This window comes from Mytilus edulis, chromosome 1 (assembly GCF_963676685.1).
Source record: "Mytilus edulis chromosome 1, xbMytEdul2.2, whole genome shotgun sequence".
Classification (NCBI taxonomy): Eukaryota; Metazoa; Mollusca; class Bivalvia; order Mytilida; family Mytilidae; genus Mytilus; species Mytilus edulis.
In genome coordinates, this window is record NC_092344.1 from 62,235,714 (window position 1) to 62,307,802 (window position 72,089).

The 72,089-nt window shown below is 33.0% G+C and overlaps 1 protein-coding gene across 2 annotated transcripts; it reads right to left on the minus strand.

Annotated features, from left to right (window-relative positions):
- Positions 1-293: 293 nt before the first annotated feature.
- LOC139515063 (uncharacterized) lies at positions 294-42,568 on the minus strand. Of its 2 annotated transcripts, XM_071304625.1 has the most exons (10): positions 42,492-42,568; positions 29,204-29,339; positions 26,505-26,603; positions 25,346-25,443; positions 15,506-15,631; positions 13,063-13,137; positions 10,381-10,483; positions 9,190-9,459; positions 7,214-7,268; positions 294-3,122 (listed from the first exon to the last, which is right to left on the minus strand). In XM_071304625.1, exons 2-9 carry the CDS (start codon positions 29,333-29,335, stop codon positions 7,233-7,235), a joined length of 939 nt encoding a protein of 312 aa, XP_071160726.1. In that variant the 5' UTR covers positions 29,336-29,339; positions 42,492-42,568; the 3' UTR covers positions 294-3,122; positions 7,214-7,232. The 2 variants fall into 2 exon arrangements, with proteins under 2 accessions (XP_071160726.1, XP_071160734.1); XM_071304633.1 differs by lacking the exons at positions 26,505-26,603; positions 29,204-29,339; positions 42,492-42,568 and adding an exon at positions 26,078-26,219 and having other exon boundaries at positions 3,028-3,122.
- Positions 42,569-72,089: the final 29,521 nt, after the last annotated feature.

The following is a 72,089-nucleotide window of genomic DNA, read 5'->3' on the forward strand; positions in this document are numbered from 1 at the left end:
GGTAAAATTATTTTACCTATGCAAATATGCTGAATTTACCTAAATAGGTAAAAAAAGTACTCTGGATTATCTATCTCCCTTTGACAAATGATCCTTTTTTTTATTTGATCAACTTAATACAGATATGTTCCTAGTCCACTTGATTTTTTGATTACCTCCTTTATTTTTGTTTACTTTTTTTTAGTAAATACCATAATTCAGTTAAAGTCGATAGACAACTATTAATGACTTTCACAAATTCTATATTGGGTATTCGTAGGTACATTGTTACTGTTGAATCAAGGAAAAGTCAGTGAAAACAAATGTTTTATTAATCAACATAAAACTAAACAACTGACAGTCAAAGGCATATAAGTTTTTGAACAAAAATAATTCATGAAATATAAAAAAAATAATTCCATTATAATAAAATATAAATGCATCTTATTTAATAACACAAATAACAAAAGAAACTGTTTATCAGCTGGTTTATACACTTTCATGACTAGAGAAAGCTATCAGTAGCGAAATTAAAGTTTCAACTTTATATTGTTCTACATATAAAATAGATACAAGGACAGGTACATAGAAAACCATAATCTTCAGTCAATGTTATAACTTGAGACAAGTTATTAGAGAAAATAACAGGCATACTGTTATTGTGTGAATTATAATGGGGTTATCTCCTCATATCATCAGTTATTTTGAAAACAAAACACGTACAATGGTTGTATTTTTATGATAACTTCTCTTGAATTTTCTTTAAGCAATTGTTTAATATTTTGACAATTTTTAGATTACCTTAGCAATTTGTCAATGATACTTTTTGATTAAATAGTTATTATTCCTTCAATTTCAGGTAACTAAAAAGATGTTTACAAACAAGATAGCATCAAGCCAAAAAAACAAAACATGCATGTAATTACAGTTTGAAGTTGTCTTCCCCAATATAATCATTGAAAGTGTAATAACAAGTATGTTGTTCTTTCCTGCTTGACCCGATCTTGTTGGTTTACATCTGTAGTTACTTTTCCTCAATGCCCAGTAGATTTTACAACAGTTTTTTGCAGATTAATTACCATTTAATTGTAAGGTACCATAGATAAATTGCTAAAATAATCCCAAAAACATGAAAATGTTAAATCAATTCCAGTAAAAAAATCAGACTCAAGACGAAGTGAAGGTATATTACCCTATTAGTGTTTCACCTGACAAAAATGTCTCTGATAACTGACATTTGTTATAACAGCCATTGTTTCTATGTAACAGACAATTCATGAACTGCTTGTAGTGATGCTAAAGGGTTAATCTAAGTCAAATGAGAAAGGAGTTATCATATATGAATTCAAACAAAAAACACATAAAAACTTAGTATGGTAAAAACTCGGTGCATACTTGCTTAACACAAAGATAAAATTGGAAGTCCTAAGTACAGAAAAATAAAAACATTGTAGAAATAAAACACAACCTCTATCTACCATGATTACTATTTACATACATGTACAATGTGAATAATACAATTTCAAATTCCTGAGATTGCATAAAAAAATACAACGGGGTTTGTCTCCCATACATAAAAACTGATAAATGGAATTGTGACATTTTAAAATATTAGGATTAATTATCTAACAGTTAAAGAATTCTTCCAGCTTTATTCGATTTTCAAGTCATCTCATAATATATAATTCAATGACAAAATTATGGATTTAGTTAAAGTTCTATCTCTGTGATTAAAAAAAAAAAAGAAAAAAAATCAAACTGCTGCACAATGAGAGCATGATACGTCTATATATTGTAGAAATATGCAGACCTCTACACCACCACGACAATTAACTTTGAAATACAATGTACGAGATATTCTTAAGTAACCGCGCAAAAAAGACGAAAGTACAAAAATTTGTGAAAAAAAAAGGGATTTTCAACCGAAAATAAACAGACCTTGAGACCATCATAACAAAAATTATGTTAAGTTTGAAGTAATTCGCATAGGGTGAACTTAAAATATGATGCAACATGTCAAAAAAAGATTTTTTTTTTAAATAATGCGTTCCGTCTTAAAAGGCAGGTGTATAAAAACAACTGAATAAATAAAGGCAACAGTAGTATACCGCTGTTCAAAACTCATAAATCCATGGGCAAATAACAAAATAGGATACTTGAAATGAAGCAAGGCTTAACAATCAGATTAATTACTTCAAATCCCCCTTTATTCCACCAGAATTTCGTTAACATCCCTGAGATTTTAAAAGTGATAACAATAGCTCACATGGCCAATAGGGCTAGGAAAGCTCAATGGAGAAATAAAAACACCACATGGGACTTACAAAAGTATATAAAACAATAAAGTGCTTATAAAATTATTGCTTTAAAAACAATGAACATCAATAAATTCAATAAGAATGAACATGATAAATACAGCAACATATACCTTAAAAAAAGTAACAATATTTAAAAAAAGGGCCCTACATGTATATGATATATTTCAACATTTTTCATCAGCAATACATATTAAAATGTCATGTACATGCTCTAAATAATGGATCATAAAAAGTATTGGACGGTTCATTCAAGACATATTCATACAGTTACATGATTATTCTCGATAATATCCAAAAGCTGAAATAAAAAAATGCAAACATATTTTGTAACGTAACATCAAGCTTTTCAATTGACTGAACATGTAACTAGTATATTGTAAAACAAAGTATAAAATGTCTGTAATAATGAACTTAAAACAATATTCAAATTAATGCCTAGTCAAAAAACATATGTACAATTGTGTTACACAGAAGTGCAGCAAGCCCTATTCATATTGCTGATAAAACATCCACACAGATATCATTAAAAAAAACCAGGGGATATTGTATACATGATTTATAATATTAAGTCAGTTAATGAGTCTATAAACATAATAAAGATAAAAAGTAAATATCAAGTGTCTGGAAAAAAGGCTACGAAATTTCCTTAATCAGTACTGGCTGTTACAGTATCCCTAACATATACTTAATACCTGAAAACTGTTCTTCAGATACATTCAGGCATTTGATAGTTCTTCGATAAACATGCACTGTTGTTAGCTAATTTTCCGTGATGATCTACATTTGGTAATTTCACTAATACTTTAATTTTTTTTTTGGCAAAATCTGAAACTGTAAAATCTACTATAGGTTGAGGATATACGAGATTTATGTATACGAGTTGGTTGACTATTATGAAATATCTATTTCACAGATGATAACATATATGTTCCTCAAGCTTTAACTGTAAAATCCCGTAAAGTTTTTTCCAACGTGACTTATCGTATACGACTTATAACCAGTCATGTAACAACATGAACAACACGACGGGTATCACATGTGTAGGATGATCTGATTTGGCGTTGTTCAATTGTCTTAACACCGTGTCCTCTAAGAAACTTATAACTCTTAGGTGCCCATGCTCGCTCTACAAAATGTTGTAAAATGTGAGGAAAAAATTAACTTATTGATAGAAGAAAAGAATGAAACAAAACGCATTATATTCACGGAACAAGAGGACAGTTTAGTTATCATTACTTTTCAAAGCAATCGTTCATTGCGTGATTAGATGCATTCAGTCAGGCTCTTATCATACAACGTTACAAGTCAACATGTTCCCCGGAGAAAGATTGAATAATCGTATACAAAATACATCTAATATTAAAGATGTTGCAGAAAATTCATATCTGTATTTGTTATATAGAAGTGGAAAAATAAATGACAAACAAATGAGAGATATCGTATAAACAAGTGATGCGAAATATGAATGAAGGTAATTCTTTCTTTCGACACATCTGTGCAAGTGTTTGAAACTCAGCAACTCTCCACAAAAGACCAAATGACACAGACAATTTTACACAATATTGCATGGGATAATCGTGCCAGTTGATGATGTCATTCTGCCATTTCTTGATGAGGTTGTTACACCTCTTGATGAGTTCAAACCACGTACTTTTTGGAAAATCTAGTTCTATTTTTAAAGTCGATTTCCATTCGTTATTTTCCTCAGATAACTGTGATTATCTATATATAGCTACTGAGTAAACGTTCAAGTTCAATTTTTAAGTTCTGTTTGAATAGAGAGTAAGTCTTCGATTTCGAGTTAGAATTTTAGCCAAAATTATAATCGACTTTGATTTAGCATTGAGTCATTTATTTTTTTACCTATAACTCACATTTCTACAGTCAACGTTACACTTATTTAAAAAAAAGAGTTTTTAAACAGCCGGCAAGATTGGATTTGGGATATCAACCTTATGTCCGAAATAAACTGTTTGAGTGCGTTTTTGTCAGCTTTTGCCCTTTTCCTACCAAAGCCTTAAACAATAACTAAAAGTAAAATCACAAAAATACTGATCTCAGAGGAAAATCAATTCGGAAAGTCTCTAATCACATGGCAAAATCAAATGACAAAATACATTAAAAACGAACGGACAAGAACACTGTCATATTCCTGACTTCGTACAGGCATTTTAGAATGTAGAACCCTGGTTTATAGCGCTAAACCTCTCACTTTGTTGACAGTCTCATCAAATTCCGTTATATTTACAATGATGCGTGTACTAAACAGACATCATTATTAATTTACGTTTTTTTGATTGAGTTAAGCGTGCCAATTGATATTTTATCGTGTGTTTTTCTATGTTGTGATGTTATGCTATTGTTTCAGAAAAAGGGAGAAGGTTTGGTACCATTAAAACGTTTAATCCCGCTGCAAATGTTTGCACCTGTCCTAAGTCAGGAATCTGATGTACAGTAGTTGTCGTTTGTATATGTAATTTATACGTGTTTCTCGTTTCTTGTTTTTATATAGATTAGACCGTTGGTTTTTCCATTTGAAAGGTTTTACATTAGTAATTTTGGAACCCTTTATAGCTTGTTGTTCGGTGTGAGCCAAGGCTCCGTGTTGAAGGCCGTACATTGACCTATAATGGTTAAATTTTTTAATTTGTTATTTGGATGGAGAGTTGTCTCATTGACACTCACACCACATCTTCCTATATTTATCATAAATAAAATAGTCAAAATACGGGAACAGCAGTCATCTTCGTGAAACAATTTTAAAAGGAACAATTGAACAGAACACAAAAACATCTATCTACAAACACATTCATTGCTTCGCGTGTCTGATGTCAGAAAACGTTAATTTGAACTTGAACTCAATTACAATTATACTCATTTGAAGCACATTAAAAAAAACGAAACATGAAAAACGTAGAATAAAAGGGTGTAGTGGTTTTACCACATCAAGTAATTTGATAACAATACCATAGAATGACAGGACAACATCAAATACTGGAACGAACAGACCAAGTGTGATATCGGAAGATTTTGAAATATCAGTATGTAAACTTAATATCATAAAATCAAATTAAGAATTAGCTAATCGTCATTAAGCCCCAGTCCCTCTAGACCACGATCGCACCACGCTCATCGCGATCTGAATGTAATTTAGACCGCGGTGAGGTTGCGGCATGAACGTGTTAACTGCCGCTGCTTTCACGATTCTACTACGTCCTCATTACAACGATCCCTCTACGATTATACCACGTTCTCATCGCGCTTATTCTACGACCTCACTACGCTTATCAGATCTTTCTACGCTCATCACGTTCTCACTGCGATTATAGCACGTTCTTACCAAGATTATACTACGTTCATACCGCTATCTTACTACGTTCTCAGCAAAAACGTCAACATCGTGTTCCATATCAATACAGTTTCATTCCTTCCATTTCTGATTAATACGTAGATTTAGCGGAAACAATACTGTCATGCCACCAAAATCTACTAGAACACGTGGCGTGGTGGTAGGGGTTGATTTAAGGCAGAGGAAGCTCTGATAGTAACGAATCCAGATCAAGCAGAGATGACGGAATGACCAATTCAACCTAAATTACAATCTATCGCTGGTCCTTAACGCTCAAATAACGATATTTTAGTGAACGATAGCAGAGATGACACAGATGTGTCAATAGATATAGGAAGATGTGGTATGAGTTCCAATGAGACAAGTCTCCATCAAACTAATAATTTCTAAAATTAAACCATTATAGGCCAAGGTACGGCCTAAAACACGGAGCCATGGCTCATATCAAACAGCAAGCTATAAAGGGCTTCAAACATTACTAGTGTTAAACCATTCAAACGGGAAAACCAACGGTCTACAGGGCGGATCAAGCCATTTTAAAAAGGGGGTGCCAACCCAGAGTAAAAAGGGGGGTTCCAACTATGTGCTCCCATTCAAATGCGTTGATCTACCAAAAAAAAGGAGATGTTCCAACCCCTGGACCCCCCTCGGATGCGCCAATGGTCTAATGTATATAAAAACGAGAAGCATTTTTGAGCCGTAAGAGAAATTGGACAAGAAGTATAATTATATACAGACAAACTAAACCTGGAGATATTTAATATATTTTATGTGAAAATGACAATCAGATTGATAGACGTAGTATGAACGTAGTCAGGTCGTAAGAAGAGCGTGAGGACGGCAAGGACGTGCTAGAATCGTACTATGGTCTTGAACAGCTTAATGTTAACGTGGTATAGTCGAAGTGGAAGCGTAGCTGGGTCGCGGTGAGAACGTGTTGGTCGTAGTGAGGTCGTAATAACGTCGCTGTGAGATCGTAGCACAGTCTCTCCGAATAGACTCACGCTTTCGCTACGCTCTCGCTACGATGGTACATCTATTGTTTTGAACATATTCAAAGTTGACCACGCTCAACACGATCTTGAAGACCTCACCACGACCGTGATACGACCTTACTGCGGTCTACACGATCGTACTACGATCATCAAAATTTCCATTTTTTTTCACAGATCATAGTGCGATTGTGGCCTAGTGGGACTGTGGTATTACTGAATAACAAAACTACATCATATAATTAAACATCTGCATAACGTTAACCCACTGCCACATCGAAATCTGTTTCAAAAAATGATTTTATGTCACAATCGAATTAAATTATGGTGAAACCACAGCGAGTAATGAAAAAAAACATGTTATGTAAGGACAAAACCAAACTGAATCAATTCAAACATCATTAAGTAATGTCAAAACCATATTATATACAGACATAGTATCAATAATTAATAATTAAACCATCCCATACCTTAATTTAGTTTATTTCGAATTAACCAGCAAAAAACACACATGTGTATACTCACAGACAATAAAACATGATAATAAATAACGTATCCCTATATATTTTACTCACCGCGTGCTGATGTTTGCTATTATCTTTTAGATAAATCTCTACACTTATGGTAAACCTAAACAAGTAAACAATCAATGTTGTTCTAGTTAACAATACATTACATGTATTTGCAAATCGTTGAAAATATTATTTATAGAATAAAAAGGAGAACACATGCGTCAGATAAAACAAAAATACAGTTCTCTCTTGTTTTAGCAGATAACATTGTAGAAAAATCAACCAAAGTCCTCGTCGATTGAAAATACATGACTTTTTAAAATGAATTTCTACCAATTCAAATATTTATGAAAATAGGCACTGAATGTAAATTTTCATTTTCGATCACTATTTTCCCAATTATATTCCTTTACTTGTAATCGCTGTTTAGTCGAAGTGTTCTCACAAGTTTGACAAATTAAAAAGAAAACTCCCGATGAACGTATATCAAGTAAACACAAACGCAATAAACTTTTATACAATTGGTATAACATATTCAATGAAAGTTTCGGTGAGCGATAGCTGTAGTCATGAATTTTTGAGATATATATAATTTGAGATTTTTTTTCCGTTTCAAAACATGTGGACAAACTTTATATTTGATAAGGAAAAAGCCCCAACAACATTTGGTCATATGATTGTAAATAAGAGAAACAATCAATTAAAATTATCAGAATTAATCATCTGGCCATTAACTGTATTAAAAAACACTAACATGAATAAACACAAAAGAAAATATGATTTTTTTTATTGAGGTTAATGACAATATAAACGTCATTCTTTAAGGATGAACTTATGTGAATTTGTGTCAAATGTTCGGACTCCTTGGTGTTTTTCATTCCAAGGTAAAATATTTTGCCCCATAACACTTATTTATTTTGTCATATAAATCTTAATAGCTCATGAAAGGTCATTTAACAAATTTTAGAAGATTCTTAATTTGCTTTCTTTTGTTTTGATACCCAAATAATACCAAGGCATATATAAGGTAAGAGTCCGAGTCAGCCTTATCCCGCCTAATTTTACATCTCAAATATCTCGAAAAGTAGGTCCATGACCTATTAATATTTTTAGCTTATTTTTATCATTAACGAATGCTCTACCAGCTAACAGTATGAATTTCAAATTCTTAATTTATTAATTTTCACCTAACCTCACCTAAACACATCCTTAAGCATTTTTAGCAATATTTTGTACATGTAATAAAATGTACAAGGTACCTTTGTACATGTAATAACTTTTATATTGATTGCAACTAATTTTTTTTTATTTCCTTAATATAGTAACACAGCTATATTTTGTATAATGTCAATTTCATCATGAAACACTTTCTCCACAATCAGGGGTCCATATAAGAATGAAAATAAGTTTGATATTTGTGTTACGATTTAAAAAGCTTTCAAGGTATTAATTTAAGATGCATTATAAAACCAAAATTAGGTCAATGTCATAAACATATAGACTTTTTTGTACTCGGCGCAAAACTGGGGAAATGCTCAGTAGAACATCGCCCTTATCAGCCTCATGTAAAAGAGTTTATATTTTTATGACATTGACCTGATATTGTTTTTGTAATGCATCTTAAATATATATATTGTTTAAATTATTGACACTGACGAAGGCTTTTTCTTAAGCCGAAATATTTGTCAACACGATTTAAAAACAACCTCTTCCTATAATACCATCTCATATTAGTACCGTTGTGCAAATTTTTAGACATATATTGTTTTCTTTATCTGAATACTATCGTCTATTCTAGACGATCCGGTATATAGTAAATTTGCTAATTAGTCCATTTATAGACTTGTATACATTTTTATTATTTTCGGTAGAGCATATATTTCTTGATTCGCAATTCTGGCTGAATGGGATACCGCAAAAACAGTGTTTAGGATGGAAGCCTTTATGTTTCTAGAATTGATATTTGTCCGGGTTTTTTTTTTGTATACATACAAATAAACTAAATAAGAACTGTGACAGCATTTGCAGTCTCAACATACCATATCTAGATAAACACAACTTGATCTGTTCTTGTTATTAGCAATAATACACGACCATTCAGGTCTCGACCAGTATATTCTAAAACCTGCTTCAAATATCATTCTCAACTGTTGAAGTGCTGTTAAATAGTCAATTCCGGACACTGGATCTCCGTAACTGATCCGAATAGAGAACTGGTGTATTATATTTAGTACTCCACTCATCATAATGTGATCAACTACACTTTCAGTTAGTGATTCAACATCAATAATGAGTATGTTCTGGTCATTCTACCGATATCAAAATAAAAAAATATGTTAAATGAAGATAAGACGATAAATATGTCATTCACTTTTATAATATAAATGCACATTGTACACACTGAATAAAAAGAAAGAATAAAGTTGAGTGCATCGCTGTCAGTACAGATCAACAAATTTACTGTTTAATTTTACTCATGCTATGCATAAGTAAGATGACTTTAGAAAACCAAAGAAATTAATATTAATTGTCAACTGCTTGTCTCTTTACAATTGCTTGTCTGGATTGACGTGTTACAACGTGGATTGACGTGTTACAACGTGGACTAACGTTTAACATATGCAGACTGTCTACACTATTTTATTTTATCTTACATATATATTTGTCTAATTAGCAAGCATACGATCTCCTATCTATAGAACTGTACATTTAGAAGACATCACGCACAAGCGTAAGTAGAAGTATGACATTTATAAAACGAAAACAAAACAGCATTTGAGTTAGACAAAATGTCTTATACGCGTAAGACAAAGAACAGTAAAAAAAGTAAACACAAGTTGAAGTTTCATCAAAATAGTTTTTTTTTTTCATTTACATTACACCAATAAACATGATAAACTATTCTGTGAGGACCAATCCAAACTCAAAAACTGTTCTGAAGAAGTGCGTTTCTTTTATTAAGCCATTAAGTATAAACCTCAAGAAGAATGATACCAAGAGTGAATGCCACTCAACAAGATGATTCGTCGATCTAATCATCGAAGAAATAAATAATGATATGACCTTGATTTATTATATTGTTTCGATTGTTAACAAAAACTCGCTATTTTGTTGAAGATATATCTGAAGATCAAGTATGTATACTTTGAGTTTTGTTTTGAATTCAGTTCTTAAAATATCTAAATGGTGTTGATTTAATCTTATGTTCGTATTACACATAATTACTATACCAATCCTTGTTTCACTGCATCGCTCCATGTACCAAGTTTAATAGACTGACCTCCAAGGTTATCTTTATTCTTTTGATATACATATATATCTGTTCCCTTTATTCTTAAATGACAAATAATACTTCGTGGTTTATCATTTTGTGGTTTTATATGATGTACAACAAGAATTATATGATGCATTATCGGTCCTGTATTTTGATTTGCTAAATATTTGAGATTTTACTTTTTTTTTTTAAAGTTCATAATTTCTAATAAAACAAAGTCAGGAAAAAGACTTAGAAGGTATACGACCGATTGCTGTCCCCCATTTACAAAAAAAAACCAAAACCAAACAACACCAATACTAAATAAAATAGAGAATGGAAATGGGGAATGTTTCAAAGAGACAACAAACCGACCATTGACCAGACAACGGCAGAAAGTCAGCAATAGGTCTTTAATACAGCAAGACTTCCCTGACACGGAGGCGTCCTTCAGCTGGCCCCTAAACAAATATATATACTGGTTCAGTGATAATGAGCGCCATACTAAACTCCAAATTATACACAACTAAGAAGGTGCACGACCGATTGCCTCCCCCATTCACAAAAACAATCAACCAAAACTAAAACCTAGTACAAATCGGGTTATATAACGAAGGATGTATTTGTAAATATTTAGGTATCTTAAACATACATTCCAAACGTTGTTTTATTTTGTTTACTGATTTTTATATACCTGTTTTCTTTCATATTTCAATTTTGACTTTTGAATGTTTGAGTGTTATATTAGAAGACTAAAAATAGATAAAACAGAACCCTCAGTATCAATTGTAAGCCGTGCATTATCAAAATGGAATCTGTTAATGCTATATTTTATAATCTAAACAGATCAACAGTGGACATGTTGTAAACCCAGATTGATAATACGGTTCTATGCCTATCTGTGTCATTTTACGTGAAATATACGTTTTTTCATGACAAAAGTCAGTTTGACAGTATATGACTGATCTTATTACAACTTGAATTTTGTAATTATAAAAGTCGTTTTGAACTTTTTACTTGTTTATCTTTAACATACATTCCAAACGTTGTTTTATTTTGTTTACTGATTTTTATATACCTGTTTTCTTTCATTTTTCAATTTTGACTTTTGAATGTTTGAGTGTTATATTAGAAGACTAAAAATAGATAAAACAGAACCCTCAGTATCAATTGTAAGCCTTGCATTATCAAAATGGAATCTGTTAATGCTACGGATTTTGAATTTTATAATCTAAACAGATCAACAATGGACATGTTGTAAACCCAGATTGATAATACGGTTCTATGCCTATCTGTGTCATTTTACGTGAAATATACGTTTTTTCATGACAAAAGTCAGTTTGACAGTATATGACTGATCTTATTACAACTTGAATTTTGTAATTATAAAAGTCGTTTTGAACTTTTTACTTGTTTATCTTTAACATACATTCCAAACGTTGTTTTATTTTGTTTACTGATTTTTATATACCTGTTTTCTTTCATTTTTCAATTTTGACTTTTGAATGTTTGAGTGTTATATTAGAAGACTAAAAATAGATAAAACAGAACCCTCAGTATCAATTGTAAGCCTTGCATTATCAAAATGGAATCTGTTAATGCTACGGATTTTGAATTTTATAATCTAAACAGATCAACAATGGACATGTTGTAAACCCAGATTGATAATACGGTTCTATGCAGAACCCATCTGTGTCATTTTACGTGAAAGATACGTTTTTTCATGACAAAAGTCAGTTTGACAGTATATGACAGATCTTATTACAACTTGAATTTTGTAATTATAAAAGTCGTTTTGAACTTTTTACTTGTTTGGCTTAATAAATATTTTGATATGAGCGTCACTGATGAGTCTTATGTAGACGAAACGCGCGTCTGGCGTACTAAATTATAATCCTGGTACCTTTGATAACTATTTACACCACTGGGTCGATGCCACTGCTGGTGGACGTTTCGTCCCCGAGGGTATCACCAGCCCAGTAGTCAACACCGAAGTGTTGACATGAATATCAATAATGTGGTCATTTTTACAAATTTCCTGTTAACATTGTGTTAACAAAACTTTGAATTTTTCGAAAACTAAGGATTTTCTTATCCCAGGCATAGATTATCTTAGCCGTATTGGGCACAACTTTTTGGAATTTTGGATCCTCAATGCTCTTCAACTTTTTACTTGTTTGGTTTAATAAATATTTTGATATGAGCGTCACTGATGAGTCTTATGTAGACGAAACGCGCGTCTGGCGTACTAAATTATAATACTGGTACCTTTGATAACTATTTGAGAAATTCAGTTAGAAAACATATCATGTATTTGTTTTTATTAAACAATCATCTACTATTGAAATAAAAAAAGGTTCTTATTTGATTGCCTCGTAGAAACCTGCTACAACTGATATATATTAACTATTAAAAACGTTTCATATTTAAACATTTAACGGTGATGTTTATGAATTGTTATTTTTTTCTGTTATTAAGTAGACAATAGTTTTACTTGATATGTGATGATGTATTCTAATAGTCTTTCATCTTAAATTCAATTAAAGTTCTATTATTAGTTTTTCAAAATAATAATTTGTAAATATCAGTATTTTTGTTATATTTAAGAATGACAACATTTTGAGAGATGAACGAATACCAAAATAGTATATCAAATTACCTTGGTTTGTGTCTGATAACATTAATCTTATAATGCAGATCTATACTTTGCGAATTCTCATAATCATTCCCTATGCTAATAAAAAAAAAGACAATGCATTACATATTTTTAGTACTATATTGAAATAAAGTGTTAAAGTCACAGTTCCCACGTTCCATCGAAAACCCAAATTGTACACATACAGCAAAAAAAAAAAAGATTGGAAAATCTTACAACATTTCTCATATATAACTAAACAATTTGTGTTTTCATGATTTAACATTATACACGTCTTTCAACATAGTTATTTGTTTTAAGATACACAACCAGATGCTCCGCAGGGCGCATCTTTGTACGACCGCAGAGTTCGAACCCTGAACATTGGGACAAGTATGGACATAACATTCAAGCTTGATACAGCTCTGAATTTGGATTGTGATTAAATAGTTGACACAACACAGGTTTCTGACACATAATGAATGTGGTCTTAGAACTTAAAAACTTTAAATTTTATATTGGACATTAACTATAATGGTCCAATATCCAAAATCTAAATACATGGTTAGATTCAGCATATCAAAGAATTACATTTTTTTTATATCAAATAAAGTTCAATTTTGGACCCTTTAGACCTCAATGTGGACCAATCTGATAATCGGGCCCAAACGTCAAAAATCTAAATACATGGTTAGATTAAGCATTTATCAAAGAAACCCATATATACAATTTTTGTTGAAATCAAACAAAGTTTAATTTTGGACCGCAATTTAGACCAACTTGCAAACTGGGCCTATAATCAAAAATCTAAACACAGGTTTAGATTCAGCATATCAAAAAACCCCAAGGATTCAATTTTTGTTAATTCAAACAAAGTTTAATTTTGGACCACGATTTGGACCAACTTGAAAACTGGGCCAACAATAAAAAATCTAAGTACATGTTTGGGATTCAGCATATAAAAAAACCCCAAGAATTCAATTTTTGTTGAAATCAAACAAAGTTTAATTTTTGACCCCAATTTGGACCAACTTGAAAACTGGGCCAATAATCAAAAATCTAAGTACATGTTTAGATTCAGTATATCAAAGAACCCCACGAATTCAATTTTTGTTAAAATCCAACTTAGTTTAATTTTGGACCCTTTGAATCAATCCCAACCTTCCTTTAATGGTCATAAACCTTATGTTGTCATAGATTTCTATCCACTTATACTAAAGTTGTAGTGCGAAAACCAAGTCTTCGGAAACCGACGACGACCACGGACGACGACGCCAACCTGATGCCAATATAAAAACCAGTCACAGTTTGTCAACAGATTTAGTGTTTACTCCAAAAGTGAAATCTACGCATACGGCGACAAAATGATCGTTTAAAGGTTAGCTTTTTGAGTATGTAACAAACATCCATTTCTTAAAACAATGCATTTTTATCAAATTGTTTTATATATTTGAAGACATAAAATAAAACATGTTTATCATTTGTGAATGTGAGCATGTATGCAATTTGGGTACTCCTCATTACGAAATCATATGCATGGATCGTTTGGAGGCTGAATCAAACCATGTTTTTTTATGTTTCATGTATGTCATTGTGTGATGAAAAATAAGCGTGTAAATGTTTCATTTAGGTCGACCTATATATAGTTACCAAAAGTACCAGGATTATAATTTTATACGCCAGACGCGCATTTCGTCTACATCAGTGACGCTCAGATCAAAATATATATACTGTATATTATATGTTTGAACTGCTCAAAAATAAAACGAACAAATGTTTACTTTATCTTCTCCGTAGTAAAAAATTAGTGTTGTCACAGTTTTCTTAACTATGTTTATTTTTCTAATTGTCTTTTTTGTAATTTTGTGATCCTCCTATTTCAAAATAATTATTTGAATGTACTATGTATTCGCGTATATTTTAATAGTGTTCGTGACAAATTTGCAATTTCAGAATAGGCAAAATTGACTTTGTTGTTTCACAGAAATGGTTTTGGCCAAAAAATAGATAATAAAAAAATCCAATATATCGCAATATGTTAGTATTGCCGCTTTTGTCGTTACAATACGAACAAATACAAATACGAATTTGATTAATAAAGTGACAATATACCTGTCAATACAGTGCTAATAATATAATAATATCAAACAGACCAATATAAATCTAATTGCACGGGTTTGCTAGCTATTCATATATATATGTATGTTGATATAGAGTTATATGACAGTTGACAGTTTTCTGAGGTCACTTCAATAGTTCATTTGATGGCGACTAGACTAAAGTACACACGAAATGTTGAAACATATTGTCGACCACATGCATTGTCAAATTTTTATTTTGGATTTCCTAAAATTTGGATATATGTTTTAGTATATTTAAAAATCAAAATCAATAAGTGAATTTGAAGTCAACAGGAATTTGACAATTTATGCTCCTTTAATATCGCAAGGCAGTAATGCATCTATACCTCAGTACATATATAGCTGTCTTGTTGTTTGGTTTATAACATCCATCCGTACAGATATTCCATCCGTCCTTTCCAGATCCATGGCGACTTCGTTTGTCACAAACATATTGTATTGTTGTAGTTATTCTTCAACGAAATAAAATTAAAGAGTATACTTGGTGTTAATTTTATTGCATTATTCATAAAGATACATTGGATATGGCACAATTACATATATTTTTTTTCTAATAGTAAGTGTGTATTTAGTATAAATAGATTGTCGAATACTTTTTCGGGCTGTATTTATCATGCTATATTCATATAGTACTTTTGCTGTGAATGCAACACATACATTATAACAGCACTCATCTCTTTTAAAACACTTCCTACACATGTTAAAGCGCATTTAACATTAATCTGCGAATCGATAATGACAAGTCTTTACTACAATCTAACCAAAGAGACATTTTCAGGGATAACATTAAATACGATAGAAGTTTTTATCAGTGTGATCTTTCCTTGTTGTCCTCATAATACTCAATAGACGCTCCGGAAAGGAAAGATAAATGATTTCAACTTAATATGCAGAAATCATTGATTCAATATCGTATTGTACGCAACAACCCTATTTCAATGAAATGTGTCTAGCATATGCACTGAAAAGAACATTATAATGTTCCTTGAAGTTTTCTTTAGTATTTTCAACAATTACATCATACTTCCTAACTATTGATTGAATAACCAACAAAATGCCCTTTTTGTCATTTATTTTACTGAAAGTGATTATGTGACATTAATAATTGCAACGCTCAATGTTCGCTTATAGATATGAAAGATTGAACAAAAAATTCATTTATATACTGAAACCTTTTTACATTTTAACAAACAATCTGTGTTTTTACTTTTGCAAATGTTTACTATTTTTATCAAGTATTATTATCAGGCAATTATGATTTGAGACGGTCCCTGTGTTCGATGTGTTTTATTTTTATCTATGTCATAATTTATTTGGCCTTTTATTTTTTTTAGTCAAGCGTCAGTGATGAGTAACACCGCACCATATAATGGTTTGAAGCTATTCTTGTCATTGTTAAAACTCATTACAAAAAAGTTATATCCCTAAACAGTTCATAAATTAGGCCGTTAGTTTTCTCGTTTGAATTGTTTTACATTGTCTTTTCGTTTTTTTTTTATAGCTGACTATGCGGTATGGGATTTGCTCATTGTTGAAGGCCATATGGTGATCTAAAGTTGTTAATTTTTTTGTCATTTTGGTCTCTTGTGGAGAGTTGTCTCATTGGCAATCATTCCCCATCGTCTTTTTTTTTTTATATTTGGTGTTAATGACGTATGCTTTGTTTATTACGTAGTCGTTATTTCGACGCATCTGATCAAGCCGAAGAGTTCACTTTGTTTATAGCCTAGCCGAAGGTAATAAATTAATATGGACACGGGAAATAAACACATTTATGTTATTACAGCTGAATGACACTGTGACGTTTTCCAAAAGTATCGAAGATTAACAAAACATGCTAGATATATTCTGTGATAATGGTGAAAAATGATAATTAGAAATAAATATTAATACGACAAAAGTTCTTATATTCTACAAAGGGATACAGACCAACAATGTTATATTTTCTTTTAAACAGAATAGAGAATTAAAAAGTATAATTCTGTATAAATGCTTCGGTATATATTATTTGCTAGAAGTGGTTCAATTCTAAAGACCCGAACATATACTTGTGAAAAAGGTACACAAGCAATGCATAGCATTTTAAAAAAGTGTAGGCAAAACAGTTTGACTATACATGTATATAGGGCCTACTTCGATTCGTCCAACTCGGGTTAACTCTAGTTGAAAGGTCAGTGCTAATGCGCATGTGCGCAACCGTTCTGAATCGAAGTAAAAACTCTTCCATCGAGTTGACTATTATAATGGAGGTGAACAAATTGTTTTTTGCTGAGCATTTAAATAAAAAAAGTATTACATAGTGTTTCACAAAGAAAAGTTCTGATCCTGTTTGCTTTTGAAAAATATTTTGTTAGTGATTTAAAAAAAAATGAACAAAAAATCGTTCAAAGAAAAAAAAAATAATTTCTATTTTATTTCTAACCACCACCGACAGCTGATAACAATCTCATCATAGATACCAGGAATAAAATTTAATATTTACGCTAGACGCCCGTTTCATCTACAAAAGACTCATCAGTGACGCTCGAATCAAAAATGTTATGAAAGGTCAAATAAAGTACGAAGTTGAAGAGATTTGAGGACCAAATATACACATGAACAACATTGGCTGATTCCGAAATACATGCAATAATAAATTCCCCCTGTCAGCTTTATTCTTCGGCTGTGTTTTGTCAAATACCAGTTTATTTGTATCAATTTTATTTGTTGCAACTACTAGACGCAATCTTGAAACTCGACTTAACTTGCCCCGACCCAGGGTTGATATCGAGTTAACTCGGGTAGGTTCAGAAGGTCAAACTCGGGGGGTTCGGTTGTCAGTCGAGTATACTCGATAGACTCTACTAACCCGAGTTGGACGAATCGAAGTAGGCCTAGAATCTCAGTTAGACATGTTTTATAGGATAGTTTTATCTATTCTTCTCTATGGTTCGGAAATTTGGGGAGAGGACAATTTATATTTGATAGAACGTGTACATTCGAGATTTTGTAAGCTTGTTCTACATTTAAAACAGACTACACCCAGCTGTATTGTTCATGCAGAATTTGGTAGATATCCTGTAATTGTTAATGCCAATGTCTGTATGGTTTGATTCTTATGTAGATTACTGTGTTGTAAAGAAAGTAAAATGTCATGTCTTTTATATAAACTATTGTTTATCAATTTTCACAACTATGGTCTTAACTGTTAATGGATATAATTTGCAAAAAATGTTTTTGATACCTGTGGAATGTCAAATATTTGGTTGAACTAATTTTTAGATAAATGGGTAATTAAAAAGTAAAATCACAAAAAAACTGAACTCAGATGAAAATCCGATCGGTAAGTCCATAATCACATGGCAAAATCAAATGACAAAACACATAAAAAACGAATGGACAAGAACTGTCATATTCCTGACTTGGTACAGGCATTTTCAAATGTAGAAAATGGTGGATTAAATCTGGTTTTATAGCGCTAGACCTCTCCCTTTGGTGACAGTCTCATCAAATTCCGTTATATTTACAATGATGCGTGAACTAAACAGACATAATAAATAAAATAGTCAAAATACGGGTACAGCAGTCATCACCGTGTAACAATTTTAAAAGGAACAATTTAACAGAACTCAAAAACATCTATCTACATACACATTTATTGATTCCCGTGTCTGACGTTAGAAAATTTTATAAGTCACATATATTTGTCGTTTAATGTATATACAAACAATTTTAAAAATTCACAAGGGCAATGTTAGCATACAGGGTTAAAAAATCAAAAGTATGTAATAATTAATTTCAGAAATAGACAGAGATTTAAAATAGTCCAAAAGTTATATAGAATTTATAAGAATCCACAAATAGTTGATTCCACTACGCGAATGAATAATTTTCACGTTTGTGGTTCAACGTATTTTCTAATTCACAATAAAAATATATCATAATGACATATAATAAAACAATATCATACTGACGGGATTTATTTAAGTACAAAGTCACGTTATAAGAACCAAAGAAACACAAAAAATCGCATATACAAAACACACCAGCAAAAAATGAAAAATAACAAACACATTGATGGGATTTTTAAGTACCGAACCACGTTAAATGGTTATCATATAAAACAATCCAACAGTAAAAGTAATATTAATAATAGAACACAGACAAATGAAAGAACGATATAACACGTTGTTAGATGATAAACAACATCAGTACGCAGAATATATACATCAAGACCATCATGTATTATTTGTGAAGTTGATACAGAATATTTATCAACAAGGTCTTGGTACCTTCCGATGAACTTTTTTAGAAGAAGGACGAGACTTTCTTTGACATACCCCTGGTTCATTAACTTTCTACTCAGACACTGATGACGTTTTACAAAGTATGAGTAGGAGCTGCAAGCTCTTGAATATCGAATAAGTTGGGAAATAAATATCCCATATGCCGGTGCAGTTGGTACATGTATATTGCTACTAAGAAATTTTGACATTTTTGGTTATTATCTCGAAATTATTATACCTAGAGATAAACTGTGAGCAGCAATAATGTTCAGCAAAGTAGGATCTACAAATAAGTCAACATGACAAAAATGGTCAGTTGACCCCTTTAGGTGTTATTTCCCTTTATAGTCAATTTTACCATTTTTTCTTAAATTTTTGTAATCTTTTACAAAAATCTTCTCCTCTGAAACTACTGGGCCAAATTTAAACAAACTTGGCCACAATCATCATTTGGGTACCTAGTAAAAACTAGTACACATTGGTTGGGTCTAGCAAAATGATATGCATATGTGACGCCTATGAGATTGACCTTGTATGTCATTCAATCTTTTTTGAAATGACAAACAGGAATGAATATGGTTTAGGATTTGGTATTTCAATCTTTTACAAGTTCTCAAAACACACACAAGAGAGGGTAGGGTGACCCTAGGGACAGCCCCTATATTTCATTTGATTTTTTATCTTGTCCCATACATGAATATATATGGTTTGGGGTAGGGATCTCAACCGTTATCAAGTTTTCAAACAGGAGGGGTGGGGTGACCCAATGACTTCCCCTATATTTCCTTTGATTTGTTATATTGTCCCATACATGAATAAATATGGTTTAGGGGTGGGGATCTCGACTGTTTCCAAGTTCGTTAGGGGTGATGTGACCCTAGGGACTTCCCCATTATATTATTTGATTAGTTATTTAGTCTCATACATGAATATATATGGTTTGATTTAAAGGTGGGGATCTCGACTGTTTCCATTTTCTCAATCAGGAGGGGTGGGATGACTGCAGGGACTCCTCCTATATTTCATTTAATTTAGAGGTGGTGTCCCAACTGTTTCCAATTTCTCAAACAGGTGGGGTGGGGTGACCGTAGGGACTTCCTCTATATTTCATTTGATTTGTTATATAGTCCCATACATGAGTATATATGTTTAAAGGGTGAGGATCTCGAATTTTTTCAAGTTCTCAAACAGGAGGGTGTACAGTGACCATAGGGACCCCCTTATAATTCATTTGATTTGTAATATTGTCCCATACATGAATATATATGGTTTAAGATTGGAGATCTCGACCGTTTTCAAATCCTCATACAGGAATGGGTAGAGTGGCCCACGAACTCCACCTATATTTCATATGATTTGTTATATTGTCCCATATATGAATATATATGGTTTAGTGGTAGGGATTTTGACCGTTACCAAGTTCTCAAACAGGAGGGGTGAGGTGACCCCAAGGGATTCCCCTTTTATTTCATTTGATTTGTTATATTGTCCCATACATGAATATGTATGGTTTAGGGGTGGTGATCTCGACCGTTTCCAAGTTCTCAAACAGGAGGGGTGGGGTAACCCTCTGGGACTCCCCCTATATTTCTTTTAATGTTATATTGTCCCATACATGAATAAATATGGTTCAGGGTTGAGGATTTCGAATGTTTCCAAGTTTTCAAACAGGAGGGTGTACATTTACCCTAGGGACCCCCTTATAATTCATTTGATTTGTAGTATAGTGCCATACATGAATATATATGGTTTAAGATTGGGGATCTCAACCGTTTTCAAATTCTCAAACAGGAAGGGGAAGAGTGGCCCCACGAACTCCACCTATATTTCATATAATTTGTTATATTGTCCCATACATGAAGATATATGGTTTGGGGTGGGGATCTCGACCGTTTCCAAGTTCTCAAACAGGAGGGGTGGGGTAACCCCCAGGGACTCCCCCTATATTTCATTTGATTAGTTATATTGTCCCATACATGAATAACTATGGTTTAGGGGTGGGGATCTCGACTGTTTCCAAGTTCTAAAACATGTGGGGTGGGTGACCCTGGGTACTTTCCCTATATTTCATTTATATTGTCCCATACATGAATAACTATGGTTTAGGGGTGGGGATCTCGACTGTTTCCAAGTTCTAAAACATGTGGGGTGGGTGACCCTAGGTACTTTCCCTATATTTCATTTGATTAGTTATTTAGACTAGTCTCATACATGAATGTATATGGTCGAGAGGTGGGATCTTATCCTTTTCAAAATTATCAAACAGGAAGGGGTATCATATAATATAGTTGCACTATTTGTGAAAATAAAGTAAGAAACTTCTAGCTATTTTAACTGACCCATCAAAATAGAGAAGAAAAAAATACCCCTTGAAATTGCAGTTAAATATGTTTAACTTTAAAAGCGTCTAACATGCATTACCAACATTTATCACTGATAAAGAAAATTTATACTGTCACCAAGAACATATATATTGTTAGATATACTGTTCCCAGCTGTCACATTGTGTTGGATTTTGACATTAAAATTTGTCAAAATATTTTCTGCTTTTTCTTTCTTTTGCATATATCTTTTGTTTTTCAATTCTAGTGGTTTTTTTCGATGCATAGATGTATTTTGTCACCTGTCTGGATTTTTTTTAGTTGACTGCCAAAACCCGGGATTACCCTTATCCGCTTCCGGAATCAGATCCAATATTGTAATTGTCTTCTCGCGTCAGCCATTTTATTTTCAATGTTGTTTTTGACAGAGAGTGAGATACGATTTTACTCCGATTTCAACATTATTTGTCGGCAATTTTCTGTATAGAGCAAGCGGTTGAACAAAATGAACGTCGTTGTCATGAATAATAATGATGAAAATAAGTTTTGAGGTCGTTTTTTAGGAGACTTTGGTAAAAATGTTTGCAAAGTTATTTTTTATTTTCTTTCAAGGTCCGTCGGGCGTAACTAGTAAGTAAGTAGAAAGTCCGATTGAAAAAGTGGAAGGTCGCAGACCTCGGACCACCTCTAATTTGAACCCCTGTCTCCAAATTGAAAAGATACGAAAATGTTGTCTTCTAATTCAAAATTGCCACCAACAGCGTGAACAGTTGAACTTATTTTAATAGACTACTGACGTAGTAGACTATGTATTGACGACAAACAATATTCCTACGACTTTTGCCATTTGGGAAATCTAAACTACTTGTCTTTAGAGATTTTCGGCGATTAAATATTTCATAGATTAGTTCTTTGACTTCTTAGCCAAAAGCTCAGGGGATAATAAACTACATAAGGATTCCTTATGTGCTCTACTTCCTATGTGCAACTTCAAAACTTTTGGGAAATTCGACGATCATTTAAGGTTTTTCTGGTCATAGTTTTTGTAATCCAGAATTAAAATTATGAAAAAACTGTCCAATAAGTTATAAATAACATAATATCCAGCTAGATAATAACAATGGTACGTATTTCAGCATTAATTGGGTAGAACACAAATCCAGGGTGCTCGAATAAGGCAGCTTAACTGCCTAAAAGTGTGTTCGCTGACTAGGCCAGCCAACCAAGATGACCGCAATGGCTAAACATAGAACATGGGAGGGGGGATGTAGATTTTGGCTTATAACTCTGAAACCAAAGCATTTAGAGCAAATCTGACATGGATATATTTGCTTATCAAGTCAACATCTATCTGCCCTGACATTTTCAGATGAATAGGACAACTGGTTGTTGAGTTGCCACCCCTGAATTGGTAATTTTAAGGAAAGTTTGCCGTTTTTGGTTATTATCTTGAATATTATTTATAGATAGAGATAAACTTAAAACAGCAATAATGTTCAGCAAAGTAAGATCTACAAATAAGTCAACATGAGCAAAATGGTCAATTAACTCCTTAAGGAGTGATTGGCTTTTATAGTCAATTTTAACAATTTCATAAATTTTGGAAAATTTTTTACAAAATGTTTTTCTCTCTAACGACTGGGCAAAGTGCATTAGATATATAAATATATTGTTAACAGCAAGAGTGTTCAGTAAAGTAATATCTAAAATCACATCATCATCACCAAAACACAATTTTGTCATGAATTCATCTGTGTCCTTTGTTTAATATGCACAAAGACCAAGGTGAGCTCTTTAGAGCCGCAAGTTTCTTATATCATTTTGTCTAGTGAGTTCTGTCCTACATTTAAAATACATTATCCTTATTATAATGAACAAGAACTATCTTTAAAAAAGATATCCGACGTATTTAAATTTGAGTATATGTTTAAAACTATCATTTCGATAACCCTCAGAAGCATAAAGATACCATTCAAATAACGTTTTCTCTGTTTGTGTTCAGTATTCTCGGTCCTCGTATTTTTCTGTTTACATTCACCAAAACCCCGCGGAGATCTCACATGCGTAGGTGCGTTCTAAAAGTCATGTACGTTCGTACAACAAAGTTGACATTAAAAATTATATAATTGTCCCGAATAAACAGCTGTCACGGATGCAAAGAGCTATTGGAGAAACAATTGTTTTAATAAAAATATAAATCTTTGTAAGATCTAGTTCAAATATTTATAGTTTTTCACTTGCTTTCCATCACGATATAATAAACGAGACGTTTTTTTAAACACAACCAAATCACCCACCATGACTGCATTTTGTCCAATCACAGAAAGGATTTTCGAGCATATGTATTCTGTTGCCATAGTTAAGGGTCCTTAAGTGCAAAGGGCACACACCGAAACTATTTCCGACTACGTCGGAAAAAAGGTTATACATATTGGTAATATTTAAGGAGATGTTATGTGGTGCCAATGAGCAACTACCCACAAAATACCAAAGGGTAAGGATGTTAAGAACTATAGAGCAATATACAATATTCAACAATGACAACAAGAATCAAACGCACTGATGCAAGTTTTGATGTCTATAAAAATAGGAAATGGATGCGACATAATTATGAATGAGACAACTGTATAAATTATATACGAGTGCTCACGTGACAAAAATATAAGCAATTATGGATCACTGTACCGCCTTCGGTAGCGAATACAAAACATATCAAATGAAAACTAAAATACCAGTGTATTAATCTTAATCAATATTACATTGTGTTGACCTTATGCTCAGATTGGAGCGAAGAGGATAAGTAAGTAAGTAATATTACACTAAACCTATTCATCAAATATATTCACTTGGATCTAAATTACCCCATGTGCCTTATATATATAATCAACAGGGAGATTTTATGACATATATCATACCTGTATATGCGTATACTTCTCTACAAGAAATCGATCAATCACGTATGTTTTGCAAAGCCTGTGTTTCGGAATGACAAATGATTAACATAGTTCGAAAGATTACTTCTGGACACGGGCATTTTCTTTATGTCTCACAGGTTCATCTCGCAATGTCGAAATCATGTTAAACTTTATACATATTCCTATACACAAGAACACCAACTCAGTCTTACTTCAAACCTTATATTATTTATTAAATGTTCACCCCACCCTTACACTGAAGCACATAACTGAAACATATATTCTATAATACCGTAAAAGGGGATCACAAAATTTTGTTGATACAATACAAGTTGATTAATACAAATATGAATATAAACATTTAATTCATTGAAAACTAATATTCTATTACACAAATTCGTAAACACTGATTTTGTATTATGTGATATTGACATTTTTAATAGTGATGTCACTGAATAAATGCAGAATACCCTTTCTTCCAAATTTCAGTCGTGCAATATTTTAGAAGATATATGTAGTTACAACTGCAATGTAACAAATTACTACTTTCCATCGGTAAATTTTAAAGTTGAAATGTTCAGTAACTTTATACATTGACATATATCAACAGAATTAGACAGGCTAATAATAATTGATTGTTATTGTGAAGTGTAAGAAAGTATTACCTTTGATAAAGACATTCACTAACACTGTTGGGTAGTGCTGCTAACTTAACGTCGGGTGGAATGAAAAAAGTATCATCTTTATTTCTGAATTTTTCAATCTGAAATTAACAAATTAGTAAAGCAGGTAAAACATTGCAAAACACATTGTGATCGAAGATGTGCTTGCTAGGAAAACCATGCCACAAAAGCACTTTGTCTCGCACTATTTTAGTTAATGTGATTCCAACATGTCTTTAACATTGAATTTAGTGTCTCTATTGATTTGATGAGATTTAAACATGCAGAATAAACTAGTGTTGAGTGTGTGTATGTACTATGTTTGACTTTCCAAATGTTTTTCAAGTGTGACTCAAACGAGTAAGTGTCATACATGATGTGATAAGTTCCTCTTGCTAGTAAGCTTAACCAAATCGTGAGCAAATATTACCTTTCTTCCTATCAATTTATACAGTTTTGAAGAAATTGAGAATAGAAATGGATAATATGTCAAAGACACAACAACCCGACCAAAAAATACAAAACAACTGAAGTCCACCAATGGGTCTTCAACACTTCCAGATGCGGACTTTAGCTGTTACACATATTCTCTTGTAGACTGAATATTTATAGTGGGTATTTAAGAGTGTTAAGATCGTTTTCATATCATTGGTTTATAGTCAATTTAGTCGACAGATGTTACACTTATTGTAATATATTGATCTAATTGTCTATAAATAATGTAACGCATCTTACAGCTCTTATGCAATTAACGTCCCTTTTTGGATTAAAATCTCCATTGGCTTTGTCTTTATTGTGTTTCATTTCACTTTGGGTTGAGTCTATATTTCTCTCCTGAATAATACAAATATTATTGTTCTCATATAGTTCAATGATCACTGTAATCAAGCTAACACATATAGACAATATCAGTTCTATGAAAGTTATTGCATTCTTTATTCTATTTTTAACAAATATATGTTAAATGAATATACAACACAGAGGACAATTAACAAATGAACAAATGAAGTATTTGTAAGCTGGCCTCAAACACCAAATATATGAATTAATACTTTGGTACGTGTGGAATTTTAGAACATACTTCCATTTTGTTTTTAAATTCACGTTACTCTTATTGTAATATATTGATCTAATTGTCTATAAATAATGTAACGCATCTTACAGCTCTTATGAAATCAACGTTCTTTTTTGGATTAAAATCTCCATTGGCTTTGTCTTTATTGTGTTTCAACTCACTTTGGGCTGAGTCTATATTCCTCTCCTGAATAATTACAAATATCATTGTTCTCATATAGTTCAATGATCACTGTAATCAAGCTAACACATATAGACAATATCAGTTCTATGAAAGTTATTGCATTCTTTATTCTATTTTTAACAAATTTATGTTAAATGAATATACAACACAGAGGACAATTTACAAGTGAAGTATTCGTAAGCTGGCCTCAAACACCAAATATGTACATCATTACTTTGGTATGTGTGGCATTTTAGAACATACTTCCATTTTTTTTTTAAATTCGTAATTCATAATGCAAAATCAAAGACTAAGATAGGTTCTGAGCAGTAGCATAGTCATGCAAAATTTCATTTGGTACAGTGCTCAAATTTTTTGTGTGTTAATTTATTTCATAATTATAAGCTCTACCGTGATATCAACCGAAGTTAAGATTGTAAAAATTAAAAATACTATTTTTTTATATCCCTTTAACTCGGCAGGCCTTTTTTTCACTCTGCGTTCGTCATTCGTCGGCGTCCGTTAACTTTTACAAAAAATCTCCTCTGAAACTACTCGGCCCACAATCATTATAATATGTAGGTTTGTCAAGTTTTAAAATGTATACGGGACTGCAAACCAACATAGCCACCATGGCTAAAGAAAGGACATAATGATATCATTAAAGTGGTGTCTATTCTTTGGAAAATGTTTATAAATAGAGAAAATTTTAAATGGGCAAAAATATTCAGAATGTTGAACTCTACAAACTTTAAGACCAACTATTGTAGGAGTTGTATCCTTAAAATAACAAAGAAACATTAACATGCAAACGTTTTCAGCAAGACAAGTATTGCAAATAAGTAAACATAGTCAAAATCGTAAGTTGACAACTTATTAGAGTTATTGCCCTTTGATGACGACTATTACCATTAGTTTGCAGTTTTACCAAATATCTTAAATTGATGATAAATAATAAGAAACTTAAATCAGTACAAATTATTTTCTAAACAAGATCTACAATGTAGACAACATGCAGGAAATCGGTTAGCAACTCCTGATTAAAAGATTTTTACCAATCGTAAAAAAATATAATTTTAGATAGGAACTGAAATTAGCAAAAAGGATCAGCAAGATTGATCTACAATTAAGAGAAATGATGTAAATCGTCAGACGACTCCTCAGTAGAGTTAAAACCCTTAAATGACGATTTTTACCTTATTTTATCTTGTGTTATTTATATGAGAAACATTGCAATAGATAAATAGACACTTCAAACCGAAAATAAAAATCCGCAAGGTAAGACGTATTCACAAGTCAAATTATACCGATGAAGCTATTAATATCACAACTATACTGAAGTCCGATGAAAAATAAAAGCAACGCTCCTAATCAAATGGCAAAATTGAAAGTTCAATCACATCAAAGGAATGGATAACAACTGTCATATTCCTGATTTGGTACAACAGGCATTTTCGTTAGTAGAAAATGAAACACTGAACCTGGTTGTATAGCTAGCTAAACCTCTCTCTAGTATGACAGTCGCATCATATTCCATTATATTAACAACGATGCGTGAACAAAACAAATAGCCACAAGGGTAAAAATGTAAAAAAAAAATGGGGGTACAGCGTACAACATTGTGTTTTCATCATAATCACTATAAAAACAAACAAAAGTAACAAAGAATCACAAACAGGCGTTTATCAAATTTAACAACCTCATTCATTTTTAGTAGACTGTATGTGAGTGGTTGCCCTTAAATTAGGATTTGTTTACCTCTTTTTATGTTATAAGCAAAATGTAAAAAAAAAATAGAAACTAAACAGAATAAATGACTAGCGAAACAAAATCATCAATACATAGTTTTGTCATGATTTATTTGTAAGAGCCTCTAGTTAACATCTTCTGCCTGTTTATGATAACTTTCATCAAATCGACATGGTGAGGTAATAATTGGCAGAATATCAATCTAAGAGATTCAGTTAATGTTTTCAGATAAACGTCGATCATGTTTATTCAAGACTGAATTATCAATATTAGAAAGCTTACTCAACATGTTACTCGTAATATTAGTGCTCCTCTTCCAAAAGCAATGTTAAATTAAACGTTTGTATTGTACTTTTTTCTGAAAAAAATCCTGTACTAAGTGACTTTAATGTTGTTTACCAAAAAAAAAAAAAGACAAAATCTAGAAACATCGAACATGTTTTAGCAGTTAACATGTCAGATATTCAAATATGTTTCCTGTCATTTACATTTATAAACACAGATAGAAGTAAAGAGTTGTGTAAAATAAACACCTAAATAAAGACAAGCTTGCTTTAAATATTCAACACTTAAAGAGTTACAACTAGTATGCATAATTAGCAGAATATGCTGATATCGAAATTTCACCATAAAAACTCTGGTTTATGGTAGGGTCTGCGTCACTTGGTCTCTGATTTTCTGGAGTTTGGATGTTGTTTTGTTTTTGATTTTCTGGAGTTTGGATGTTGTTTTGTTTTACTTTAATTTTTTTGTGGTGTGGTTCTGCTTATCGTCGTTCTTAATTTCGGCCATCGTTTCTTCTGGTTTTGAGGTGACTGAAAGGATAGACTTTTAAACTATGTTTGAATAAGCTACTGAATGAGTTTCTAACTTACTTGTTTGTAATATTGAAATAGCTTCCATATAGTATTACCATTCCCACTGGAGGGAATGAAATTCGTATATACTATATAAGTCAATGCCCCAACGAACAAACATGGTAGAAAAAACTTGATATTGGTCTTCATGTCCCTGAAATTTAAACAACATATATAATGCTTGTTAGGTTTTGCTTCGCTAATTTGTTTCTCTTTTAATGTTAATATATTTGTTAGCTTGTCACTTGTGATTAGGGATTTGTTCGCAGTTCGTTTGTTTCTATTCGTGTTATATATAACCATTCGACATTGGCGGCATATCGTTATTATTAAAGTTTTTGAGATGATACTGTGAATAAGAATTTAAAATGTAGCAAGATATTTGAATACATACCAAAAGACCACAACTAAAGAGATAAAAAGCAAATAATCTCTCATTGTATTATTTATTTTCTGATTTAATTGCAATTTATTATTCAAACTCTTATACAATTTCCGTTATCGGTTAATGCTGCTGTAAATTTTCTTAATCCAAAAATTAGAAAAATGAAGTATTTTTATTTTGTTATCGTTATGGATTAAACCCTTCATTATCTGTTTTATTTTTCATTAGAAATTGCTTTCCCATTTTGACTAATAATTTTGTAAGGCTTTTTTGTTCGAGTTTAAGAATAATAATAATATATTAACCGGACTTAGCATGAAAAAGAAGATGTGGTTTGATTGTCAATGGGACAACTCTTCACAAAAAACATGACACAGAAATTAATTACAACTATACACTGGGGTAAAGCTGATGACCGTAACTGCATTCACGGTCATCCCAAGATGTCGGATGAAAAATTAGGTCAGTTTCTGTATTGTCTGTTAAAGTGTTTCTATATCATTTTCTTTACAAATCATACATTGAAACGATGTAAATTTATAAAAGAATCACTCGAAAATCACTAATTACTTCCGAGAAATGTGCATGAAACGGGAAATTCGATTTGAAAAAATCGTTAAGATGACCGTAAATCATAATCAAAATATTTTCAAGATGACCGTAACATAAAACAAGGATGACCGTGATTGGTAAAAAGATGACCGTAACTTGTAAAGGATGACCGTAATTTGTAAAGACTGACCGTAATTTGTAAAGACTGACTGTAATTTATATAGGACGACCGTTACTTTTATAGGATGACCATCAATTCTAAGAAATATCCGTATTGTATTCAAAGCTTTTTTGTTGAGTTTGTCGATCTCAATAGGGGCTCGGTTAGCGGATATAAATATGTTTCATAAATTTCTTAACACACCCGCGAAATCGCGGGCATTCAAAGCGTAGTTTCAAGTATGTAAAGTGTTGTTGGAAGAATTTTGAAAAATATTTAATGACTGGAGAATTTCAGCAAAAGTATCATAAGTCATAGGTTATTGGGGACAGGAAAATGCTTTTTTTTTTATCCCTCCTCCTTTATTTCCAATATTCCCATTTTTTGGTTTTCTATCAATTTCAATATGAACATACATTTAGTATGTTATGAACATTCAAGTAAGGAGCCTGTAATTCAGTGGTTGTTGTTTGTTTATGTGTTACATATTTGTTTTTCGTTCATTTTTTTGTACATAAATAAGGCCGCTAGTTTTCTGGTTTGAATTGTTTTACATTGTCAGTTCGGGGCCTTTTAAAGCTGAGTATGGGCTTTGCTCGTTGTTGAAGGTCGTACGGTAACCTATAATTGTTAATATCTGTGTCATATTGGTCTCTTGTGGAGAGTTGTCTCAACACGGCAATCATATACCACATCTTCTTTTTTTGTAATCAATGATTTTTGTAAAAGATTTAATGACTGGAGAATTTCAGAAAAGGTATCAAAAGTTCACATGAATATTTTTAGCGCTTATCTGTATATTATGAACATTCATTACTATATAAATATAGTGTACATGTATTTACTTTACTAATCGATCCATAGTGGTCATTGATATAGTATACAGACCCTCTCTATTTAATAAACTCTGTGACTGCCTTGGATAGTAAACTTGAAAATGATAGCAGATAGAATTCTGAAAATACACTTTATTCTTTGTATATGTACGTTCAAAGTATACAGAAAAACGCAAACCGGAAGTATAATCTTACTTAAAATTTCGTCCAATGACGGGACAATATCCGGATGCCTTTTTTCTCGTTTTTCTCCAAAAATAAGTCAATCTGAATAATCATATGAATGGATGACAAATGGCACTATGCACTGTACCTATAGGACACAGAGGCGTGTTGATCAATTAATTGTGGAAAGAAGAGAAGCGACACCCAAAATGAGGTCTTCTCGTTTAATAGTATAGATATAATTGGCCATATTTAGGATTTATAACAATGATAGTAAATTGCATATTTCTCGTAAACAATGAAATATTTATTGATATCGACGTTAAAATTTTAACACAAATTTACAGCGATACGACGAAAATTTGAAGAAACATGAATGTGTCCCTAGTACACGGATGCCTCATCTACACTATCATTTTCTATGTTTAGTGGACTATGAAAATGGGATAAAACTGTAATTTGGCATTAGAATTAAAAAGATCATTCCATAGGGAAAATGTGTACTAAGTTTCAATTTTATTTAACTTGAAGCTGGACAAACGGACAAACAAACAGACGAATGGACGAACGTACGCACAGACCAGAAAAACATAATGCCAATAAATGGAGCATTAAAAACATTAAATTTGGTAATCGAGCCCATGTGTATGGGTCCAGAGGAAGCAGATTAAAATCTTAATTTGTCTTGATATATGCAGGCGGAAACACTTTTGAAATAGAACAAAAGAATCGAAGGTCTGTGTTTATCGAGAAAGCGATAAAAGTTAACTGTAATGTTTGATATAGTAACAAAATTTTAAAAAGTTAATAGAAACAAATAAAACGACAATTTTCTTATTTTAAAAACACCATTTGCATAAGTTTTCAATGTATCTATTACATAGTAATGCAAAACAATAAGATATCAAGTCGACGACATGGTTCTTATCGGGGCCTTTTATAGCTGACTATGCGGTATGGGCTTTGCTCATTGTTGAAGGCCTTACGGTTACCTATAGTTGTTAATGTTTGTGTCATTTTGGTCTTTTCTGGATAGCTGTCTCATTGGCAAAAATACCACATCTTCTCTTTTATATATAGTATCTATAAGTTGGATGTAGAAAATGCATAACCTCCGATTTTTTTTTTATCACGGATGGAGAACATATCAATCTTTTAGTTCAGAAATTTTCGTGTCTGCCCTTCCATTATGTGAATCAAGAAAAAATTCCCCAAAACAGGTAACGATTGTATCGAAAAGAGAAAAATCGAGTGCACCTTTTTATGTTAGGGCATGTTTGGGGTGTATATTTTGTCTTTAAAACGTACAAAGCAAGAGTATTTTATATAGCATCTCGCTTCAGATTCTATCATTATTATATCAAAGCTACAGGTTGACTTTATAACGTAAAAAAATGACAGTACGAAAAGATGAAATATATGGGTCAATTGAGATACCTATCTAATGAATCACAAAAACAGAGTAGGTGTGTTCGAATAGCTAGCTATTTTTTCTAAAAGTACTTGACGACAGTCTTTTAATTTGGATGATGAAAATGTGTGTGTGATAACTAGGGTTTATAATCTTCAAACACTGAAAATGTTTAGTCTGCCCTTCCACGAAATATTTAATTAGAATTTTTTTAAATGCTTAAGAATTTTCAAAAATTCCATCTGACATCCAAACAGACAATATTTTTAAGTTGAATCAATGCAGACAAGATCATTAACTAATGCTCATTAGCTAGTAGATACATTTGTATTTTAAAATATAACTGACATATAACGATCGATCGTAATGGTGCCATGTGGATAAATTTATCAGTTTTCAAGAGCAAAATTGGCAGAGCGTCATCCCTACAATGGCTTCCATTTCTACGACTGTGAGCATGAACTGGCGTAATGGGGAGATAATTTTGAAGAAGTAGAATCCTGACTGTATGAATAACATTTCTGTATATATACAAATTGACAACGTTCCGCCTTGTGATATGCTTTTCGTACAATACTATTTTAAGGATCTACTTTGCTGGAGCTCACCTTCACTAGTTTATTCGAATGATATTTTCAAAATATTTCTGTTATTTTATTTGCACGACAAAATGAAAGACGATATAATATCAATGGGTGTACATGCAATTTTTTGGCATTTTTAAAAATGTGTATTTATTATATGTCATTAAAAGGAATCCCAGAAACAAACAAAAATCTTTTGTCGAGCAGTTGAAGGCTGTGCACCGCATGTCTTTTGGCAAATTCATTTTAAAAATTGAACCCTCTACTGTAAAAAAGATACATATGGTAATCTTTGCATTTGAAGCACGTCTTATTTTCTTCTACCTATAGGATAAAACTTTCATATTAATATGTGTATACCAACACGATTAATCATTTGATACAAAAAGATAGTTATATAAATACGGATATTTCTTAGAATTGAGGGTCATCCTTTAAAAGTTACGGTCATCATTTACAAATTACGGTCATCTTAAAAGCAGTTACGGTCAGCCTTGTTATGAATCGCTGATTCTGTTACGGTCATCTCGATTGTGATTTACGGTCATCTTGGCGATTTTTTCAAATCGAATTTCCCGTTTCATGCACATTTCTCAGAAGTAATTAGTGATTTCCGAGTGATTCTTTTATAAATTTACATCGTTTCAATGTATGATTTGTCAAGAAAATGATATAGAAACACTTTAACAGACAATACAGAAACTGACCTAATTTTTCATCCGACATCTTGGGATGACCGTGAATGCAGTTACGGTCATCAGCTTTACCCCAGTGAACTATAGGTCACCGTACATGTGTGACCTGCAACAATGTACAAAGCCCATACATCATAGTCAGCTATAAAAGACCACGAGATGACAAATGTAAATCAATTCAAACGTGAAAATTAAGGCCTGATTAATGTACAAAAAAATGACAAAAACAAATAGGTAACACAGCAACAAATGAAAACCACTGTATTACAGACTCCTCACTAAGCATCTTTAAATAACTTGAGTGTAACATTAGTCTTCTAGAGGTATTAATGAAAAGTACACATGCTGTCTGAATTAGTTGGGATATACTTGAAAATATGTCTAATTATATACCTTATCAAAACAGCAATTGATAAAAATATTTGTTGAAGAACGATACATTTATATACACATGGAAAAAAGTATTGCAACACCTTGATTTTAAAAAATTTGAAAAATCAGCCTCTTTTTTTGGATGAAATATAATAAAATATTTGTATAATATTATTAAAACATAGTTTATGATAACATTGGCATTGAAACAAACAAAAAATGTTTGAAAACAAATGATTTATATAACCACAATTTTAATAACAAAATGAAGTGTTTTTTGTACAAAAAAATGCATTTTACAACTTTTACTGTAGTCGAACTTTACAATGTCAGACATTTCAAAATTAATCTTCAGATGACTGTTCACATCATGGTTGATCGTTATACGCCAAAGAATTAGTACTTTGTGCGCAGCCTCCATTCAAACGGATAACCGCATCTAAACGTCTCCTGATTCTTGCCAAAAATCGACTTATTTGTTGCTAAGGTAGCAGCAACCATTTCTGATGAAGGGCATTGTTTATTTCATGATGTGTTTGAACTGGGGTGTCCTTTCGCGCACGTTCCGCCCAATAGTGTCCCATATATGCTCGATATGGTTCAAATCCGGGCTACGATCCGTCCAAGGAAGATGAACCGAATTCCATTGGAACAATGGATCTTCCTCCACGATGCTAATTTTCAACTTTAGCGAGCTCCTCACTACATTGGATACGGAAAACTGTGTGTCTGTTCGTAAGCAAATGTCTCCGAAATGGTCTTATCGCACGATAACCAGTAGCGATGAGTCGATCTCGAACAGTTCTTGTTAAAAGGCTCCTGTATGCCCACAACTCTCTTTTTAGAATTGTATTGTATGCAATGGGTTTCCTTCTGACCAACCTTCATTATGCTTGATTTTCCCTAGCAAATGGTATAGGGGGTCTTCTTTATCTCGGAAGGTCTTTAACATTGTTTAGTGCCTTATTTTTATTCTCAAAACGACTTATAGTGGAATGGTGATGACCAAAAATACGTGCAGTTGTTTCAGCGACACCCCTGCTTCTCTCATGCTGATAATCTGCCATCTTGCTGCAGTTTAGAGTTGTCGAGGACCCATTACAAGGTGTCAATCACATAACTTTAAAAACTTGGTTATTTAAAGTGTTGAAAACAATGAGGATGAAAACATCTGTTTTGCTGTTTACGGGTACAGTAGCTGCATGTGCAGATACAAACTTATCGAGTCGATATTTATTGATTAAACTCATGTGATACTTAAATAATGTTTAATTAGTTCTATTTTACCAAATTATATCACAAAAAAATAAAAAGTGTTTTTTTAATTTCAATTTCAATTTGGTGTTGCAATACTTTTTTCCATGTGTATAGATAAATCGAAAGTCAAATAAAACACTCACTACTTCAGTACATATTCAGACGATTTATTTTCAAGTATTCTTGAATAAATAAAGGCAACAGTAGTATACCGCTGTTCAAACTCATAAATCCATGGACAAAAAACAAAATCGGGGTAACAAACTAAAACTGACGGAAACGCATAAATATAAGAGGAGAACAACGACACAACACTACTTGAGTCAGTTATTCTCATTTTTTCATCCTCAGATTTGCTGATACATTAAATGTGTGAACCGCAAACAAGCTGTAATTTATTAAGGTTCGGGTGGACCCTGTGACTAAAATGGCCGTATTTTCACCTCAAAATTTACTCTGAGTACAGACAAACCTGCGCATCTGTTAAAAATTTCAGGCAAAACATGCCCTAGATAAATAAATTTCAAATATGTTTTACGATTTAGAAAATTAAAAGCTTACCAGGATTTTGCAGTGCACTTTTTTTCATTCCTCCAGAAGGTGCCAAAAGGAACTAAGTTGGGAAACCGGTTTGAAAACTTCCCCACAGGTAATAATTGAAGTGAGCGATATTGATTGACATGGACAATAGAAACCTGACAATAATTGGCGATTTAAACTGTGTACCTTGGTGGACTATATCAAGGGAATTTCAACTATTTCTTAATTTTATCACCTTCTGCAGGAACGAAAAAAAGTGCACGGCAAAATCCAGTTAAGTTATGAATTTTCTAAATCATACAATGCATTTGAAATCTATTCATCTAGGGCATGCTATGCCTTAATACTTTTCCAGATGCACAGGTTTGTATGTACTCAAGAGTAAATTTTGAGGTGAAAATACGGCCATTTCAGCCTTTGGGTCCACATGAACGTTAACCTTAACCAATGTTATTGTTACCAAAACAGACAACGAATAGGTTTACAGAAACAACAACGAAAAAGAAATGTGCATTCTCTGCTCTGTTGAGTTTGTAAAGTGGTGTATCGTGATTATAAAATATATAATAATAGAATCGAGTTTCTTAAATTTATCAAATACTGTCGTGTTTCACATGACGTAGGAAACCGAGAAAACTCACAAATATTTCAGAATTCCGCATTCAGAATTTTGAAAGCATTTGTTTATAAATGTTATAAACTTATTTTTTTTTATTTGTAATGACCACTATTTGTTGTTAGTGATATGAAAATTAAATGCCTGTCTTCATGTTAACTACTCCACCTCAAAAAATAGTTTACATTTATTTTTTATTTGAACAGACAAATAATGAACATAGTATTTTCTAATTTGTCAGTAATGTAAACATATCTCACTGTCTGAAGCTGTAGTCACACCTTACAAGGTAGCTCGAAGGGACGTGGAAAGGATAAAAGGTTTTCTGTTGACATAAGTGTTATCCGTTTGAAGTGCTTTTGCGAAATGACAAAAAAAAAAAAAAACCCAGGCGCGTAATTTATGCCTACCACGTCGAATATACACAGGAAGAGTACAAAAACACACATCGAACAGACGCCTACTGGATAAAACGTATGAACAGGATAAGCGTAAAATTGAAGGTGGCAATAGATAGAAATGTAAATTGCATACACGTGACCTTAAAATAATTTTATCATTACCGTTTACATTTATAATATTAAAGTTCATTCTGGTCTGAAAACGAGCTGCTTGATAGTGAAAACGTACTCTTACTCCATGTTCCATCAAGAATAATATAAATCTTGACACTGCAGAAATCTGACATAAAAATGGCATTTCTGATGTAAAATGTTCAATTGGCAATTATCCGTTTCCAATTGGGTACGTACAATGTATCCGATTTTCCCGTTCTATTTCGGATAATGTCCGTATTACATTTGTTAATCATCCGTTTTATCCGTTGAACATCCATTTTATATGTTATACGTCCAGTAGAGGTCCGTTGTCAAATTGGTCTATTGGACCTGTAACAGATATAGCACGGACAAGTGAAGGATACACAACAAAAACGGAACGGACGAGTACCGTAAAAAACGGATTCTAACGCGGACGTTCAACGAACATTTAATCCGATGGACCTCCGTTTTTATATTTTTTGGGGGTTTTGCACTGTCAGTCTGGGGTCTCACTGGCAGAAGTAAATTTTATTTACCTATTTCCGTAAAAAAATTGCGTTTACGCGTAATCTCTATTTTAAAGCATTTTCGAGATCGGTAATATTTTTGAAATTACCGCCGTATGACACGAGAACGCTATCCCATGATGCCTGTGTACATTGTTCAGCTTGTAGTTGCGTGATTGTGCGGGTCAGAGATCAACGAAAACAGGTTAATATTTAGTATTTATCAATTTCCAGGTAAAAATAGTGTCACGATAAGCCAACTACGATTTAGTACTGCAACTGACATCGAAAAAGACGCTTAGTTAACGAGTTTAATGGTCCGGAATAACACACGACTGCAAATTGTTTTAAATGATAGAATAATATCTATATTTTAATTTCCGTCGGGTCGTAAAAAGTTTCTATGGTCACATTTTTGTATTTTATCCCTTTAATGGGGGTACCCCTCAATTTACGGTTTTGGGTAGTTACCTTAAAATCCAAAAATATATTTTTTGGTTAAATTTCCTGCTATTTTCGTAAATATTTTCTATGCACATATCATCAAGGATCATCGGAATGATGAAGACATAAATATAATACCATCTCCAAGTAAAACTTTCAAACTTAAAGTTAGCTGTTTTTTAGATAAAAATTTAACGCGTTTTTCTTTGAAAACGAGAAAACATATGATTCAAAAATAGTATTTGACATTTAATTTTGAGAGGACAAAACATATTATTGCGATACTGCATGCAAATTTTGTTGGGCAAATTCTAAACAATTTTGTCAAAAACTCAAAAATTAAAACATCATTTGTACCTTTTTTAATTACGGAAATTTTCTATCCGTCAATCAGCTCCACCATTTATTTTTTCCTTCACCAATAATGACTATAGTTGACATTGTGTGAAAATACATTGTATGTCAATGTTTAATCTCAGAGCAATTAATATGCATGCAAGTGGGGGGGGGGTACTATTATATTCGCAGAGATTTGGTGTGTGACAAGGTGATGCTAAAACCAACTTCTCTTAATATTTTGCTTTCCTTGTGCGAATCATTAGTGATGTTATGAGACTTGCACCAGAAGGCAAAATTGGTGCGTCTTTAAATTAGATTGATTGATTGATTGTTGGTAGCTTAACGTCCAGTGACAAATAGTTCATGCATGTTCAGGACGAGAACAAGTTAACAATACAAACAATAGGTAGGTTTTGTCATAATAGAGGCCATTCGGGATGATGATCGGGAAAATTTAGACTGCCACCGGAAAATGATGGTATATTGGATTGGGACAGAAATTTTCCATTGCAACATGCCACTTTCGGACTCCTCAAAGAGTTGATGCAAGGGTTTTTAACATGCAAAGAACGTGACACTCCCTTTACACGAGGCATCGGACTTAACGTCCCCATTCTGACCGGACGTGACTGCGAACTTGATACATCCCGCACAGCCAAAACGCCCCACTTCGTTTTACTGCCGGTCGGGAGAAGACCAAGTGACCATATTTCGTTTCCCCAGTCACCCTTGGGGAACTTTAAAGTAGAAACAACAGAAATCCATACATGTGATCAAACTGATCGACATGTATCCTCACAACCTGACACTTTTATACGATCTCGCGCTCAGTTTCTTCCTTGTAGTTTGGATATGAAAACAGGGTTTTTGTGTAAAAGACAAACCTTTAAAAAAAACCCAGAAAACTACGCAAAACTGAGTCCTCTAAACGTGTTGACAGTCTTTTAAGTTGTGCTTATTAATGTGAATAATCATTTATCCATGCATAACCAAGTACTTATTGAAGTCAACACCTGTGCAATTAAGTAAAACAGTTACTGAAAAATTAGAATTTGAACTCGCTGTCAGTTCATTAATAATGATTGTTAGTGACGTGATTTGTTCTTCCATAAAAAAAGCCTTTCTCATATAGCACATCCTCTATATATACCGATCAATTTTATCCAAGATTGTCTCTGATGCTTACCAAACTGCCAAACTCCAGAACTAACTAGATATTGCGACACCTTACAATTCAGACACAGTGGGGCCAAGGGATATGAAATATAGAGTTTAGCTCTGAACACAATTTAGGGGATGCCATATCTGCTGCAGGAAAATTGAAGTCTATGTTAAGACTTTCAGAATTACACCAAGGTGTGTCTGAAAATATTAAGGGTACATTAAAAAAAGAACAATTACTTCACCCTGCCACCAGTGCTCTTATGAGCTATATGTCCTCGTTTTGGTATTTCTATGGAAACGCATAGCTTGTTAATAGATATAGGAAGATGTGGTATGAGTGCCAATGATACAACACACCATCCAAGTCACAATTTATAAAAGTAAACCATTATAGGTCACGGTCTGGTCTTCAACACGGAGCCTAGGCTCAAAAGTTCATTTGTTAGTTAATTGATAAAAATAACACAAAGGCGCTTCTGAACCGTATATTGTCCCTAAAGATAACAAAAATTCGTAAATGTATGGCTATTACAAAATCAATCGTTTCTGTAGCAACATTCGCCCCATTACATTTTGGATTTGCAGTGCAGATACATCATGCATATGCATATGGGAATATGGGTCAAGAACATTGATCGAAACTTTATACTCACATTTCTTTTGTGTTTCCTATGCAAAGGTAAGACTATATCTGACGAGTTTGACCGAATCATGACGGTATTTACGCTCCAGTTAGCATTTGTACTCAAAAACTGTGTTTGCTTTGAACAAACTCTGTCCTACGCCGAACTTGTTGTTATAAAAAAAGGGAAGTGTCTTGTAATGCTAATACGCGTACTGAATCCGCATATGATGACTAAGAGATTGATTCATGTCACTATTTTATGAATACTTGAGCTATTGTGTGTCGCTTTTAAAAGTTATATAAGGATCATGACTGATTTTGAATTACGATATTAGAAAATTGGCATTGCATTGTATAATTTTTCATCCTTCCCTTAAAAAATTAATGAGTTAACTTTTTTACCAGGATTATCCCACTAAAAAATGTTCATGCACCAAACTGACTTTGTTTTACACTCAACTTTTTTAAACCTCGCATTCGCCTCGGGTGACTATAGTATATTTTGTGTTATAACTGCTGTCTAGACTTTGCAAATACACAATATGTATTTATCTATAACTAGATACTAATTTTCACAAAATACACAACCTTTAAGATGCAAAATTAAAAACACTGTTTCAGCACTTGAATTTTGTTTTTTTTAAAGATAGAAAAAATATTGAAATAATTTGATAAACTGGTGTTTTATACTTTAGAAAATAATTCTGTAATATACTATAGTGAAATATTATACACAATATGAAAGTTAATGGATGTGAAAAGGTCAAGGCCACTTCTTCTTTTGCTATGTCATAAATGGAAAAAAATCAGAAGGTTCCAAATCAACGCCATTTTGTAATGGCAGCTTTTCATATAAGTAGTCAAATTTGTCGTTTTAACATCGTGTATACAATATGCTTATGATTGAATCGTTTTTGTAGCATTCTATTGAATAAATATCAGAATATTTCTCCTTTTTGTCCTTGTGGTTGAAATGTTGATATTTTTAAGTCTGACCTTTGACCTCAATTTCACAAAATTGTGACCACTCTGGATTTTTACGACCCAACTTTTCTTATTGTACACGTTTTCCTCTTTCCATCGATATATAATTTAGGTGTGTGTTCTTCCGGACAATTAAAGTTTTAAAAAATGAACTCTGGTTGCAGTACTAATTGGCCAACTGGGACATACACAATTTATTCAGTGATAGGTTATATTTTTACCGTGGTTTTCGATCTTTTCTGCTCTGTTTTTTCCAACTTTTAGAAAGGAGCACGAAGCATTTCAAGTGGCGCACGTGTCTTCAAAAGTTGAACCATTTTAAGAAGTTTACGCGTATGCGTAAACTTTAATAAAATAGTGAATTGAGGAATATAACTCTGTCAGTCTTATAAGATTTTGGTTTTGGGACCATTAAGAAAGTTAAATTATTTTAAAACAAGTTCAGAGACGTACAGTAGATACCATTGAATTTTATGAAAAACAGAAAGAAAGAAAAAACTGCAGAGAATGCGGTCGTAATTTCGGTTTAACATTTACTATGGGTAAACATAGAGCATACTGAGCAAGTATACATGAAGTCGAGTGGTTTTCTTGGCTTTAACAGACACAAAATAAAACACTTCTCAGGTTTTGGATTCTATTTATTACGATATCGAAAAGTTGTAAACAAGAGACCCTGTAATTAAATATAAAATTATAACCAACGGTTCGAGAATAATAAAATGACAGTGGCGGATCCAGAAATTTTCATAAGTGGGGGCCAACTGGCTGCCTTAGAGGGGACCCTGCCCCAAATGCGCCTCTACATGAGTACAATATGAACTCTATGAATTTCCATTTAAAATAAATAACACAAGTTCTTAATCTTTCTCTTATTTTGTTATTCTTACAAAATATCAATGTAATCTAATTGAAATAAGTCGCTTATTGATTCTACAAACTATTCAATTATTATAATGTCTTAAAAATACAATTACATCCAAAACTAGATTCTACACGAAACAAACTGAATAGCTAATGTTCAGAAAAAGCAAAGCAATTAAAAATAAGCATAAGCAATTAAAAATAAGCATAAGCAAACAAAATAATAAGCATTGATAGCAAAACATATAAAACCCAACTCAATGCTTACCTCACACTTAGATGCGAAGGTCAATAACAATATCCCCTCATGGGATGGAATCAACAGTACATAGTGATGATAGTAACCCCTGAATATAAAATTAGGAATATAACTATTGTGCCACAGAAATGCACAATTACACTAATACACATTTTGTACATGAAACTTTACTTTTAGTTTATATTTACTAGTTTAATGAAAAATACTACTCAGATGGTTTATATTAATATCTTATGGTTTTAAATATTAACTCATAAATAAAGGCAACAGTAGTATACCGCTGTTCAAAACTCATAAATCCAGGGACAAAAAACAAAATCGGGGTAACAAACTAAAACCGAGGGAAACGCATTAAATATAAGAGGAGAACAACGACATAACACCGAAACGTACCACACACTGAAACAGACCAAGCATCAGACAAAACACCACGAGAATAACAAATATAACATGAAAACCAAATACATGAATTAGGGATAGACAAGTACCGTGCCACGTCTGATCTCAATATCTCAAAAATAAGAGAAAACACAAACGACTCAACGTTAAAATGCAACACACACAGAAACGAACAATAACATAACAATGGCCATCTTCCTGACTTGGTACAGGACGTGTTTAATACTTTTTACAGTTTTTAACTATTTAATCAATTTAGCTGTATTATCCGTCAGTCAATCAATCACTCATTTCAAATACACTAGAATTATTAATTAAATGACAATTAAATATATGTGAGTAATCATAAATACCTAAATGAATAATATGGTGACAAAGTAACACAGTGGCTAAGTATAAAAACTCAAATGGACATCAGAATAGGAATTAGTGTGTATAGTTCAAAATGCTTGCCTTTATGCTGAGTAAAACCAAAGAATACTTTCAAAGAACACAGAGATTTCCCTCCACACATATACATGTGATTTAACTGACCAACGAGAATAGACAAAGTGACCAATACTGACCATCAATACAATGAATAGGCATTTAAAGGGTTCACATACCAGAACTCAGGACATCACCTTAATTACATATGAAGATAAATAAACAGCATGCTTTATTCTTTTATTATTGACATAAGATTCTATTCTGTAAATAAGTAAACAAATCTAATAAATACGTTCCAATGGATATTTTATTATACAGAAAACCATAACATCATATAGATCAAAGTACAATCCTGAAAGTTTAAACTATATACATACAAACAATTGAAATTTCATCCTTCCACATACTCCCCCAGCTGGCTAATGACGTCTCGTCATTTCACGTAGGAGTATGTGAAGACGACTTCAGTATGTCTAAGATGGACTTTGCTGCCTCAGACTGTAATCCTTCCATATATCCTCTATCTGACAGTGACGTGATGTATTGCACCTTCTTTTCCCAATCTGATAACGGTGTTCTCTGTGCAGATTTGGTCATATCAAAATCTCCAGATCTGAATCGGAGGGGAGCTCTCCGTTCTCTGGTGGAACGACGTAGCTGTACTGGTTCATCATCCTCATCTGTATCAGTGTCATGAGCTGTTTCTTCATCAGGCGGTTCCTCCTGAACAGTCTCGTCATTCGAAGCGCTTCCTTCCTGTACAAGCTCAACATCATCTGGAATACCAACATTACCCACAGATGACTGGTCGTACCCTTCCGTCTCGCTGGTAACCAAAATATATTCATCATCATTACTCCTCAGTGATGAATGAATCACTAACCATACCAGTTCTAGTGATGATTCTTAAGTCCCATTCTGACTCTTCGTCCGATTCTTGTTTGGAGTCAGATTGGATTGTTCCAAGTTCTTCTGTCCTCTTGGCAGGTCTTTTCCGTGGTCTTGGTTTCGGTTTGGGTATAGGTCAAGGTTCTGGTGTATCGCTTAGAAAACCAATAGGTAGCAAAAGGTTACGGTGGAGCGTCTTTGTACGTCCCTCTCCATTTTCCTTCTTTACCATGAAAACAGGGATGTCTTCATTCTGTTGACTTAGTACTGTGTAGGGGTCTTGTTCCCATCTGTCTGCCAACTTGTGTTTTCCCTCAAAACTAACAATCTTTACCAATACCCTATCACCTACCTTTACTGTTTTTCCTCTAACTCTGTTGTCATAATGGCTCTTTTGTTGATCTCTGGCCTTATTTGCAGATGTAGTTGTTAATTCGTGTGCCTGTGTAATTCTGTCCTTCAGATCTTTTATCTACTTTGTAGTTATCTGCTGTTGATTTTCTCTTAGTCATAGAGCTGCGTCTATCGGTAACCCAGGGTTACGTCCAAACATCAGCATGTAAGGCGACTGTCCTGTACTCTCATGTCTGGTGGAGTTGTATGCGAAAACCAATGGACTAACATGACTCTTCCAGTTAATCTTCTTTCTGGTGTCCTGTGAGCCAAGCTATAACAAAAGGGTCCGGTCGAAACGCTCATATTGTCCATTTCCAACAGGATGATAATTAGAAGTTCTTGACTTGGACATTCCTGTGATGGCACATAGTTCTTTAATGATGGTACTTTCAAAATTTGCCCCCTGGTCTGCATGAATTCTATCTGGTATTCCATAATGTAAGATGAAATTACTGTAAAACGCATCCGCAACTGTTTTAGCAAGCTGATTCCTGGCTGGAAATGACATGGCAAATCTGGTGAAATGATCCGTGATGACTAAAAGGTGTTGATAGCCTCCCTTAGATGGTTCAAGGGTTAGGAAGTCCATGCACGCTAACTCCAATGGCGATGTCGTTGATATATTTACCAATGGTGCACGTTGGTTGGTAGGTGACTTCCTACGGACACATCTTCCACATTCTTCTATCCATGTCTGTATATCTTGGTGCATTCCGGACCAGTAAAACCTATCATTGACCAGTGACGTTGTTCGGTCTCTCCCAGGATGTCCCATGTCATTATGTATGGCTTCCAAAACAGTTGGTACATGTTCTAGTGGTAGAACTAGTTGGTATCTTTCCTCTTCATTCACAATAGTCTCCCGATGAAGAACTCCGTCATACATTTTCAGATGGTTAACCTGCTTTAAGTGCGGATTTGGTCCAACGTCTTTTCTGGTAGGATCCTGTTCTTGAACTTTCCTTCAGTCAACAATATTACCAATTCCACTGCCTCTTAAATCCAGATCTTTGAGTACGGCATCTGATGTTAACGTAAGACTGTCGATGTAAGATTCCGGCATAGCTACATTACACGCACGATGAATGCACTATACACGATACACGCACGATGCACGATGAATGATTAATACACGATACACGAACGATGCACGCACGATTCACGCACGCACGATATACGCATATGCTATTTTGCCGGCTCAGATTCAAGTAATTTAATTCAAGTCGGCTATTTTATAGGTTCCGAAAATATTTGTGAACTTGAACAGAAGCTCCTTACAATAAAAAAAAATAGTGTCTTGATTTTGTTGAACCTGAGACTTCAAGTTTACGGGAAACGAAGGTCAGACATTGTATTCCACGGAACTCTTACTAATTTTATTTCATATACAATTTAAATTCAAAAAATTTATTTTTATGCATACAATGTCGCATTATAAACTATATAAGATATCTTATAAACTATATAAGATATCTTATATACTATATAAGATATCTTATATACTATATAAGATATCTTATAAAGTTTATGAGATATCTTGAAGTAAGAATAAATAGCAAAACGGCTTGCCATACTAAGCTAATGTAAATATTTTACAAGCTCGTTATGCTTGTTATGTTGTCATAGCAACTTTATTTGGTATTTAAAGAAAGACAAATTTTTAATCTTACATGTTTCAGATGTAAACAAATATTTCGGACATGTGAATTCATAACGAATTTTGATATCATTTTTAGTATTGAATAAATTAAATATGCTTGCTGCATACGAAATGTACACAAAAGAAGTCAATATAATTAAGATAGTTTGAAATATAAAACTAAGTACCAAAGTAATGTGTGTTGCTATAACAACACAGTTTGTTGGGGTCATGTTGTAAACAGAAATAATATAATAAACTGATTTTATTTGTCAAATAGAAATACGATAGGTGATCAATCCATCAATCAATTGAATTTTGTTTGTATTTGATATTACCGAATAAAAAGTAGCATAACGAGCTTGTAAAATATTTACATTATAGCTTAGAGTTTAAAAGGTTATTGACAAATAGAAATTTATAATCTAACATGTTTCAGATGTAATCAAATATTTCGGACATGTGAATTCATAGCGAATTTTGAGATCATTATTAGTATTGAATAAATTAAATATGCCTGCTGCATACGAAATGTACACAAAAAAAAGTCAATATAATTAGACAGTTTGAAATATAAAATTTAGTACCAAATTAATGTGTGACATATATATATTTTTTCACTTTGACGGATAAATTTAATAGACGATTATATATGTATATATAATCTGATGTACAGTAGTTGTCGTTTGTTTATCTACTTTATACGTGTTTCTCGTTTTCTCGTTTTTATTTTTTTTTTTAAATTTTATATAGATGGAGAATTGTCTCATTGGCACTCATACCACATCTTTCTATATCTATATATATAAAAAATATTGTAAGTTGTTTTCGTACTCACTACAAGCATAACAGAAATTATTTGATTCTCTTATGTTAACATGCACTGCACATGTTTGTAATTCAGTACATATGCTTATCAACAGTACATATAAGTTAATTTCACCAATAAATGAGTAGTTGGACAATATTTGGAACTTGTCGGTTTTTCCTTGATATTGCCGAAAATCAGTGATCCGACTGACACGAGCGAACTTATACATTACAACTGATTGAACAATCATAATCTCTTTTTTATTACTTAAGTTACAATATTCCTTATATTATCAGAATTGCATGTGTTAATTTAGAGCAAAAGATATTATTTTGTCAGAAAAAATCTGATTCGTACAAATTAATTAGAAATAGCTTAGAAAATGACATTTACCAAATAATGAGAAAATCTAAACATTTGTAATACCAAATATCTGTTGTTTATTGCAGTTAGGCCTCGCGATCGGTCTCCAAATTTAAGCCCAACTTATGTAAATTAATGGTCATTTATAGGGGGAGGGGCTATTTTCCTCTGTCCAAACATTATTTTCCTTCCTTAAAAACAGCTTAACAATTTTCTATATTTTTTCATTTAATCATAAACCGATTCATCTTAAATGATTTTTAAAAACTATTTTTATGGTAAATATATCTAAATGTCTGGGTAATTTTCTTATCCTAATAAATATTTATTCATTTGTTTAAGGAAATAGTGGTATCAGTTTTGTAATTTGACAAAATGGTTTTTCGGAAAAATCAAAGAAAACGGTACATACATTGTTCAATAATCATTTGTGGTCCTTTATTGATTAAATTTGAATATCAATCTCTAGCTTGATAAGAAATTTGTTTACATTGTACAGCACACCTTTACGTCCTTAGTAGCATATTATAAGTCATTAGTGCACTAAAGTCTTTAGCCGTGTTTAGACGCACCATTTTCTGCTCTTTGGTCGGATCGTTGTCTCTTTGACACATTCTCCATTTGAATGCTCCATTTTATTCAATGGTTGTGATTCTCTTTTATCTCTTTGTTTCATATTTTTGCAGACAAAAATAATTCGCAGAATTAATCTTAAATAACAGACATCACACTCTTGCTTCTAAAACTTTTAGCATTTAAATTTTATTGCATGAAATTGAATAAGTATTTTATTATCAGTCTTATCCCATTTTCGGATGACCTTATAATAGTTTCCTATATAATGATTTAATAATTTATTTAGCTTAAAAACGAGCATATGGACCTTTCTTTTTAGAAATAATATTTGGCTTGATATTGTATGAAGATTATTCGTTCCAACTATAATGAAGAAATTAACGACTTTTAAGTTTTTTCAACTAGATAAATTTACAACTAAAATACCGTTTTTTTCTGCTTAAATCAATTTCTTTTAACAAAAATCAATTACTAACAAAGAATTGTTACACAAATAAAGAGCCAAACTTTGTAACGAAGATATTCATAATCTCTTTACCGAAATCCGCATATTTTTATCTTTTGAAACAAAAACCTTAAGGATGTCTGCTCAAATGACATAAATGTCCAAGAAACCGAAATGTTAAGTAAATGTCGAATAATCCAAACCACAAAATATATTATATAAACACCAATATAGCACTATATTCAATGCGGTATAAGTGTAAATGTTTGTGAGTATGTGTGTATGTATGTGTAAGCAAGTTCAATGTGTATCGGAGAAACTAAATCGAACTAATCCTGTTTACATAAATAAAATTCAGTAAACTAAACTAAGTCTCAGTTGGATATTTTACCCTATACATGTATATCGCAATGTCTCAACTACATATACCAATCAATCATCATGTAAATGTGTAAATAATTTTGAAAAAAAATGTATGAAAATTCACAAAGTGTAATTAAGTTCAAAGTGTGTAAAAAAAAATATAAATCAAAACTGTACTATCACCGTGTAGAACACCACATGCGGGGTGTCGCGATCGGCTATGTTTGACATGGGGTGGCAATTTTGAAGCGACGAAAAAGTAACAAGGTAAGTTCAAGCATCAAAATTTCTTATTTCTAGAACTCTCAGTACCATATAATGTATTGCACGGAAGGAACCGCAACATAATCTATTTCCTGAAAGCAGAAGCAGTCGTTTTCAGGACTCAGTTTTCTCAAACACCTCGCCCTAGTTTTCCGTGTTGCAGATTCTGAGGCTTTATATGCAAATTTCGGTATGAAAAACTACTTTACCAGCCACCCCCCGTATCATTTATATACAATTGTATTCCTCTCATTGACTTATACCAAATACCAGTTTCTTAGTTAAAATTAATTGATTTTAAAACTGTTATTCATCAAAATATAAAGTGTCGCTTGGGGTGTCAGATTTTGCGTCGCAAGGGGTAGAGGCTTGTCATAAAAAATAATATTAGTCTTCATATAATACATTTTATTTCAAACACATCTACTTTACCATGAAAAAACAAGGATTTTTCATTTTGCCTGTTTTTGGTCTTATAAAATATATGCTTTTGATTTCATTCACATCTACTTTACCATGACAAAATAAGGGTTTTTCATTTTGCCTGTTTTTGGTCTTATAATAGTTATCAAAGGTACCAGGATTATAATTTAGTACGCCAGACGCGCGTTTCGTCTACATAAGACTCATCAGTGACGCTCATATCAAAATATTTATAAAGCCAAACAAGTACAAAGTTGAAGAGCATTGAGGATCCATAATTCCAAAAAGTTGTACCAAATACATCTAAGGTAATCTATGCCTGGGTTAAGAAAATCCTTAGTTTTTCGAAAACATGTGCTTTTGATTTCATTCATAGTAACAAAATGGCTTAAAATATTTAGTTTTCAAGCTGGTAAACGATTTCTTTTCCTTTTCAGTCAATATCATGGTAAAAAAAGTCAAGGCTATGGCTCAATAAACCAAAACATCACAAAATAGTCCTCAATATAAGATATGCCCGAAACCTCCACCAGCCAAAATGCATCATACATGTAGTTCATCACCAGGTTCATCTAAAAAGCACTCGTGCACGCCGCAAAAATCCATTACTCCTAAAAGAATTAGAACACTCTCTTCAATGAAACACTCACCGGCATCTTTTTCAGCGAATGACAACACAACTTCAAGTAATCCTGAAGACGATGATACTACAATTGTCAATGAGAAAACAACGACTTGTACACAAATATACAACGGAACAGGTTTACAAGAAAAAATGATTCAAGACAGTTATTTCGTTCGTAATCGCCCAGCTAGAACTATCCGTTTTCTGTTACACATCTATCATTTCATATCTACTTTGAAGGTCTACTCTGACTATATACATAGAATGAAATTCAAAACAGTGTGGCTGTGGCTATTGATTGACACATTAAATTCATCCATTGGCTGGGACAATTTAGGTGAACGTTTGTATGTAACAACCACTGCTCACTATGTACTTTTTAAAGACACTTAAACTATTGGGTCACCAAAGGTTCTCAACACCTCAATAAAGTAATTCGAAAAATTAATCAGAAATAACACGATGTTTTGATTTATACCAATTATATAAATCAAAACATAAAGGTTATTCCTGATTAATTTTTCGAATTATTTTATAAGTAAAGGCGTTAAGAAACCTTTGGTGACCCCACAGTTTAAATGTCTATCGTAGGTACGTCGTGAACAGTGGTCGTTACAGACAAACGTTCACGTAAATTGTCCCAGTCAATGGATGAATTTAATGTGTCAATCAATGGCCACAGCCACACTGTTTTGAATGTCATTCTATCACTAAATGAACCGGACTTGAATAAAATTTGAAGAATTTGATGTAACCTGTGTTTTTCTAGGTTAAATTTCTGTTACATTTATGTTCATATTTGTGTAGGTGTGTTTGAATTTAAAAAGTATCAGATAGAGATCGATTTATAAGAAAATGTATTCTTTTTTTATGACAAGCCTCTACCCCTTGCGACGCAAAATCTGACACCCCGAGCGACACTTTATATTTTGATGAATAACAGTTTTAAAATCAATTAATTTTAACTAAGAAACTGGTATTTGGTATAAGTTAATGAGAGGAATACAATTCTATATAAACGATACGGGGGATGGCTGTGAAAAGTAGTTTTTCATACCGAAATTTGCATATAAAGCCACAAAATCTGCAACACGGAAAACTAGGGCGAGGTGTTTGAGAAAACTGAGCACTGAAAACGACTGCTTCTGCTTTCAGGAAATAAATTATGTTGCGGTTCCTTCCGTGCAATACATTATATGGTACTGAGAGTTCTAGAAATAAGAAATTTTGATGCTTGAACTTACCTTGTTACTTTTTCGTCGCTTCAAAATTGCCACCCCATGTCAAACATAGCCGACACCCCGCAAGTGGCGTTCTACACGGTGACTATGTAAACAAACATAAAAATGTTTATTTATATTGGATATGTGTACTTCCGGTTCCGGTCGACGATGACCTTGGTTGTGTCTGTGGGTGGGGTCGGGTATGTAGTGGGTGATACTAATGTACAAACTTGATCCGAGACTAAGTTTACAAGTTTCACAAAACGTGCTAAATAATCACAAAATTTCAATCAAATGTCTTTACTAAACATTTCTCAACACGATATATTCTAATCTAAATGCTGTTCAAGTAATAACGATATGGTTTACTTGTTTAAAAAACTAACAACACTTTTTCTTATACTTGTATCAACACTTAACGTCATTTAAATATATTTAATTTAAATATACTTGTTATTTGCAGTATACAAATGGTATACCTCATAGTCAAATGTTCGAGTGCTTAATTGGGTTTTTTTTGTGCATTTTTTCTATTGAGATTTATCCGCACAAACTACTAAATAATGCCTCATGTTTGTCTTTTCAAAGTGAAAATACACTTACCGGGTATGTAGTGGGTGATACAAATGTACAAACTTTATCCGAGACTAAGTTTACAAGTTTCACAAAACGTGTTAAATAATCACAAAATTTCAATCAATGTCTATACTTATAAACACGAAACACTCTAATCTAAATGTTGTTCAAGTAATAACAATGTGGTTTAACAGCACTTTTTCAAATACTTGTATCAATACTTAACGTCATTTAAATATCCTTTGATTTCTCCGCACAAACTATTATTTGTTTTGTTCTTAGCCAATTGGTTATTTGTTTAAAGAAACCTTTAACCGTACTTCCAAGGACGGTTTAGAGATTTTCAAAATAGTGGCCTACAGGCGATTTTTGTTTATTTTTAGTAAGAGCTCTAGCATACAGAATGGAAAAAAACCTCCTGGCTCCTTTATTTGAAATTTAAACTTAAGTCTATATGTGCATATCTATACCTGTATGGCCGGTTTATTTAGTTTATGAAATATATTAAGTTAAATAAGAATGCCTCAAAGAATAGACTTTTCTGTGTTATATGACATGCAGTTTTAACCATTATTTCTAAATCCTTGACTCTTCAGAACCTTTGTTAACCGTTCTCATCATGACTATATGCAATAAGTCACCTATACCTGTCTATGTACATGATGTATATAAGAAGATGTGGTATGAGTGCCAATGAGACAACTCTCCATCCAAGTCACAATTTATAAAAGTAAACTATTATAGGTCAAAGTACGGTCTTCAACACGGAGCCTTGGCTCACATCGAACAGCAAGCTATAAAGGGCCCAAAACATTACTAGTGTAAAACCGTTCAAACGGGAAAACCAACGGTCTAATCTATATAAAAAGGAGACATAAGAAACACTTATGAACGACATCAACAAACGACAACTACTGTTGATCAAATTCCTGACATAGGTCTTACTTAGGAAAGGTGCGAACAATTATACACTTAACGATTGCCTTATTTTTTAATTATGAAAACAAAAAATCCCATTAACTGATCACAAATTCACAAAAGAAAATTTAAAAAATTGTAATGCCCAATACTCTAATGATAAACTTGACACAGCATGTACACAAGTTTATAAAACCAAAAACTTCCGGAACAAGAAAAATGCACCTTTTCTAAAATCAAACTTTTTTACCAAAATTCTCAAATAAGTATAGATTATAACATGGCCTTTTCCATATTGGCCCTGGTATCATCCCGAGACTCCCATATCGGCCTCGAGGCTTTAGCCGAGGGTCGAGGGATGATACCAGGGCCAATATGGAAAAGACATGTTATAATCTATTTATCACATATTTAAATTCTGCAGAATTGAGACAGAAAGTTCAATTATTACAATTTAATGAAACATAACAGGTAAAATCTGAAATTTTGTATCACAAAAGTGTCGTTAAGGACGCAATGACGTGACGTCATTTGGAATCAGGGCACAATATCAATATGCTCTTTTTTTCCCCTCGTCAATTTTGAGGTTATTGCATATGCAAAACCCAACGCATTCGTAACAAATATGTGATAAAGAATTTTATTGAAATTCAATCATCAAACAAAACCACTTTTGATAGGATCTATTTTCTCATGTACATACAGTATACAATTGAATTTAATCTAGGAATTGATTGTTGTCTTTGACTTATTAGACCCCTTTTTAACGTGAAAAAGTTGATATTTGCAGTCTTTGTTAATTAAGTTCCACTTGCAATTTGTTTTATTCACACATTGCTGTCAATAATATGAAATTGTATGCGACTGTCAAATACTTGAGAGGTAAAAAAACAGGTTTAATCCACCATTTTCTCCATAAGAAAATACCTGTACATAGGCGGATCCAGGGGTGGCCTGGGGGGCCAGCACCTACCCTTTCGTGGGAAAAATTTGGTTGATTATATATAGCTATAGGGAATGACTGAAGCATGACTGGAGCCTCTCTTTCGGTCAGTCAGCGGGCCCCCCTTATGAAAAGTTCTGGATCCGCTACTGCTGTACCAAGCCAGGAATATGCCAGTTGTTTTCAATTCGTTCGAAAGATTTTAATGATTGTCATTTGAAAATATATTAACGACAGAAATCACAATTTTTGAATAATAACAGCATTGATATTTGCATATGGTCTTGCGTAAGGTAGTTTACATGTCATGCAGATCAAAATCTCAATTTTAGACTTTGATATTTAAATAAATGAATTCCATTCAACTTGTGTTAAACTTTCAAGTACTTGCACATTATAAATAGACAAATTATAACAAAATATTAATACTAAATTTGGAGAAAAAGTTTTTTAATGACAAAAATGTAGTGTTACTGCAACAAGAGATACGTAATTTTGTAATATACTAATTAAGTTTTGAGGTTGTGGTGACAGTAACGGCTAGTAGTCCTTTGTTAATTTATGTATCGTTGTCAATTTTCTTTTAATTTTAGTTTTTTGTTGTTGCTTGTTCTGACATCGGACTCTGACTTCTTTTAAACTTAGTTTTACTATGCGTTTTGCTGTGTGTTTTTATGCCTCACCTACGATAGTAGAGGGGCATTATGTTTTCTGGTCTGTGGGTCCGTTCGATCGTCCGTCCGTTCGTTCGTCCGTCCGTCCGTTCGTTCGTCCGTCGTACCGTTCGTTCGTCCGTCTGTCCCGCTTCAGGTTAAAGTTTTTGGTCAAGGTAGTTTCTGATGAAGTTGAAGTCCAATCGACTTTAAACTTAGTATACATGTTCCCTATGATATGATCTTTTTAATTTTAATGCCAAATTAGAGGGTTTACCCCAATTTCACGGTCCACTGAACATAGAAAATGATAGTGCGAGTGGGGCATTTGTGTGATGGGGACACATTCTTGTTTTTAATCTAAATTGGTTAGAGGTAAAGGGGAGGGTTGAGATCTCAAAAACAATTCTTAACCCCATCGCATTTTTGCTCCTGTCCCAACTCGCCTTTGGCCTTTGTTAGTCTTGTATGTTTTTGATTTTAGTTCTTTTATATGTTTTGGAGTTAAGTATGACGTCTATTTTCACTGAACTAGTACACATTTTTATTTAGGAGCCAGCTGAGAACCGCCTCCGGGTGCGAGATTTTCTCGCTGCGTTGAAGAATAATTGGTGGCCTTTATCTGTTTTCTGCTCTTTGGACGGGTTGTTGTCTCTATGACCTATTCCCCATTTCCATTCCCAATTTTATTATGTTTAAAAAGTTAGTGGAATACGTTTGTCCTACATTCTATCAATAACAGACATGGATAAAGAATATTAAAAATATATTGGACAATACTGGATTTTCGAACTTATTGTATGTGCAAAATACAGACCTCACCAAATGGTTACCAAAAAGTGTCAAACTTAGATTAATTGACCAGTTTAAACAAATTTGGAATTCAGTTATCCAGAACACATCAAAATGCATTACTTATAGGCTCTTGAAGGAAAATTTTAAATTTGAGAATTAATTCAACAACATAAATGACCGAGATATATATATACACTTTGTAAATTCCGAACATCGAATCATTCACTGCCAATAGAAAAGGGGAGATGCCATAACATTGACAGAAGTGATAGAAAATGTTCAATATGAACGAAAAGCGATATCGGAGACGAATATCACTATATTTTTGTTTGCACGGCTTTACAAGATGAAAGAAGAAGATTTATGCCAAATGAACTAATACCCAAACACAACATTATCAAATTTAACACACTGTTTAATCCAAAACAACCAAAGACACTAAGAAACCTCTGCAATTTTATACGATGTATTAATAGTAAGCTCACCCTTCTTAACAACCATAATTTATTTATCATACGTATACGCAAAAAGTATTTCTTTATACAATTTTAGCTTTCACATTTGACTGTATATATTTATATTTTTTTATATGTTATCTCGTCCGAGTTCCGTATCAAGTGTAAACAATATGGCAATTTTGCAAGTCCAAATCGCTATTAATGTTTTCTCAAAATTTCTATGTTATTTTACATCAATATCAACCACAACTTCAAGCGGTGTTACACAAACATATAAGTAGATAAATGTAATACATAAAATATAAATGCAAACCTTTACAAGGAATATATTATAAATCAATCACAAGCACTCAATCTCCAATCTTTAGAAAACACGTTTTTCCTTTCACCGGATGTTGATATAGATTACGGTCGAGTGCACTGTTAAAAGATGGTTACAGTTTTTTAACCATTTAATCAATTTAATACCTAAATGAATAATATGGTGACAAAGTAACACAGTGGCTAAGTATATATAAAAACTCAAACTATAAAGACAAACAGAATGCTTTAATCTTTTATTATTGACATAAGATTCTATTGTGTAAATAAGTAAACAAATCCAATAAATACGTTCCAATGGACATTTAATTAGACAGAAAACCATAACATCATATAGATTAAAGTACAATTCTGAAAGTTATAACTATACAGTCGGAAACCCGGTTGAAATATAAAAACAAAAGAATCGAAGCTCTTTGTTAGAGAAGGCGAGGACTATTTACTGTTACAGTAATGTTTACTATAGTGACAAAACTTTTAAAAGTTAATAGAAACAAACAAAATTACAATTTTCTTCTCAATTACGATGGGTTTTATTTTAAAAACACCTTTGCATAAGTCATCAATTTATTTAGTACATGATAAAGCAGAACAAATAGATATCAAGTCGACGACATGGGTATCTTTCAAGTTGGATGTAGAAAATGCATAACCTCCGATTTTTTTTTTTACCACGGACGGAAAACATATCAATCTATTAGTTCAGTAATTTTCGTGTCTGCTCTTCCATTGTGTGACTCAAGAAAAAATTCCAAAAAATGGGTAATAATTGTAACGAAAAGAGGAAATCTAGTGCACCTTTTTATGTTAGGGCGTGTTTGGGTTGAATATTTTGTCTTGATATCGTACAAAGCAAGAATACTTCATACACCGTCTCGCTTCATATTCTATCATTTTTTATATATCAAAGCTACAGGTTGACTTTATAACATAAAAAAATCACAGTGCTAAAAGATGAAATATATGGGTCAAGTGAAATACCTATCTAATGAATCACAAAAACAGAGTAGGTGTGTTCGAATAGCTATTTTTTTACTGAAAGTACTTGACGACAGTCTTTCAAGTTGGATGATGAAAATGCATAGTTTCGAAAAATTATATTTTTTTGTGTGTGATAACTAGGGTTTATAGTCTTTAACCACTAAAAAAATCTAGTCTGCCCTGCCACGAAATATTTAATTAGATTTATTTTTTTAATGTTTATGAATTTTCGAAAATTCCACCTGACAACCGATCAGACAATAGTTTTAAGTTGAATCAATGCAGACAAGATCATTAACTGATGTTCATTAGCTAGTTGATACATTTGTCTTTTAAAATACAACTGACATATAAGGATCGTAACGGTGCAATGTGGATAAATTTATCGGTTTCCAAGAGCAAAATTGGTAACGCGTCATCCCTACAATGGCTTCCATTTCTACGATTGTGAAAATGAACTAGCGTAATGGGGAGATAATTTTGACGAAGTAGGATCCTGACAGTATATACATACAAACCATTGAAATTTCACCCTTCCACATACATTAAAAATGTTTTATATACTTTCCTATAAGGCATTTGTAAGGGGGAGGGGCTACATATTTTTTGTGCTTTTGGGGAGGGGGGATTGGGCGTGAATTAAGGCTATTGTTTTTGGTTTGAATGATAATTTTTTCTTCACACTTTATGCAAACAATTTAATTTTAATTTTAAATTTTCAACGCTATCATTTTTTTTTCTTCTAAATTTAACACTACATTTCTATAAGTTATTTGAGACATGTATTATATGAATCTGAAGGTATGTAGTCTAAATAATAATGACATCTTGAAAGGCTTTAAATTTATAAAAACAAATAAAAAAAATTGACGCCTTAATTACGTGTAGGAAGTCGTCAAACAAAGTGTAATGGGAAGTTTTCCTGTTGGTTAAAAGCATCGAACAATGTATTAGGAGATCCTTGTAAAGGAACACACAAATACCTAGAAGTTGAACATATTTGCCGTTAACTCTTAATCTTATATAATTTGCAAATGAATGTCTTCAGATGTAACGGAGAACACACTTCAAAAGATGTGTAAATATAAGATTCGAAAAAAATATGTGTCATTAAAATTAAAGATAAATATGTTTTTCTGATTTTTGTTATACTTCATTATCTACTTAATAAACAAACAGTGAACTATGGTTAAGATAAATGATAAACCATGCAGAGAATATTAGGTTATTAGTCACTAAATAACTCATAAAATCAACAAAAAGGTGCATGGCAACTTCCATTTGAAATAATGTTATTGCGGTTTTACCAAGAGTATTTCATTTAGATAAAAACACAATACCTTGTAGAATGTTTCGTCCTAATCATACGAACACTTTCCGAAAATTATTCCACATTGATGTTACTTTTTGTGAACCAACATTACCCCTATTCTATCAGTTTCGATGATTATTTACACTATTTGACTACCCCTACATCACAATCTTGCCTTTTGATATCTAGTATTCTTGTGTTTCTCTGTCCTATAATTATGTTCTCCTATTATTTGTATTGTGGTCCTGTCATGTTGTGCTGTTGTTTTAATGTTATATTTACCATTGCCATTAAAAGGGGAGATTTAGCATGCCACAAAACCAGGTTCAAAAATGTCCTGTACCAAGTCAGGAAAATTACCATTGTTATATTGTAGTTCGTTTCTGTGTGTTACACTTTAATATTGTGTTTCTGTTGTGTCGTTTGTTTCCTCTTATATTTGAGTGTGAATTCGCATTGCTGTAAGACGTGTCATGGTATTTTTCTATCCAATATTCATGTATTTAGTTTTGATATATTTGTTATTCTCATCAGATTTTGTTAAATGCTTAGTTCGTTTCTGTGTGTGTGTTACATTTTAATGTTGTGTTTCTGTTGTGTCGTTGTTCTCCTCTTATATTTGATGCGTTTCCCTCAGTTTTGGTTTGTAACCCGGGTTTGTCTTTTTCTATCGATTTATGAGTTTCGAACAGCGGTATACGACTGTTGCCTTTATTTGTATTGTAAGGTAAGGCTCCCGCAAGGGTATCAGTCCTTTCAAAGAAGGTAATAGTTTATGTAACATTATGTCTTTTGTTAATGTACCTTGAACACCTTCACGTCTATCAATCTTTAATTTCTTTTTTTAAGCGATGTCACTAGATGAATTTCATGCTTAAACAAGGCTTCATTTACGCTTACATGCATGCTTTTTTTTTATAAGTTGTCAGTGGCTTTGAACTAGCTGTAGGTAACTGCGAGTAACCTCAGATTAGTACTTAGTGTTTTGTTGTTGTTTGGATGTACAAGTACCCGCCCACGTCTTCTTGTATTTGAATTTTTATCCATCTGGTGAGTTAAGTCTTTTTCAACTGATTTTTATAGTTCGTTCTTATATTGATTGTTACACCAGTCGACTGTCCCAGGTTAAGGGAGGGTTAGGATCCGGCTAACATGTTAAACCCGCCACATTCTGTATGTATGTGCCTGTCCAAAGTCAATGAAGTTGGGGACTAATGGAATTTTAGGAAAAGAAGGGGGTGTGAATGCATGTTCTTGTCTGCACCCACAAGCAAGTTAAGTTTTAAGTTCAACCTTTTAATATCTCCTTTTTAAATTATTGTACCAGAGTCATGTTAACTAGTATCCAGATGCATCTACCATAGCATTACAGAATATATGCAAAAGTTGCCATTATATAAGGAGTATTCAAGGGTTCATTGGCTTGGTTAATGTTTATGTCTAACATAGACTTCGATGTAACCTTGACCTTCATTTTGGTGTTCACTTATTTTGACATACATGATCATACATGTACGAAGATGTGGATTTTACATTTTTTCCTTTTTCTATTTTTATGTTTAACCGTCATTATTTTATTGGTACTGTTCAACCGAGGTGGATAAAGATAAACTAAATTGTGTAAACACTAACCATTTGTTTTTGTTAATACTGTTATGACCTTTTTTATCAATAAAAAAAACCACGAAATATTATAGTTAGAAAGTTAGTTTTAGTGACACCCTCGTGAAGTGTCTGGATACGCGCCAGTTTACTGGAGAAATATAGATATAAGAAGATGTGGTATGAGTGCCAATATGACAACTCTTCATATAAGTCATAATTTGTAAAAGAAATCCATTATAGATCAGAGTACCGTCTTCAACAAGGAGCTTTTTCAATAAAAAGTAGGTGACATTAATGGCAACAGGTTTATGGAATGTTCAACGTATCCAGTTTATAATTACATTATAGTGCAAATATATCAAAACCAAATCTTGTTATAATTTAAATCCAATGCTATTATTTATATAGTTATTTGCATGTACTTTTACCATTTTTTATAAATTTTCCTTTATTATATGCTTTCTAATTTATTGTATTGTAAAAAAAATAGAGAATTCTGATATAAATATATGCAAATCCTTATGTATCTTTTTTCATGCGTAATGTTAAATATCCTATGTATAAGTAAAAGGGATGTTAATGTAAATATGATACTGTAAACTGACTGCACAATTATTCAACTCCACTTAAAACCGTACACATTATCTTAGAACATATACATAATCTGTTTAGAATTAGGCGACACAAGTAGCTTTTGACGATTCTGCGTTTTCAATGTAAAACAAAAATAAAATTTTGAATTTCTAACACCTTTGAATTTGTATACATCCGTATAAAACATGTGATGCCGCAGCTTTTTTTATTGTCAAAAAAACATTTGTTTTTTTTGGCCCTCTTTATTTCGGGACTTTTTCGAAGTAGTTCATTGAAGCTTGCTAAATTTTGCTCATAGAACTGTGTACATAAGAGTTTCCGAAAATTTCTCCTTTTTTTACACCAATAAACAACGTTCAATTCTCACTAAATGCTGAAGCGGCTTAAATCAAACACTTGTCAATCAATCAATAACGTTCAATTAATAGTGCAGCAGAAAATGTTTTGATAATCATATGGCGTCCGTCATCTTTATTTATTCAAGAAATAATTCATGCAACCCATCATAGATAGTCGTTAGTGTATTTTCTAATATGATCCTGAGCGTTAAATCTATAATGGCATGCGTGTATTTTTTCGACTGTAAACGGACAAATACGGTAAGTTAAAAAGCTGCAGCTTATACAAGTGTCCTACATGTATACATGAGTTGCTCTTCTAGTTTACTTCATGTAAGATAACGGCCAAGCGCGTAACTGCCTTTACGCAAAAAATCTTTTGCTCGCACATTGTTCTTTCACTAAATAATTCAAAATTTGGTGACTACGTAGAACACATCTATCCCATCGAACTAGAGATAAAGGATAATACAGATACAGTTAAGTCAGCCTCATATCTTGACTTACATCTAGAAATTGACAATGAGGATCGGTTGAAAACAAAACTTTACGACAAGAGAGATGATTTCAGCTTTCCAATTGTGAACTTTTCTAAGTAGCAACATTCCAGCAGCACCTGCATACGGGGTATATATCTCCCAATTGATACGATATTCCCGTGCTTGCATTTCCTATCATGATTTTCTTGATAAAGGGTTGCTGCTCACAAGGAAGCGATTAAACCAAGAGTTCCAAATGATGAAGTTGAAATCATCCCTTCGTAAATTTTACGGACGCCATCACGAGTTGGTTGACCGTTATGGAATAACCGTTTCACAAATTATATCGGATATGTTTGTCTTTTTCATTTTTAGCCATGGCGTTGTCAGTTTGTTTTAGATTTATGAGTTTGACTGTCCCTTTGGCATCTTTCGTCTCTCTTTCCTTACGTCGTAACTACAATCCCCTTCCCTTTCATGAATGTGACCTACCGAATTAGACTATTTACCGGATTTGTTATCACATAAGCAACACGACGGATGCCACATGTGGAGCAGGATCTGCTTACCCTTCCGGAGCACCTGAGATCACCCCTAGCTTTTGGTGGGGTTCGTGTTGTTTATTCTTTAGTTTTCTATGTTGTGTCATGTGTACTATTATTTGTCTGTTTGTCTTTTTCATTTTTAGCCATGGCGTTGTCAGTTTATTTTAGATTTATGAGTTTGACTGTCCCTTTGGTATCTTTCGTCCCTCTTTTGTTTCACCAAAAATATACATAAATCAGAATTTTAATTACGAATAGTATTTATCTTTACGAATTAGTGTGCCGGCAGGAGGTCAGTAGATAATGAAAGCTAAAACGTTGTACCTAAAACGTTGTACCTAGTTCGCCTATCAAAGATGTAAATGAGCCATGTACGTTGAGTTTACATAACGTTACTCCAACAGGGATGATCTGAGCCGGATCCCACCAGTTTGAGTTTCTTTGATATGCATTCTTTCCTTTGTTCTGTAATATTTTGGCTGGAATGTCAAATAAACTCATCATAGATACCAGGACTAAATTTAGTATATACGCCAGACGCGCGTTTCGTCTACAAAAGACTCATCAGTGACGCTCGAATCCAAAAAAGTTAAAAAGGCCAAATAAAGTACGAAGTTGAAGAGCATTGAGAACCAAAATTCCTAAAAGTTTTGCCAAATACAGCTAATCCACTATAAACTTATAATCAATTATATACGGAATAGACCATCTATCAAAATTCACGTAGAAAAAATACAGTGTATATGCTGAGATTCCAACTCAAGACCTTTAACTTATCAAGCCACAAAACATACCACTACACCAGAACCTCTGGGTACGAACTATCATTAATTTAACATACTTAAAGGAAGCAATATATTTTATAAGTGGGGCGAGTTGGCAGACCTTTATTCAGTGGGGTTTAAACCCTTTTCGTTAATAAGTGAGTTGTCAATTCGGTTTTACACTTTTTCAAAAGTGGGACGAGTCGGTAAATAAGAGTGAGGCGATTTTTTTATAAAGTGGCGATATAGTGTGGGCCGATTGGCCAGTTGCGCGAGTTGACATAGTTTGATATCTACTCATCATGTTCGGGGGTCATAAAGGGTATACATTAATAGTAATATATAAAGTATATCATAATGGTTGTGTGGCGTTCTAAACTAGATTTTATGAATTGTAAATGGTTTTTCGTCTTATCTAAAACTACTAAAACCGACATTTTGAGTTGAGCCAATTGCAACTGTACAGGTTTTTTTTGTGTTTTTTTTATAAGTTGTGCTGTTACACCAGTGTCCCAGGTTAAGGAGAGGGTTAGGGGGGGGGGGGGGGGGGTCACATGTTTAATCCCGCCGCATTTTTTTCGTGTCGGTCCTACGTCATGGGCCTGTATAACATAGGTCATATAGATCTGTCATATTTTTTTTTCTTTGATAAATAATCCATAAGTTATAAATAAATAACCATTAGTTTTCGCGTTTTCATTTTTTCACATTTTTTTTCAAATTGGTGTCTTTTATAGCCGACTATATGATATAGGTTTTCCTCACTGTTAAATGTTGTACATTGAACTATAATAATTGCTTCATTCACCCACTTCATTTAAACTTTGGTGGAAAGTTGTATCACTGGCCATCACACCACATTTAAAAAGCTTTATATGTATTTAAAAAAACCCAACACCCATAGATAAAGCAGTTGGAATGCCATCAAAGGCATTCGGCAAACTAAGTTGAACGAACTGCTATGTCTGCTTTCGTCTATGCGAATTTGGACCAACATCAGCATTTTGAAGAGCCTCAAATTGTGAAAAGGAAGTCATTAATGTTTTAATGACTGTTCTATACTTTTTGAAACTTTATCTCCTCTGGAATATATTAATTAACTGTTCATTTCATCTGGAATAACGTTGAAAGTCCCAATTTTCAAAGTTTTACATCATTTTTAAACGACCGTAAAAAAAATACTCACTTTATGATGCGAATATACATATTAAACGTAGTATGTAAAATTCAACAGGCAACTGGTCATGCACATCAATTATTTAGTATTTACTGTGTATTTCATAACAAAATGTTTAAATTTAGGAATAAAAAAACCCACATGATATCTCACAGTAGAAATGTCTGTGACGACAATACACCGGCATGCCCTCACGGTCAACCACCTGTCAAAAGCGCTTCGGACGCATGCCATTTGTAACGTATTGTTTTTATTTTTTAATTGAAAAGTTTTTGTGTACTGTCATAAATTAATTGATGGTTTTCGGTGTTATGTCGAAAATTACTATTATATTATTTATAGATGTATGTCTCGGTCCTGAGTTGTTGCATTTATTTGTACAATATTCCTGTCATTAAATGTTGTCGTTAAAGCGGGGGTTTTATCATTGCCATTTACCGTGAGGTTCAGATTAAACGCACCATTTTTTTCTGAAAATGTCAGGAAATCAGGAATAAAGCAGTTGATAACTGATAGTTCGTTTCTATGTATGTTGTTGCATTTCAGTGTGTCTGTTGTTTCGTTATTTTCCTCTTACTAGATGTGTTCCCCCGTTTTTAGTTTGTAATCTCAATTGATTTGTTTTTTTTATTAGCGGTATACTACTGCTGCCTTTATTTAAGAAAATAATTGTCGCAATAAGCTAGACCACGGTGACCGAAACACAAGACTTAGTGCTTTTAAGTATGTGTATGTTTGAGCATTCATGACTACAATAAATCTAGAAAAGCACTATCCGGGTGCACGAAAGTTAAAAAGCAGTCATTTCTTTTAAGGTACAAAAGGGCTTTGGTGGGTAAAACAATGAGAAATACCTTATTTGTTACATGTTTAAACTATTTTTAGAATAGACGACTGAAACCAAAATGAAATTTGTAATAGTCGCAGTTTTAGTCGCTCTGTGCCTTGTAGGTAAGTAAAGTATAGTTATATTTGAGTGTGAATTCACATTACTATAAGACGTGTCACGGTACTTTTCTATCCCAAATTCATGTATGTAGTTTTGATGTTATATTTGTAATTCTCATCGGAATTTTTCTAATGCTAAGTTCGTTTCTGTGTGTGTTACATTTTAATGTTGTGTCGTTGTTCTCTTATATTTAATGCGTAACCCGGATTTGTTTTTTTCTATGGATTTATGAGTTTCGAATAGCGGTATACTGCTGTTGCCTTTATTCTGGCTAGATTATCAATTGATAAGTAAAATCACAAAAAATACTGAGGAGGAAAATTCAATCAGAAAGTCCCTAATCACAGGGCAAAATCAAATTACAAAACACATCAAACGAATGGACAATATTCCTAACTTGATAAATTATTATTATTTTTATTTTTTTATTGTAAAAAAAATGCAAATATAGGACGAGAGCCAATATACCAAATAAGTAACCATTGCTAAAATATGTGTGTTAGAAAGAAACTTCTACTTTCAACAAGTCTAGGCCATCTAAGAAAGTTGTTGCAAGGTTATTTCATCATTTTCATTGTGGAACTGTACACATGAAATCATACCAACTGAACGTCAAGCTACATTTTTGGTATTCTTACTTTTTGACACATTTAGAATGTTTTCAAGTAAAGTTCGTCGAGATAAAAAGCGGGAAATTAGGGTACGTTGGTAAGTGGCTGAAATTTCTTTTGTCACATGTTTAACAGAAGCCTCGAGGAGTTGACACGAAGAGTGTGTTACTTTCTGAGTTTGGGATCCATTTGTTTTAGTCAACCGCTCTTTTGGGTTCCATATTCTGACTTCCAAGGCTAATTATTTCAATTTTATATCTTGTGTACTATTCTTTCTGTTTTCCATTAATACCCATGGCTTTGTAAGTTTATTTTCGATCTATGAGTGTTACTGTCCCTCTGGTATCTTTCGCCCCTCTTTCATATTTTTTTGTTATAACTCTAGTTGGAATTTCAAGATGATATTTTAATTCTGATAATACCCTTTAACAAATTAACAAATAGCTATCAGAGGTACCACTTATAATTTAATACGCCAGACACGCGTTTCGTCTCCATAAGACTCAGTGACACTTAGATCAAAATAGTTAAAAAGCTAAAAGAGTACAAAGTTGAAGAGCACTGAAGAGTTGTATCCAATACGGCTAAGGTAATCTATGCCTGGGATAAGAAAATCCTTAGTATTTCAAAAAAATCATACTTTTGTGTAAACAGGAAATTTATAAAAATGACCATATAATTGATATTTATGTCAACATGGTCAACACCGATTTACTGACAAACAATGTCGTAAGTAAATCGATCCTTTTCGCTATACCTTCAAGTTCTACGTCACTTGGCCTAATGATGTCGATCGTGAATCTTAAATGGATTGATGACTGTTTGAAATCTAACTTAATTGCATATTCAGAACGAGAAAATGTTATTAAATACGATATATACCATCCTTTCAATCAGACCGACGAGCTGAGTTGTATTCAATAAATTTTTCACATAGATTTTTCTTTTAAAAAAGACGTTTTATTTTTTTTTACGTCCAGGTTCAATATGTGATGTATTCTCAGCTGGATGAGAAAAAATTAAAGCCTCGGTCACACCTTACCGGATAGCACAAACGGACACCTAACGGATGAAAATAAAAGTTGTCCGTTGACAAAATTGTTATCCGTTGGGAGTCCGTTGATGTACTGACCGAATGAAACGGACGTGTAACGGATGCATAACGGACACACACTGGATATGCAACGTACGAGACACGGACACGTACCGGACAGAACGGAAGTCGAACGTACATTAAACGGACACATAACGGCAGCGTACCGGATAATACGGATGAACAAGATATACGGAAAATCAAAGGCGACAATAATAATACATGTAAATCGCATAAATATTCAAATATTTCAGTGTTACTGGTTTTGGTTTGTTCTTCAAATTTCCGCCAAAGGGCAGTGTCTGGCCTGAAGAAGAATTGCTTGATTGTGAAGACGTGCCTATACTCTAAGATCGATTATGAATAATAAGAATTCATGAACCTTAAGAAATCTGACATACCAATACTTGGCATTTATCCGTTTCAGATCCGTTATACGTCCGGTAGAAGTCCGTTTTTCATCCGTTTTATCCGTTTAACGTCCGGTAGAAGTCCGTTGGTGAATTTATCTTTCAGACATCGAATGGATGTATAACGGACACGTTACGGAAACAAAATGGAAACGAAACGGACGAGTACCGTACAAAACGGACATTTTATCCGTTGGACGTCGGTTCAAAGTTTTGATCATGCTCAAAATTTTGCACCAGACAGAACGGACGTCAACCAATAAAACGTACGCTTAACAGATATGGACGAACGTCTAACGGACATGAACGGATTGAAAAAAAAAGTTATCCGTTAGGCGTCCGTTTGAGCTATCCGGTAAGGTGTGACCGAGGCTTAACAAATTTAACAAAAATAAAGGTTCTTGAATAGCCTTCGAACCGAAGTCTCGTCTTTGAACGGTCTACACACCGTTGTTGCAGATTTTATTTCATCTTTCCAACTGGACATGTATACGTGTTTAGGATGCATAGCAGTACAACATATGCCTAATTCAGGGTTTTAGTGACGGTCGGAAGGTTCTCCATTAACCCTTAGGATAGACAATAATATCCCTGAATTATAATAATAATTTTATTTGCAAAATACACTAATGTGGGTCAAGAAAAAAAAACCCAAACAAATATATAAAATACAGAAAGTGAAGAACTGTAAATTGTTATCAAAGGTACCAGGATTATAATTTAGTAAGCCAGACGCGCGTTTCGTCTACATAAGACTCATCAGTGACGCTCATATTAAAAATATTCATAAAACAGAACAAGTACAAAGTTGAAGAGCATTGAGGATCCAAAACTACAAAAGGTGGTGCCAAATACGGCTAAGGAAATCCATGCCTGGGATGAGAAAATCCTTAGTTTTTCGAAAAATTAAAAGTTTTGTCAACAGGAAATTTATAAAATTGACCACATTATTGATATTCATGTGAAAACCGAAGTGTTGACTAATGGGTTTTAAATTTTTGCTGTTGATTTACCCTTTTTTTTTAATGATTAATTAAACATTTTAAAACATTATTTTGATTTGAATGTAGGTCAAAGTGCCGGGAAACACCAAACAACTTGTGACAAGACGATAGCTATCCATCCTTGCGGATATCAGAATTGTCACGATGCATGCGCTAGCTGTCATTGTAATGGTGTCCATAAATGTCTCGACTGGCACACATGTTGCTGTTCATGCACTGGATATCGCGGAAAATAAATAATTACTAAAGTCTATAACAGTTTAAAGAACACTAATGGGTTGTGAAAATACCCAAATAAAACTGGAATAAAATATCAATTACAAATCAAAATTGTCAATTTTTTATATCCCCGCTTTAAAAAAGTAGGGTATAATGTTTTACCTCTGTCTGTCCATCTATGTGTTCCATTGGAACTTTTCGTTTATTTTTTCTCAGGAACTACAATACAAGGATTTTTGAAATTTGGCTTCAGGGTTAATATAAAAGAGGGACGAAAGATACCAAAGGGACAGTCAAACTCATAAATCTAAAATAAACTGACAACTCTATGGCTAAAAACGAAAAAGACAAACAAACAATAGTACACATGACACAACATAGAAAACTAAAGAATAAACAACACGAACCCTACCAAAAACTAGGGGTGATCGCAGGTGCTTCGTAAGGGTAAGCAAATCCTGATCCAAACGTGACACCCGTCGTGTTGCTTATGTGATAACAAATCCGGTAAATAGTCTTATTCAGTAGGCCATATTCATGAAAGGGAAAGGGATTGTAGTTACGGTGTAAGGAACATATCCGATATAATTTGTGAAACGGTTATTTAATAACGGTCAACCAACTCGTGATGGCGTCCGTAAAATTTACGAAGGGATGATTTCAATTTCACCATTTGGAACACTTGGTTTAACAGCTTCCTTGTGAGTAGCAACCCTCTTTCAAGAAAATCATGATAGGAAATGCAACCACGGGAATATCGTATCAATTGGGATATATATACCCCGTATGCAGGTACTGCTGGAATGAAGTTAGATATACCATGTGGTGTGTTTTCAGATTCATCACTCAACAACTTTCGGTTTACTTGACACGTATATCATTTTACACATGATAGCCAAGTTGAAAATATTTGTCACATCTTTCTCAGGAACTACAATATAAGGATTTCTGCATTCTAGTTTAAATGTTTATATAAGTCAGCTATATCGTGTGATGCATCTCAGATTCATCAATCAACAACTTCCTGTTAACCGAAATATTCGCGCGGGGTATCATAACTTTTCTTTATCTCTAATTTAATCTTTAGGTAGTAAAACAAACTAGTTTGAATCACAATTTATTCTTGTAGCTGAAAGATCTCACGATTGGCCATATCTAACATGCAATTGTTTAGTTCAGTGACGCTCGAATCCAAAAACGTTTATAAATATAACCATATCAATGACAATTCATGTCAGCACTCAGCACTGGGCTTGTGATACCCTCGGGGAAATAAATCTCCACCAGCAGTGGCATCGACCCAGTGGTTGTAAATAAACTCATCATAGATACCAGAACTAAATTTAGTGTATACGCCAGACGCGCGTTTCGTCTACAAAAGACTCATCAGTGACGCTCGAATGCAAAAAAGTTTAAAAAGCCAATAAAGTACGAAGTTGAAGAGCATTGAGGACCCAAATTCCTAAAAGTTTTGCCAAATACAGCTAAGGTAATCTATGCCCGAGGTTGAAAAGCTCTAGTTTTTCAAAAAATTCAAAAACTTGTTAACAGTAAATTTATAAATATAACCATATCAATGACAATCCATGTCAGCAAAAAAAGTTCTGACTACTGGGCTTGTGGTACCCTCAGGGAAATAAATCTCCACCAGCAGTGGCATCGACCTAGTGGTTGTAAATAAACTCATCATAGATACCAGGACTAAATTTAGTGCATACGCCAGACGCGCGTTTCGTCTACAAAAGACTCATCAGTGACGCATCCAAAAAAGTTTAAAAAGCCAATAAAGTACGAAGTTGAAGAGCATTGAGGACCAAAATCCCTAAAAGTTTTGTCAAATACAGCTAAGGTAATCTATGCCCGAGGTAGAAAAGCCTTAGTTTTTCAAAAAAATTAATTTGTAAACAGTGACGCTCGAATCCAGACAGGGCTATGAATCAATCAAATTAAGGTCATCACTCAAGAAATTTTACGGTCATGAGCTGATTGACCATTAGGCAGCAACCATTTGATTTTCTGGGGGGGGCTATGGTTTTTTTTTCTGGACAAATTTTTTTTTCGCCTGCGGCAAAAAACAATCTATTTTTTTCGCGACAAGTCGAAAACAATTTTTTTCTTTCAATTTTAGCATTACATATAGTGGCAGCTGAGGGTGAAACAAACAATTTTTTTTTCTCAGAATCAAAAACAAATTATTTTTTTCTCCAAAAACTGGAAACAAACTTTTTTTTTCAAAAAAAACCATAGCCCCCCCCCAGAAAATCAAATGGTTGCTGCCTTATGACAAAAGCGTATCAGAAATCATTACTGGTAATATTACTGTTTTATCATTTATATATGATGTTTGATATGTTCATTTTTCCATTGTGTATATTGTATTGTATTGTTTGTATATGCCTTCAACCCCCAGGGGTATAAATGTGCATTTCATGAATAAATAAATTATTCCCCAGTCATAATAACCTTCCATCATTACCGAACTGAACAAAGAAATAACACGACGGGTGCTGTATGCAGAGCAGGAAATGCTCACCCTTCCGGAGCACCTGATTTCACTCCCGGTTTTTAGTGGTGTTCGGGTTGTTTCTTATTTATTATCTATAACTGTTCATGTAAATGTCCTTTGGTTTTTTGAGTCTTTGTTTACTGCTTGGTTTTGATTGTTTCAAAGCTTTTAATCAAAAACAGAGAAAACACATAAGGGTTAATACACTCGGGTGTATACATGCTGTAGTATGCTCATGTACATATACTCGGCCAAAACAGTTAAGCGAAACTTTTTTTCAATTTTTTGTTTTGTTTCTGACAACAAAATAAAAAAAATTAAATAAATTGATATACTCCCAAGGTCTACCTGTAATTTTAAACAGTCGTACTTTTGTCCGGGTGATTGAATTCGCGCCATTTAAGCTTTGTACGTGTAATTAAGGAATAACAGTACTGAAGTTGAAGAGTTGCCACCGTCAAATCAAAATTGACGGTGGCAACTCTTCAATTGCAGTACTGTTATTCCGATTCTAATGCATTTCAAAAAGAAATAATACGATAAAACTTGGAAAAATGTCAAAATTTTACAAATAAACAAAAATCCGCGAAACATCATGAATGATTTTGGTGCCAAGACGTCATGGGTAAACGTGACGTCATACAAATGAAAACTTACAAACTGGAGGTTATTACGTTACTTGTACGCTTCAAATTCGGATAAAATAACATTAAAACGGCGAATTCGAGGTAGGTGTTGTTTTATTTTCGATAATATAGTAGTAATCGAACATTTGTTGATTCAATCATTTCAAAATGGTTGTTCCTCCTTAGTTACGCCTGGTCAACTGTGGATTTGACGGCAACTTTTAGCCAATGAAAAAAATTGTTACATACACATTGCATTAGAATTAATGTTTTACCTTCTATACCTGTACTTTTAAAACGAGATTTGAAATTTATATTTTACTAACGTTCAGACACACCCCATTGGTAAGAAAAACGCATATTAGCGTTAGAAAATATTGCATGGGGAGTCAACCAGGCCTTCCCGAAAATGACCATCAATAAGCTCTTGGAATGGTTGATGCAGGAATGAGTATTGCCGGCGTTGCGGCTCGAATTTATGTGTGTAAGTCAACAAATTAAATACTAACACACAGATATCGACAAATTGAAACTGCACAGGATAAGTCGAGATCTGGAAAAACTAAAAAAAAATTAACATCAATGGAGGAGCGATTCCTTTGCTTTACGTCGACACGTGACAAGTTCATTCTTGCCACAAGAGTAGCGGATTGACTAAGAACAGCTACTGAAGTGCTTGCCAATCCTTCATTGATGCACGTGGAGTATGGACGAGAAATGATTTTTGGCTCAGTATATTATGGTATACTGAGTATATAATTACTCTTAAAGTCTCACAACTCTACAATGACATTCCAAAGTCATTTTTTTTCTAAAGATGGTTAACATTCATTCATCGTAACAAGCGTGTTTAGTTTATTGTAATATGATCCACGCATACTACAGC

What these genes read in the sequence shown, in the direction of transcription:
- LOC139515063 (XM_071304625.1), bottom strand. Translation starts at nt 29,335, where the DNA reads ATGAAGACCAATATCAAGTTTTTTCTACCATGTTTGTTCGTTGGGGCA. An exon ending in TATTTCAATATTACAAACAA is followed by an intron (nt 26,604 to 29,203) that starts GTAAGTTAGAAA and finishes GTAATTATTCAG; the next exon opens with GAGAGGAATATAGACTCAGC. An exon ending in ACGTTGATTTCATAAGAGCT is followed by an intron (nt 25,444 to 26,504) that starts GTAAGATGCGTT and finishes TGTTAATTTCAG; the next exon opens with ATTGAAAAATTCAGAAATAA.